Source organism: Cyclopterus lumpus, chromosome 1 (genome assembly GCF_009769545.1).
Source record: "Cyclopterus lumpus isolate fCycLum1 chromosome 1, fCycLum1.pri, whole genome shotgun sequence".
Lineage (NCBI taxonomy): Eukaryota > Metazoa > Chordata > Actinopteri > Perciformes > Cyclopteridae > Cyclopterus > Cyclopterus lumpus.
The window spans coordinates 8,788,428-8,858,936 of NC_046966.1; the positions used below are offsets into that span (position 1 = coordinate 8,788,428).

At 41.0% G+C, this 70,509-nt stretch overlaps 6 protein-coding genes across 6 annotated transcripts; 5 read left to right on the forward strand and 1 right to left on the reverse strand.

Annotated features, from left to right (window-relative positions):
• Positions 1-2,862: 2,862 nt before the first annotated feature.
• gne (glucosamine (UDP-N-acetyl)-2-epimerase/N-acetylmannosamine kinase) lies at positions 2,863-13,856 on the forward strand. The gene is made up of 15 exons (XM_034539425.1): positions 2,863-3,014; positions 6,416-6,439; positions 6,532-6,603; positions 6,783-6,931; positions 7,071-7,317; positions 7,496-7,703; positions 7,792-7,944; positions 8,035-8,247; positions 8,609-8,696; positions 10,100-10,310; positions 10,656-10,785; positions 10,901-11,122; positions 11,674-11,856; positions 12,109-12,225; positions 12,419-13,856. Exons 3-15 carry the CDS (start codon positions 6,550-6,552, stop codon positions 12,652-12,654), a joined length of 2,211 nt encoding a protein of 736 aa, XP_034395316.1. The 5' UTR covers positions 2,863-3,014; positions 6,416-6,439; positions 6,532-6,549; the 3' UTR covers positions 12,655-13,856.
• A 3,867-nt stretch (positions 13,857-17,723) lies between these two features.
• On the forward strand, positions 17,724-26,973 carry clta (clathrin, light chain A). The gene is made up of 5 exons (XM_034531181.1): positions 17,724-18,168; positions 18,898-18,926; positions 20,390-20,507; positions 20,625-20,736; positions 25,928-26,973. Exons 1-5 carry the CDS (start codon positions 17,994-17,996, stop codon positions 26,097-26,099), a joined length of 606 nt encoding a protein of 201 aa, XP_034387072.1. The 5' UTR covers positions 17,724-17,993; the 3' UTR covers positions 26,100-26,973.
• Positions 26,974-28,651: 1,678 nt separating this feature from the next.
• Positions 28,652-31,327, forward strand: nansa (N-acetylneuraminic acid synthase a). The gene is made up of 6 exons (XM_034543469.1): positions 28,652-28,890; positions 29,208-29,423; positions 29,512-29,611; positions 29,947-30,101; positions 30,450-30,716; positions 30,821-31,327. The coding sequence occupies exons 1-6, from the start codon at positions 28,759-28,761 to the stop codon at positions 31,016-31,018; spliced, it is 1,068 nt and encodes a 355-aa protein (XP_034399360.1). The 5' UTR covers positions 28,652-28,758; the 3' UTR covers positions 31,019-31,327.
• A 5,770-nt stretch (positions 31,328-37,097) lies between these two features.
• slc24a2 (solute carrier family 24 member 2) lies at positions 37,098-47,355 on the forward strand. The gene is made up of 10 exons (XM_034538711.1): positions 37,098-38,018; positions 43,989-44,024; positions 44,369-44,486; positions 44,891-44,974; positions 45,240-45,278; positions 45,403-45,482; positions 45,655-45,792; positions 45,974-46,063; positions 46,837-47,003; positions 47,106-47,355. The coding sequence occupies exons 1-10, from the start codon at positions 37,098-37,100 to the stop codon at positions 47,353-47,355; spliced, it is 1,923 nt and encodes a 640-aa protein (XP_034394602.1).
• A 4,091-nt stretch (positions 47,356-51,446) lies between these two features.
• xpa (xeroderma pigmentosum, complementation group A) lies at positions 51,447-55,216 on the forward strand. The gene is made up of 5 exons (XM_034534772.1): positions 51,447-51,843; positions 51,937-52,042; positions 52,992-53,157; positions 53,948-54,065; positions 54,187-55,216. Exons 1-5 carry the CDS (start codon positions 51,564-51,566, stop codon positions 54,339-54,341), a joined length of 825 nt encoding a protein of 274 aa, XP_034390663.1. The 5' UTR covers positions 51,447-51,563; the 3' UTR covers positions 54,342-55,216.
• A 1,125-nt stretch (positions 55,217-56,341) lies between these two features.
• Positions 56,342-60,216, reverse strand: kpna7 (karyopherin alpha 7 (importin alpha 8)). Its single transcript, XM_034537437.1, has 12 exons — positions 60,126-60,216; positions 59,870-60,013; positions 59,719-59,804; positions 59,207-59,375; positions 58,911-59,010; positions 58,535-58,617; positions 58,031-58,117; positions 57,725-57,901; positions 57,257-57,490; positions 56,909-57,091; positions 56,638-56,784; positions 56,342-56,428 (listed from the first exon to the last, which is right to left on the reverse strand). The coding sequence occupies exons 1-12, from the start codon at positions 60,189-60,191 to the stop codon at positions 56,342-56,344; spliced, it is 1,563 nt and encodes a 520-aa protein (XP_034393328.1). The 5' UTR covers positions 60,192-60,216.
• Between the last annotated feature and the right edge of the window lie 10,293 nt (positions 60,217-70,509).

Sequence of the window (70,509 nt, forward strand, 5' to 3'; positions counted from 1 at the left end):
GCTTTTAGTCTGCTTCTGCACAAAGGCCAAACCACATGATGTAGTCACAAGATCTTGTGAGTTCTATGTATAGATGCCATGTCACACAAAAACCTTCAAACCTGTTCTTAACCCTTTCTCTCTCATCATTTTTTTATATTTTTCAAAATGCCATACATGGTAACTCATAAATGTCTGTCATTTATTTTCAGAATCATGCCGGATACACAGATTCAGCCTGTTTTTGCACTTTTCCATTTAATTGGCTGCTGAACTATAACTGAGTGCAGCCCGTTTCAGTGCAGCCAAGCTGTCTGGATACAGTTTCTGTTTTAATGCATCAAAATGGGTCAGTTCCTTCACTGTCCCTCCTGCTCTGAACCTGATTATATACATTGTGTACTCTTAGTAGGAACATTTTTCAATTGTACCCATTGTACGTTAGAATAATACATTCAGGTGGTGGGAATAAGCGAATAAAAGAGAGTGCGACGTCAAACTTTAGAGAAGTGACGAATACGAACAAAGGGGTCATGCTTGTGAGGGTATAAATCAGGTAGTAATGCATTTGTTCTCACAAAACACACAGGTGCTATTACGTAATATAAACTTGCTATCCTATGGAACTAGGGAGTATCTGTTTTGAGTATTTGTTTAAAAAAAAGATTAAACTAATAATAATTCATAGTAATTCATATCACATCATTATGACACATATAAGGCCATTTGGAGTTTGAGTTTCATAACAATACAACCATAGCCAATGAGCTGCAGTAAGCCATATTGGTACAGGATATATATGCCACATCACGAGAATACTTTGAATTAAGTTTTCTGAATTGAATTATATGTGTGCTTTATTGAACTGTATTAAATAGTTACATGGCGAACTGTATCGTTTCCTGTGATATTGCAGACAATGTATTGAGATACGTATTGACTTGTCTTGAGAGGGAAAGAGTCACACCCTTAATATATAAATATAATCAGATCATCAGCGTTACAGGGGATCCTGTTGCGTAAGTATGTTCTTTCTATTATGTATTGACTCATATGTGTTGCCATGATGGCACAGTGTCCCATGCACATAAATATAGTAGACACAGTGTTATGAGGTTAAATAAATGCTCACTAAATGAGTCAGATACATAAAAAACACGTTTCATACTCAAATCTTTGCACAATGTTTCAGAATTAATACAATCTGACACAGTAAGGAAGGAGGACATAAGTATGTCACCGTCAGTTTATCGGGTCCACAGAGTTCATAACCACTAGAAAAGCTTTCTTGTCAACACTCATATGTCAGTTTACTAATTTGTCTGAATAATAGAAGATGCGGCATAGTGGCTTCATGTGTCAGCAGCCCTGCAGTGCAACATTGATGTTAAAAGCTTCGACACACAGCGATAGAGGCTAAGAGTATTCCACTAAATGTACACACATAGACCTACACACACAAACACACAGTAATGTATAGCAGTGTTTTGTGATATCGCAGGGTTGAGTGGAAGGAGGAGGAGAGCAGACATGGAGATAAAGTGAGTGCATTTGAGTCTCTGTACACGTCCTCACTGCGTCACACACACACACTCCTTCACTGTGACTCATCCCCCCGCCCTCCCTTCGCCCCCCTTAGCCCATATCTGTTCAGCATCCACACACACAACAGCCAATCTGTCAATTCTGCTATCTTCTGCTCTGCTCTTCTCTGTCCCTTTCTTTCTTTCTCTACATCTTTTGTTGCTTCTCTTGGCACCTCATCTCTCAATCTGACTCCAAACTTTTATCATTCTTACTCAACTTTTCTTTTCTCTTCAGGCAATCCCACCCAAGCCTTCTCCACCCATTTCCCTCTCAGGGCTCCTCAAAATTACCACGATGCCGTCAGTTCTTATGCAACCGCAACAGTGGTTGTGGGGTAAATAGCCCTGCAATGCAGCACAGTTATAAAATAGCAGCAGCTGCCATGGGGGCTGCAGCTGGGACACAATGCTGCCACTTCCACCACTGCTGTATGGTTACTGCTCGGCACTGATGCTGTTCTAAATCACAGATTTGATTTGTGAGTGTTTTACTGTGCAGGCTGGGTTAAAGAAAAAGGATATTATAACTACATGTAATCAAGGTCAAATTACTGTAATGGTGCCCTGGTGGCAGGACAGGTTTTACACACAATACGTCAAACTCACGTGGTTTGTACATTTACGTTTGTTATATGTATATCGTAAATGTGTAAATGTAAATATATATATATTTGTGTGTATATACATACGTGTATATATATATGTGTATATATACATATATATGTATGGGTATATATATATATGTATATATGTGTGTATATATGTATGTATACAGTATATATAGACGTAAATGTCTATATATATGAGTATATACATACGTGTCTATAAATATGCATATATATTTATATACATGTGTATACATATATATATGTATATATACAGTATATATACACATATGTATATAAACATATACATATATATATATATACATATATGTATATATATACACATGTATATAAATATATATGCATATTACACATATTGATGTGTATATATACACATTATATATGTATGTGTATATACATACGTGTATATAAATATGCATATATATTTATATATATGTATATACATATATATATACATGTATATATGTATATACATATGTGTGTATACATATGCATATATATGTATATATGTGTATAGACATATATATATATATATATATATATATGTTTTTTCATAGTCATCAGTATATATATATATGTATATATATATGAAAATGAGAATCAGTGAAAAGGAGGTTTTTCCCCCCCATTTACAATCTTTTAAATATTTTATTATGAAGGTCTGGTTATGAAGGCACATCCGGTCTGGTACCTCTGCGAGTACCCAGATGCACTATAACGTTCCCTCGTAACCACTGTAAACCCAAAGCAGAAGGGAAAGAAGTGAACGTAACCACGGATTGTTTCAGCATGAGATGAAGGCAGCGTATCTGGAGAATTCAAGGTAACATCATTGTCTCTTCGGGTGTATCACTGCTGACCAAGAGGGAGCGATAACTTCAGCTAACTGTGACGTGGGGCTCACCACCTAACGTTGGTTCACCGCTCGCCTACGCCGCTCGCAGTCACGAACTTATGCGAGGATGACTTGAGCAACGTGCCCCGGCTGCACTGCCTTGAAGTTGATATGATGGTGTCAGCATTTGTTTTATTCCAATTGGCCTAGCATATTTTGAAGCTAACGAAAAACACATTCATGAAGGGACCCATTCAAGTTATATGGGACACCACCTGATTGTTTCGAATTGCTACGCAAGGCATTGTGAGATTTCGACCCGGGCGACGCGGAACAGACCAGAAAGGCGAAACATGTCGTTTGCATAAAGTTTAACCCTTATACTTCATGCACAGGAGAGACACTCGCCTGGAAACTCAGTAGCGATTAGCGAAAAATCGATTGATTTAAAAAGTGACGTACTACTGGGATGGGAGGATTAGTTAGCTAACTACAACCGTTAACTGCAGTGAGAGGATGAGACATCGGTTGCACTTTCTGGGATCCATTTCTTCTGTGTCCCTGACCTCCAGGTTTACAGGTGCAAAACAATGCTGCTTGGCACAACGTTACATACAATGTTGGGAGAGAAATGGCACCGGCACCGCAGGTTGCTTACACACTGCTCAGGAGCTAGCTAACGGTATTCGCGTACTGCGCGTGCGTTGACTATGTCCTCTTCCTCCAGTCACAGTGGGTCTTCTCCTAATACATGTAGTGCTCGTTCAATACATATTAGTCTGGACCCAACGAACCTCAATAAAAAGGAAAACATCAACGTCCGGGGCTTGTCACGAGGTGCTGAAGGGACACCACATAATAATAATATTAATAATAATAAGGTATTGGAGGAGATGAAAACAGTTCGGCCTTGCATTCTTAGGATCAGCTCTTATCTCTGTCCACTTTTTGGGTAAGCTACAAATTGGTCTATACAATTGGCTGGCTTTAGGTATTATTATCTTAGTCCTCTGCACCAGGATGTCACAACTGTGTCAATAATGTGGGCAGTTTACACAGTCTAAGTTCATCTACAGCGGGTTTGTTGCAGTGGTGCCAACATTGACTACTTTTATAGACATTAATATTCCACTGTTAATCGGAATATAATTTGATATTATGACAGCCTATTCCGTTTGAATATTCCTAATTAAGTCTTAATTCAATATTTTTCCTGCATTTTTGGATAGGCCAATCTTATTCTGGCTTTAGGAGCATTTTTTGGAATATGCGCCACACATTGTGCCTTTGCTGCAGTACATTATGTTTGACAAATACCCACTTGATCAATGCACCTCCAGTACCCCACATTAGTTGAGGGCAGCATCTTATGACTATTTTCACATTTGATTAAACTGCTTTCTCGCTGTTATCTCAATGAATTAGTTATTCTATGAAGTGCCAGAAAGTTATATTGATCTATTTGGCCAATCTGTACGTCCCTGGACTTTCTTAAAGAAACAGAGCACTCGTGATAGTGAGTCAGTGAACTCTCCTGTGAATCAGAGACGTGGCAGACTTTAGAAGGTTGCAGTGTTTTTATGGCTTTGTCATAGTTTACCTCCGATCAATAGGCCTTGGACTGACCAGTAAGGTGAAGGCACGCAGATGGTGCAGTCTGTTAGTACTAATAGTGACTCTGTCTTGGCTGATCTGTGTTGGCTGGGTGTGACATAGACTCATTGTAACTTGGATTGACTAAACTAAAGGAGGCTGCACATCAAGCATATGCCTTATCATTCCACTCCTCCAATCAAAAGCTTTACCCAACCCAAACCCTCCCCCCGCTGTATGCCACCAAACCCTCCCCCCGCTGTATGCCACCAAACCCCTTTCTCCTGCTTTCTCGGCTGCTTTCTTGCGCGCGCATGCCTGTCCTTCATTCCCCATTGTAGCCGGGCTAAAGGAAGAAATGAAAGAATAGATGGATTAGAAAAAATAGTGTGACTTTAACTGAGAGTCAGCAGAGCCGCAGGATGGAAAAGCGACCACGTTCTTTATGGATAAACCCACATGTAAGTCATCACTCTAGCATATGTTCTGTCTTTACCTTCACATCCTTACTTCCAATCTCACTGTCTGTCATCACCCCTCTTATTATGTGTGCATTGCATCTCTGTCTGCCTCTATCGCTGTACCATCTCTGCTTCACTGGCGTGCTGAATGAGACTCAGGGTAAATCACATTATTTAGTCAAAGAGGTTTTTTTCACTTCATATTAGCCACATGAGAGTTAAAGAACCACGAGTTATGTATTCATGTTGCTTTGACTACGTCACACAAATACTCATTTTAAGTTGGCATTCACACGTGATTTAAACGTGGGGTACCCGTTGATTTTAGACTGCATTATAACTTAAAAAGAGGCTGTACAAATGGCCACTACTATGAAGTAAAAAACCTTGCCTTTGGACTCAAGAGACAGATTCCTTAGCATTGGACTGGTTGGATCATGTTGGATTTCAGATGGACAGTGAGCACTGATTGTTTTATTCTTTCTTTTTTTTAAACTTTGTATTTTATTTAGGTATTTTTACAGTTTGACAATAAATAAATCCTTTGAAAGTAAGGAAGGATAAAAGAAATTAAACATCCATCCATCCATTATCACCGCTTATCCGGGGTCGCGTCGCGGTGGCAGCAGGTTCAGCAGGCCGACCCAGGCTTCCCTCTCACCCGCAGCACTTTCCAGCTCATTCTGGGGAATCCCGAGGCGTTCCAAGGCCAGGGAGATATAATCCCTCCAGCGTGTCCTCGGTCTTCCCCGGGGCCTCCTACCAGTTGGACGTGCCCGGAAAACCTCTAATGGGAGGCGTCCAGGAGGCATCCTGACTAGATGCCCGAACCACCTCAGCTGACTCCTTTCGACACGAAGGAGCAGCGACTCAACTCCAAGCTCCCCCCTGATGTCCGAGCTCCTTACCCTATCTCTAAGGCTGAGCCCGGCCACCCTACGGAGGAAGCTCATTTCGGCCGCTTGTATCCAAAATTAAACTTGTATCCAAGTCTGGCTATAAGGAACAATTGAATTTTTAAGGAAGTAAAAGATAACACAGAAGACTTACCGGTTTGGCTCCTTGAAGCACAAACATGTTTGTAAACATATCCAGGTACAGCAAGGGATTGAAATGCGATTCACTCTGCCATAATTTCTTGTGGACATAGTCCTGGCCCCTTTTGACCAAGCAGTCAATAAGCATGGGTGTGAGTGTGCCACCGTCACCTTGCCATGCAAAGCACTGACCTATTAGCATGTTTCTCACCTCTGTAAAAAATGTCGGCATGTGTTTTTTTTTGTTGCTTTTGTACAATAATAATTTTGTTACTTTTGTTGTGTTTCCCTTCTACAGAATCCGCATATTTGGAAGGCCCAAGTGAGTATGACCTGTGGTGGAGTTTGGCTAAAATCATGTTTTACAAACCCATTAATGGATCTCACCTTCTTTTTTTTGTCCTTGTTGACTAGGAGTTGCACTTTCTGAGAATGCAAAGGGACAGAGCAAAAATGGAGAAGACCAAGACTGAAGACAATTATCAGGTATTGGTTTGTGTCTTTGGTGCAATGTGAAAAATATTTCGAACATCATCAGTCATTTGAATAATTAAACACAACTCTTGAGGGTTGTTTCTACGTGTTGAGCATAGTAAATTAAAATCAACCAATGGCCTCTGTATGTGTTTTTGTGTGGTGGGTGGTTACACCTCCGTTTGGTGTAGTGTGAGAGGAAGTTGAGGGTGTGTGTGGCAACATGCAACAGAGCGGACTACTCCAAACTGGCCCCCATCATGTTTGGGATCAAAACCCACCCTGACGAGTTTGAACTGGAAGTCGTGGTGCTTGGCTCACATCTCATTGATGACTATGGGTATGACGGCATCCTTTAAATACAATAAATAAATTGTTTCAGAAGTCCAGAAACTGCAAAGAAATGTATAACTTGTAATGCCAACACAACAGTCCATAATTAACATGGGTGTTTCATTAAAATACTACCCGCTCCGCAGGAACACTTTCCGTATGATCGAGCAGGATGACTTTGACATCAGCTCCAAGCTCCACACCATTGTGAGAGGAGAGGACGAGGCAGCTATGGTGGAGAGCGTTGGGCTGGCACTTGTAAAACTCCCTGATGTCCTACAGAGGCTGCGCCCTGACATCCTGGTCGTCCATGGTGACCGTTTTGACGCGCTGGCCCTAGCAACTGCTGCAGCGCTGATGAACATTAGAATACTTCACCTGGAGGGAGGAGAGGTGAGGAGGCCGGGCTTGAACATATGAATAGTTCGACTGTGATTAATCAAAGTCATACATTTCATTTTATGCCACACTACACACATGTAGTATGAAGTGTTAATTTAAGAAAAGTAAATTAGTAAAGTAATTGTTACCAAATAACATACAACATATCTTCTCTTCCCTTTTTCCCCAGGTGAGTGGCACAATCGATGACTCAATCCGCCACGCCATTAGTAAACTGGCCCATTACCACGCCTGCTGCACACGCAGGGCAGAGCAGCACCTCATCGCCATGTGCGAGGACCACTCTCGCATCCTGCTTGCTGGCTGCCCTTCCTATGATAAGCTGCTGTCACCAAATCACAGAGACGACTACATGGATATCATCAAGAGCTGGCTGGGTGAGTGGGAATAAAGTCATTGGGCAGAAATAAGTGTGAGACTAGAGTATGTTTGTATATCATGTGCAGGGTATAATTCATGTTGCAGGTGACCAGGGGCAGGAGTGTGACTACATTGTAGCTTTGCAGCACCCAGTTACCACTGACATCCAGCACTCCATTAAGATCTACGGGCTGATGCTGGATGCCCTGCTCTCCTTCAACAAAAAGACCCTCATCCTCTTCCCTAACATTGACGCCGGTTAGTTTCACTTCCTGGTCCCTTTTTAGTTACTTCTTGTTTCTCCTGGCTCCTATCTCACTTGACCAAACCCCATTCCTATGTAAACAGGAAGTAAAGAAATGGTGCGTGTAATGCGAAAGAAGGGCATCGAGCAGCACCCCAACTTCCGGGCAGTGAAGCACATTCCCTTTGAGCAGTTCATCCAGCTGGTGAGCCACGCCGGCTGCATGATCGGAAACAGCAGCTGTGGGGTACGAGAGGCGGGGGCCTTTGGCACTCCCGTCATTAACCTGGGATCAAGGCAAACTGGCAGAGAAACGGGTATGTATGACAGAAAACAAGATTATAGTTACTTGCTGACTGTCATAATCATGGTCCTGATTTGCTGTCTGACAGACGAAGCTCAAAAGATGAATTAAATCACTAATAAGGCATCTCCACTTGCTGAAGGAAGGGGCTGCTCTGCTTACAGAGCTTTTTTTAAGCTTTACAAAATGTGTTCATACAGAAAGTTTGTCGTCTGACACAAGTTATTGTTATCTGAATATTAGAGGATTGTGGCAGCTGGAAGACAAACATGCTGCTAAGGTTTTTTTAGTGATTCCAAAGCGAGCATTATTCTGTTAAATTAATCTGTCTTGGGGCTTCACAGCCGTGTTGATGATGTTTCTCTCTTCGCCAGGTGAAAATGTTCTTCATGTCAGAGATGCCGACACTCAGAATAAGATCTACCACGCTCTGGAGCTGCAGTTTGGAAAAAGATACCCTGGGTATGACCAATGTCCCAATGTCTGTCTCACTGGGTCTTTGTCCTCCAGTTTGTCTCTGGAGATCCATGAATGCTTTTTTTAGTCCTGTTTCTAACAGAAATGGTTAGCAGTGGAGCGCATCCCTGCGCTCTGTCTCCGTTACGTGTGTAGCTGCCCTCTCTCGACACCCATTTGAGCCTATGGAGGCAGTGGAGATTAAGTTTATTTCACTTAAAACAGTGTTGCTCTTGGCTTTAACCACAGCAAAGCGTGTGAGTAACTTACAGGCTTTATCCATTCACCCTTCCTGCTTGCAGTTTGCTCCAGGTCTCGCCAAGGGCTGTATGCGGCCCAACCCGGCTTTTGTGTCTAAGGTGGTGGAGTCAGTGTACAGATGTCCCACGGTGAAGCTCTCAGCTTTTCACCCACCTACATTGTCCTACTCAGAGGAGCAAAGGGGTAACACATTATGTCCGGTGCTAGCATTGCATGGTTTATGAGAGTAGATTTGCAGGTTTCAGGAATTCAGATCAGCCATTTGTGTCTTGGGACACTCCTCGCAAAGGCAAGCCATTGTCCTGCCAGAGACTGTCCCACTGGATTGTAAAGGCCATATCTCTAGCCTATAGTTGTAGGGGTTTGCAGCCCCCCAAGGGTTTGAGGGCTTATTCCACAAGGAGTATGGCATTGGACCTGTTCAAGGGAATTCTCTGCAGGATATTTGTGCTGCAGCGAGCTGGGCTATGCCTCACACTTTAGTAAGGTTTTACAAGCTTGATGTCTCAGGGCTGTGCTGGCAAACGCGTGAATCCCTGTGATAGCCATTACCGTGCTTAACAATATTTGGTTTCGGGAATTTCCATGCAATCCGGGAGCGGTCTATATCTGTGAAAGTATCTCCGAAAGTTAGAAAAAGAACTTTGGGTTACTTAACGTAACCCTGGTTCTTTGATAACAGAGTGAGGTGTTTCACCATCACATCCCTCCTTGCATTAACACATAAAGAAACCGGTCGACTCTGGTAACTAGAGGGGGCGGTGCCCTAGCACAGTGGACCTGTCTGTCACTGACAGACGTGTTATTGGAGCTTCCGTAGTTTGTCACGCCAAGGCGCTTCCCATTGTGAAACACCTCACTCAAAGAACTGGGGTTACGTTAAGTAACCCTAAGTTCTTTAATCTAAGCAGACGTTTTTTTCCTGAATATTATTAAGGATTACAAAAACAAGTGAAACGCTAAGTTAGAGTTTAACATCATCCAACTCCTGTCACAACTTTCTACTATCTACGTAGTTTTATTTACTGTATCAAAGAACCAGATTGATGCTAACAATGTTTACATTCTAAAACGTGGTTTTGTCTTTCCATGATTTTCATGTTTTAAAAAGTAGACATGAACTCGGGTGCACCTCTGTTTCCCATCAGCTCTAAGATTTATGGCGACGGCAACGCAGTTCCTCGTATTCTCAAGTTTTTACGGACCATTGACCTGAATGAGTCCCTCCAGAAGACTTTCTGTTTCCCCACGGTAAAAGACTGCATCTCCCAGGACATCGATCACATCCTGGAGACACAGAGCGCTCTGGCAATTGACTTAGGAGGGACCAACCTAAGGGTGGCGATCGTCAGCATAAGGGTATGCTTCATAGTCTCTTTAAGTCTCTTTAATCCATTCGCCGTAGCTGTTTCTCCATTTTTGTGTACATTGTTTCCCCTTTGGCATTATGAAAGTGTTTCGTTTCAAATGGATATCAATAAAGCTACGATTCAAATTCAAACTTTTAAAAGTCGATGATTTTGACTAAGCATGATTTATAGGCACTAAGAATCTAACCGATATTTTTGATTCAGTTTGTGCCTCAGTTTTGCTATCTGCTATAAAACCTGCTTCATGCTCTCCTGCTATTATTCCCTTTTCTTTCCCTGCCACCACTCCGTCTTCTCTTCCCCCCCCCCCCTCATTACATCCCTCTATGTCCAGGGTAAGATAGTAAAGAAGTATACTCTGCCCAATCCAAAGAACCACAAGGACAGGATGCAGCTCATATTGAAGATGTGTGCAGATGCCATGCGGGACTCGGTCTGCCTCAACTGTAGAATCCTCGGTGTTGGTAAGTGAAAAAAACTTACATTAATTAATGACAATTGTCTGTGATGCTGATGAACACGCTATCTATTACCCAGCTATCATCTCATTGCTCATCTAAAATCTCATCTACATCTTAGGAGTTTCCACTGGTGGGCGTGTAAACTACCAAGAAGGAGTGGTCCTGCACTCCACGAAGCTGATCCAGGAGTGGTCCTCGGTGGACCTGAGGACGCCCATCTCCGACGAGCTGCACCTGCCAGTCTGGGTGGACAACGACGGCAACTGTGCTGCGTTGGCTGAGAGGAAGTTTGGTCACGGAAAGGGGTTGGAGAACTTTGTCACTCTCATCACAGGGACAGGTGAGTCAGGAGCAGGGCATCCATATCACTCACTGCTGACTCAGAAAAAAGACAACGTAGAAGTGCAACTCACTGCAAAGTTTCCAGGCAAAAGAGTATTGCTGTGGTCTCTCACCTTAAGACAGCAGGTAAACTGCATTGGGATAAGTCAAGTTTCAGACAGTTGCAATGTCAATCAAATCTGCTTTGTTTATCCTGAACAGCAGCATTCATCACGTTTGCTTTTGAAATTGCAACTTATGACCAACCAGGGTGTTTGGGGAATAATGACATAGTGATGCCTATCAAGGCTTTTTAAAAATTATTCTACAGTTTAGTGCCACATAGGAATTGATAAAGAATTTGCTACCGTCGGAGTATATATTTTTTTTAATTTAATCCAAAACCTGTTTATCAAACTGTGAGCCCTGTCTCACGAACCAAATTGTGATCATCATTAGTATTTGAAAGAAATTATGAGTTTATTGGACTGACTTACTTTAATTACTCAAATCAGTTGCTTAATTGCACCTACTGATCTGAGGACGTAAATCTCTTGACTCTTTGTGTAGGTATCGGAGGAGGGATTATCCATGACAACGAGCTGATTCATGGCAGTACCTTCTGCGCTGCAGAGCTGGGCCACATCATGGTTTCATTAGAAGGCCCAGAGTGTTCGTGTGGCAGCAGAGGATGCATCGAGGCGTACGCTTCCGGCATGGCCCTGCAGAAGGAGGCCAAAAGGCTGCACGACGGTGAGTGTTTGTTTTTGTGTGTATGAAGCTTTAAGGAATGTGTCTTCTACGCATGGTCTGTTAGATTAGTCATTTCCTATTTTTCTTTTTTCTTTTTTGACTTTAAACTATAAATAAACTATTTTCTTCCAGTTTAGTTTAGGTCTTAGAATGTATGCCTTTGTTGTAATCTAGCATGATGGAGTAGTTTTTTTAACAAGTTAATTAAATGTAGCTCCTTACATCTGACCTAAATGTTGGTGTGTCTCTCAGAGGACCTGCTGTTGGTAGAGGGGATGGATATGAAGCTCACGGAGCCGATCACTGCTGCCCACCTCATCAACGCAGCCAGACTGGGGAACTGCAAAGCTGATGCTGTTCTGAACAAAGGTCAGAGCACTTAACAAAAGAACATAAAATAGTCCCTTGTCATAGACGACGCTTTCCATTGTTGAAAAAAATTAGTGTAATTTTCCTCTTGCCCCCCACCGGTCTTCATAGTTCATACACGGTTGCTCAAAAATCTTCAATTACAATAAGAGAAAAGTCTAATTTCCATCTATCTTCAACTTCCTCTCTCCAGCCTCCACAGCGCTCGCTGTGGGCATCATTAACATCCTCCACATGGTGAACCCCACGCTGGTGATTCTGTCTGGAATCTTGGCCTCTTACTACCAGGCTCCAGTGCAGCACATCATCTCTGAGAGAGCCCTCATCTCCACCCAGAACATCAAGATTGTCACATCAGAGTTGGAGGAACCTGCGTTACTCGGAGCGGCTAGCATAGTGTTAGACTACGCAACCAGAAGGCTATATTGAAGGATATCGTCCGGATTTACGGAGGACTGCTACCAACAAAAGGACGGGAAAACTGAAAGTAGTACTTGTACTGCCCCGATAGATGCATACGCATATCTAAGGGATACAGTTTGAAGGCTAGACAAGCAGTTTTGCTTGTAGTGTCTACAAAAAATGCTAATTCCCAAGCCTGAGTAATGCGGTCACCAGTCCAGATGTCCAGTTCCAATCTGGATATGTCCCACGTTAAAAGGGTCCAATGCATGGGCCAGAAGTTCCATTCTTTTCTACATAGGTCTGTTTTTTTTTAGCAATTAGCTGTTCAGCTTTTGAGTAAATGGCAATGCCATCTTCAAACCAAAATGACCCATACAGGGTAGGACTGTGGGTGGATGGAAACGTCTGTCATTATAGAAAGCTTGTATCAGATGTGACCAAAATATTGCTTCAACATTCTCCTGCAGCTTCCTCTCAAATCACCTTAATTGCTTGCTGACTGACTTTTCTCACTAATGTTGGAATTCTCATCCTCTAGTTGGTCTATTTGTTAGATAATGGTTACTGTCAAGTTATTATGTTACATTTCTCCATTCAATTATTTTTGGTGTGGGAAAAAAATAATTATGTTTTTAAAGATAATGTTTAATGTAGTTCGGCTTTCGGGGTAAGAAATATTTATTGAAAAATCAGTTAATACTAAAATGAAATGTTAAGGTAGCAGCTGGTTTAGCTGCTCCGGTGTAAGGATGGCCTGAGGGTGAATTGTTTTCCTTTTTTTCTCCTTTCATTACCGCAAACCTTATGAAGATTCAAACTGATTTTGAAGTTTTCTTCGTGCCTTTCGAAGATATATTTTTATCTCAAAGTGATTAACATGGTTTGTATGTAATTACATAATGTATTGTGCATTAGATGCTGATGGATTTTTTTCAATGTCTTAACTAAAGCTTGTCTTCGTACAAACCCCGATGACTGTTTGCAAAAGGCTGGACCACAATATGGTTGTTCTCGTTGGGTGTTTATGCAGCTTCTTAGTTTGATGTCTACTCAGAAAGAAGAAGAAAAGTGCAATTCTTACGAAGCTCATTCAAAACAAAAAATCTCTTTGCCTTTAGCACTTAAAACATGTTTAGTGATAAATAAGGCCAAATAAGAGACATGCAATAAAACAAATAACAACTATGATGTAAATGAAAGAGGAAATTAAACAAATTTGATATTGGGATTGATGTGATTTTGGGTGTTAACTTGACTGCTGTTTCCTATTGCACATTTTATTTTTGAACCGTGACTGCACCTTTTGGCTTGAATCATAAAAGCCTCCTCGATGTTTAAACTGAAACACAAGTACTTTTGTAGCGAAACAATATTCATCCAGTAAAACACAGCTGATTTATGAATTCTATATCCCAAAACATTAAGACAAAGAAGCAGTATCTGAATTCTACTGTAGTCCCCTCTAAGTTTTAGAGTCACTCCAGGCCATTTAAAACTCAATATTGCACCACTCACTCATGCAATTAATTAATATTTATTATTTATTAATATTTGTGCACAGTCATATTCAGCCACGATCCTCACTCGTTAACTTATTTTAATGATGTTTGATGCCTGAATTATAACCATAACAAGTTAAATTACAACAAAATGACTTTCTTTTAATATTTAATTCGCAACAAGTATTTATCTTGAGTGTAATTTTGAGAGAATAAGGAGCCAGGTCACATTGTCCTAGATCCTCACTCAAAGTCCAAAGATTTAGAAAATGTAGATGTTACAGTTCCTTGAAAAAGGCTCACCTGTATCAGCAAAGTGACCCGTCTTTGTATTTTCATGGCCTTTGTAAAGTAGGTAAAGAACTGGATGCATACAGTATGTCTGGTCCTTGTGTTTGTTACATGCAGCAACACAGCTTCTTTTTTCAGTTTAGAGCAAGAGACTAGAGTTTATAGTTGTTTTTATGCTGGCAAATTCGAGCTTTGAAGTGGGCTACTGTAGCACTGGGTCCCTCAACAGTGTTTGAGTCACGCTGCTATTGTTCTGTTTTAAAAACATGTACATTTACTCCCAGCTACATAACTTGAGTCAGGTGAGTGTTTGTTTGTCACCTGAGCCCTTTGAGATTTTCAGAGCTGTTAATAATTAACTACTATGACATTGTGTTTGGGCAGAACACAATGGACACAACAGATGATCCCTAGTTGCTCCACCAGCATTAAAGAGATATATATATATATATATATATATATATATATATATATATATATATATATATATATATATATCAGATCAGTAAGCGGAGTTGTACAACTCCGACTACAACTAAGACTCACGGCCACTTAAATTAATTAAATCAAAAGTAACCAGAAGAGGAGTCATACAAAATAACCTCATAAAGGTTAACACCACTATTTCAGCAGTACAACAAAACAGGATAATTAAATGTGGACCACTAAATATGAGATATCTGTCATCTAAAGCTGTATTAGTAAATTATTTAATATGATTTATGATTTAATACAGAGTCACAGCTCTGTGGAGCTGTGCATTCCTATAGACCTCAGTAGTAATGACTTTATGAACTTCTTCAATGAAAATATTCTAACTATTAGAGGCAAGATTGATGATCTCTTGCCCTCATCCAGTGCTGATCTGTCCTCAAGTGGAGTGAACTTGGAAACGGCTGTATGCCCTGGTGTATATTTGGATAGCTTTTCTCCCATTAACCTTGACCAATTGTCCTCAACGGTTTCTACTTCTAAACCGTCTACCTGTCTCTTAGACCCCATCCCAACGAGGCTGCTTAAAGACGTGTTGCCTTTAATTGGCACCTTTCTGTTGGATATTGTTAATGTGTCTTTGCTAACAGGCCATGTACCACATTCCTTCAAAGTAGCTGTAATTAAAATACCTCCTGAAGAAGCCCACTCTTAATCCAGAGATGTTGGCTAACTACAGATCGATCTCTAACCTTCCCTTCCTCTCTAAGATCCTTGAAAAAGTAGTCGCAAATCAGTTGTGTGACTTTCTACATCATAATAGTTTAGTCAGGATTTAGCACTTGTGAAGATTACAAATTACCTCCTAATTGCATCAGATAAAGGACTCCTCTCTGTACTCGTTTTGTTAGACCTTAGTGCTGCGTTCGACACCATTGATCATGACATCCTATTACAGAGACTGGATCAGTCGATTGGCATTTCAGGTACCGCACTAAGTTGGTTTAAATCGTATTTATCAGATCGATCTCAATTTGTATTTGTAAACGATGAAGCCTCGATGACCACCAACTTTAATCATGGAGTTCCACAAGGTTCTGTGCTGGTACCAATTTTATTTATATATACTTCATTTGGGCAATATTATCAGGAAACACTCCATAAACTCCTCATTGTTATGCAGACGATACTCAATTATATCTATCGATCAAACCTGAGGAGACCAACCAGCTCGCTAAAATTCAAGCATGTCTTAAAGACATAAAAACATGGATGACCTGCAACTTCCTGATGTTAAACTCAGACAAAACTAAAGTTATTTTACTGGTGATGTGGTTTCTGTAGATGGCATTGCCCTGGCATCCAACACCACCGGCATTGCCCTGGCATCCAACACCACTGTAAAGAATCTCGGCGTTATCTTTGACCGAGACTTGTCTTTTAACTCCCACGTTAAGCAAATCTCAAGGATTGCATTTTTTCATCTACATAACATTTAAAAAATCAGGCACATCTTGTCTCAAAAAGATGCAGAAAAACTGGTTCATGCGTTTGTTAGTTCCAGACTAGATTAGTGCAACTCCTTATTATCAGGCTGCTCTAATAAGTCTCTTAAGTCCCTCCAGTTGATCCAGAATGCTGCACCATCATATCTTAAGGAGCTTGTAGTACCATATTGCCCCACTAGAGAACTGCGCTCACTAAATGCGGGGCTACTTGTGGTTCCTAGAGTCCTAACAAGTAGGATGGGAGCCAGAGCCTTCAGTTATCAAGCTCCTCTTTTATGGAACCAGCTTCCACTTTCAGTCCGGGAGGCAGACACAGTCACCTCATTTAAGGATAGACTTAAGACTTTCCTCTTTAATAGTGCTTATAGTTAGGGCTGAATCAGGTTTGCCCTGGTCAAGCTCCTAGATATGCTGCTATAGGCTTATAGGCTGCTGGGGACGTTTAAGGATACACTGAGGTCCTGACTCCTTGCCCCTGCGTCCTGCATCCAGCCCCTGGCCTGGACCTGGCCTCCTCCCCAATGCCCTCCTTCCTTCTTTGTGCCTGATGCCTCAAGGGCTTGGCCTTATTGGTCCGGCCTCTTTCGCAATGCCTCCTGTCTTGAGGGCCGGCCTCCTGCCATGGCCCTGCTGATGCCCCCTCTGTTTCATGGATAGTGTAAATCTGGATTATGGTCCATGCCTACTAATTATTCATACATTTCTGTCATATTCATTGAATGTATTGTAACTCTGTAACACTGTTCATCTGTACACATGACATCTATTGCATCTGTCCATCCGGGGAGAGGGATCCTCTCTGTTGCTCTCCTGAAGGTTTTTTCTGTTGTTTTGGGGAGTTTTTCCTTATCTGATGTGAGGTCCTGGGACAGGGATGTCGTATGTGTACAGATTGTAAAGCCCTCTGAGGCAAATTTGTAATTTGTGATTTTGGGCTTGTGGTGGCTGGGGCGTGGTTAGGCTCAGGAGTGGCTTGGGGAAGAGGTGCCGGGAAGAGGCCTAATTGGCCTCAGCTGCAGGGGATCAGGTGATGTGTGTCTCTTCCCTAAATGAGGTTCAATAGGGATAGAGGCACAAGACAAGGGAGCAGAGTCACAATCTGCTGCATAATAAAGGATATTAAGAAATATACCCTGAGTGTGCTCATCCTTTGGTGCTGGGGGGAAACCCATAGGAATGTGACAGGAGCTTGTTACATGGCTATACAAACTAAACTGAATTGAATTGAAACTGAATTGAAATATACGTGTATATACGTATATATATATATACACATATATATATATATATATATATATATATATATATATATATATATATATATATATATATATATATATATATAGAGCCTATATAACGTATTGACTGCGGAGTTTTAGCACAGCTCTGGCAGCACGTAGCAGGTCATGGGACTCGTATCCTGGAGCGTTATCAGATGTGATTGGTTCCATTTCAAGATAGCTGCTTCGTGATTGGTGCTCTGTATTATCAGTCACCCATCCTGTTTTGTGATTGGTTATTCTTCCGTTTCCGCTTCGCCTTTTTTCTTCGCAGTCTTTCTTTTCGAGGTGCTAGCTAATCGGTTTCGGTCCACGGCTACACCTGATCACAGTCTCTCACAAGTACTCACAACATGGATGATTTTGACATGCTGAACGCCCCCGCTGGAAACGGCGTCGGCTCCGATGAAGACCCTGCTGCCGCGTTCTTGGCCCAGCAGGAGAGCGAAATCGCGGGGATTGAAAACGACGAAGGCTTCAGCATCCTGGACAGCGGAGAGGTCCCCTCGTCGCTGGGAGACTCTAACGGTGGGTGGCCATTGTGGGCAAGCGGGAGAGGTTTTCCTCTGTTCAACGTTCATAGTGTCCGTCTAGTTAGTTCCTGTTAGGGTAACGCCAGTTGAACCTTAATTTGGTCCCAAATACACACTGAAGGTTGATGCTTTTTGGTCAGCTAACAGCTAGCTAAAGTTGGTTTAGCTAGCATATTAGCCAAGTGGATATAGCTAGCGTTAACGGTAATCTGCGGTAACGGAAACCTCCAACGCTGGTTACAATTGACAAATGTAAATGAAGACGTTACGTCTAACAGAAAACTCTGGATGATAACGTTCATGTTTCTCCCGTGACGAGCCTAGCGTTTCTCAAATGAATGAAACCGTCAACGTCTGACAACGTCAGATCTGGGGTCACCGATCTCGGTTGGTTCATTGATTGCTTCCCACGAAGCTTGACTAACGTGACTTGCTGGCTGCGCGACATTTTGCCACAACCGTGTCTGCCAGTTGCAGCCAAAGTAGGAAATTGTTGGAGCTTAACGACCTTTGGCCCGTAATGCCTCGTTTCCCTGATGATGTAAGTTAGCTTCGTTGTGGTTTAGCAAGTAGTCAGAAGTGCTTACATATCACGTTATGAAATATGTGTGTATGCCAATATTGAGGATTCAGTAAATATTAAACAATTTCCATGTAACTAAAAGTCTTGTCATAATAGAGTTTTGTTTGGTTACTAACTGCTATCTTCCTTGTATGTTTGCAGATGGTGCTGTCAACGGAGAGCTTCATGGGGTAATACTTTCTCGCATTGTTTCCGTTCTTCACAATTTCTACCCTTACATTTCTTTTACCTGCCCAATTCTTTTGTGCTGGTGTTTGTTTGTTCCTGTATTTTCTATGGATTGTGAGACTTTGTGAGCATAATAATTCTGTCAAAGTTCACACGTGTCCAAACCTCTTCTTTTTAATGTAAGTTAGATTGTTTGCTTGCTGCCTCTTAAGAGCTGTATGTTTTGCCTCTGCTAACTATGTAGAGGATTGTTGTCAGGTCAACAGTATTATTGTTTTGGTAAATGGTCAAACCATGCTGCGGACGTGAGATTTGTTTCCATAATGTTGCAGTGAAATAAAACAATGTAACATTGCCTTGTGAGAGTCTCACACTCTAGATATTAACCCCACTCTCTGCCAGTCTTCAATGTCTTTGCATGTTTCTGTTTTATTACAATTTGGGTCTTATTTTCATAATGTTGGCTGTTACTTCTATCAGTTATGACAACATTGTACTTGCCAAAGTAGTTGCTGAGACCTGGCCATCGCTCTTATCCGTATTTGAAACGTGCTCATGAAGTAAATTGCTGCGATCTCGGAACATGGTGACCTTGCTTAAAAGAAATCAGATGGGTGTAGAAACGCAAGGAGTCCGGTCATTTGGCAGGTTGTAAACAAGCCAAAAGTAGAATCGCATTATCTACACTACTTTATTTGGATGTAAAACAGAAAGATGGCCCACCTGAAAGGCGATAATGAACACTCATTTACAGAAAGAATGGTAGGTCAAAGTTGAACCAGGAAGTTGGTCTGTGAATTGTAATGAATGTTAACATTGCACACATTACACAAGATGGACCTTGATTTTTGTTTTTTCTCTAAAACGTTTGGGTAGCCTGGTGATTGGTTTAAAACCTGACTGTTTTTTTCTTGGACCATCTGACTTAATTTAAGCAAAGGTGCCATGTTCCCAAGTTTTGTACATTTAGAGAAACATTATTATTAGTATTATTATTATTATTATTATTATTACTGAAAGCAATATTGGCATTAATTCTGCAGTATTCTCATGAATATATTAAACACATTTGTAGTATTTAAGTATTGGTGTGGAAAATGCTTGTTTCCTTTTAGTGCTTGTTGTGTGAATTCAGTGCTGACCTCAGAGGTTTATACATCTGGCTGTTAGATTCACTCCAACTTCCTTTTTCCTGTACTGTCATTGCAACATTGTTGCCTTTTGCACCATCAGGACTTCTTTCTGGCAGAGAGACAGGCCAAGCTGATGAAACTCAAAGTTGCCCACATTTTTGTTTTTATAAAGCCTCTCAAACAGGATACAGCTAACTTTTAAGAAAAGTCCTACTAAATGTATATTTAATAATATAGGATGAGAATGTTTCTTCACCATATCTCTGTGTATTTATAAAACAGATGTCTGTGAAGTTACACAGTTATCTCTGAATATTTCCCTTGTTTCTCAGGAAAGCAACGGTCCATCTGACGCCTATGCAGCGATTTCTAGTGCAGACCGGCTGCAGGCCGAACCCGAAAGCCTACGCAAGTGGAGGGAGGAGCAAGGCGAGCGCCTGGAGTTGCTCGGTAAGCTCAGACAGGACAGACCACTGCTCTGATGAGTAAAGGTTGTTATCGTGAGCTCTGTCAAGACTCCACCTTCACTTCTTTATCGCTAATCTTCACATTGATTCTCTTCCCTAGATGAGAACTCTCTGAAACAGGAGTCAGAGTGGAAGGAGAAAGCCAAGGTAGAGCTGGAAGAGTGGCACGCCAGGCAGAACGAGCAGCTGGAGAAAACCAAAACCAATAACAGGTACTGGCTTCATAAAGGGGTAGAAACGGCAAACAATGGAAACATTTGTGTCTAGACAAAAAAGCCAAGATGATTATACGGAGGATCCCTAAAAAGTTTATAGACTTAAAAACAGTTGTTAAATAGTTGCAGCCTCGGCTTCACACACAGATGAGCTGAGTACAAAGGTTTGACTCCAGCAGGAACAGAAACAGGTCCACATTAATTAGCCTTGAGGATCCAAAAAGACATTGTGGTGCCTTGCCAACACATCAGTGTTCCTATCCTTTGCTTGCCCACACCTTGCAGTCAGCATCTCAACTCTTGGACAATAATGTTAAGTCCAGCCTTTTTCTTTAGGTGGCCAACCTGAGATACTCCAGTAGATGAGCCAATACTATGATAATATCATAGTATTGTAGCTCATGCTTTGACATGCACACACTCTTCAGTAGTCTTGCAACAAATACTTCTGTGTGGTTGTGTGTGTGTGTGTCTCCTCATAAACAAAGGGTTTCATTTATATTGTTTTCCAGCCCAGCTCTTTTTATTACCCAACTGTTCAGTTTCACAATCTTTAGACTTCTGCTTATGGTTAGGCTAAAGTTAATTTGGCAGCTAAAGTAAGATCTTATTGTGCAGTCTTTGTATCATGTTTATAGAATTATCTTAGATTTACTCCACCTAGTCATCCCTGTGTGAGAGACATGCACAGAGCTCTTTGGCCTCGCTGTGGGTTGGGCTTACTGAGTGGCTTAAGAGAAGTAACTAAGCATTCGCGTTGAGCCCGTGAAAATCATCAGACAAATAACTTTGTAGACTGGTTGAGTAACTCATCATTTTTGGAGCATAGTTGAATTGGCAACGTTTCTGTCTCAGTTTCTCTTGTACTGTAATGTAGCCCTGCAGCCTTTATTGATAATAAACGACCTGCAGCCAGGCCTCCTTACTCATCAGGCAACCCAGTCTGTGTTACTGGTGCACAATCTCTTCACACGGATGGTCTTTTGTCTGGGACAAATAAATAACTGACATACAAATGAAGAAGCGTTAGGACTGCAACTAACAAATATTTTCATGATTAATCCATTTCTAATTTTCCAAACTAATGAATTAATCACTTGTTTTATACAGTGAATACAAAAGACGGATTCCGATTCCTCTAATTGAACTAAGAACCAAGCCAGAACTATTTAATTAATCCAAACCACAGAATGAGTCCTCATATTAGAGAAGCTGTAATTGGTACATGTTTTTGGCATCGTCCGTCGATTACTTAAAATAATTTTTAACAGTTTGCTAGATATTGTGGGGATTCAATTAATTGAGTTCAGATGGTATTTTGAGGTTGCTCTCTCCCTTGTGGAATTAGTTTTGTAGGCGAAAAGCTGATGGTGTGTTACGGATCACCACAGACGTGTAATTAAAGATTTGGGGAGGTTGGACCCACTCGGCTCCAACCTCCCAGGCCTCTCTGAGCCTGTGAAACCACCCGACATGTTGATTTAGGAGTCCTTACAACACCCTGAGCCGTTGATGATATGCCTTAGCTCATTGTTGTGTGGTAACCTATGATGTTTGTCGTTTCCATCCTCTTCTCCCTTTTACCGCTGTCTCTCTTCTCTCCTGCCTTCTTGCTGCTCTGTCGTTTGGGCGGATGTTTGTCCAGGGTGCTGGATGAAGACTTCTACAAGCAGCCCTTCTCTGAGCTCATTGGTTATGTGTATGTTGCTCCAACTAACATCCTCCCTTCTCACGTTTTCTGCTCCCCCCTCCCGACCCCCCTTCATTGTCATCAAGTCGAGCATACAACCATTGCCATCGTCTCATTACTAGTTAGGGCAGTAGTTGCCTCCCCTTGTGTTGCCATTCTTTAGTTCCAGCTTTTTAAATGTTGGTCTACTTTGAGTTGGCATTCCCCCCCCCCCCACCCCCCCCCATATGTCTGCATGTCATTTGTGAGTTGATGCCTCTCAGGAAATGATCCGTAAAGAGAATGACTGCATGCCACTGCATGCCACGCTTCTGTCACTTTTGACCGCACCTAAAATTTATTTTTTTAAATCTTGGGTGTGGTTTATAAAATGGGAAAGAATTTCTCTGAACAATGTGCAGAGTTGGCATCGTTCTTGGTGGTGATTCCTTCCTGTGAATCTCTACAAGTGAAACTTTCCATGCATTCACCCTAACTTCCCATATTCCCACCAGCCCTCGCCACTCTGTTATGTAAAGATGAAGGCTGTGTGCAGACAGATGGTGCCAAACTGTGTGAAGCATAAGTTATATGCCTTTCTTTGGACTTTAACTGGAGGATTTTGTGCAGGCTTTAGAAACTCCTGTTGATGGCATGTTTGGCCTTTTTTCTTTTTTTTAAATAATATTTAATAATTTTATAGCCAATTATTACATTTCTGTTTCTGATTTTATACGATTTTGGTTCCTCAGTTCATTTGTATTGAACAGTTCAGAATTTGGCTTTCTTAAACCTGCGGATATCTTGGGATATTGAGTCCAGCACTCGCTATCTCTCTTCCCTCTTCTTCTTCTGCCTTTTTGACCTGGATAAAAGGCACAGAAAAGACTTTATTGAAGACACCACTGGTCGTATCTTGGTTACACAACTGCTTCAAACTGAACTGTGTGTTCATGCTTCGGAAGGTTAGCTGCTCTGTAGCGACTGCTGTCCGACACGATGACATGCTAAATAGCTCAGCTAGCTGTCCAATAGGCCGAGCTGTGCAGCCTTTGGTTTGGCCAGGAAATGACCTGAGCGGCCGTTAGGCTGCATTGTGGTGTGCATGCCCTTTTTTTTTCATCAGCTTTGATTCAGGTTCAAGGAGAGACCACACCTGTGGCGGTGTTAAACCGTTATTATGTTATAATAAAAAAGATTTGGTGATGATTGGTTTAACTTTTTCCCTGGTAAAAATCTTTATTTTTGGTTGTTCTTTCATTAGCTTGCTCCTATAAAGGAAAAAAAAAGTGCATTACATTTCCATTGTATTTGTAAATGAATATTGATGTAAACCTGTTTGTGTTTTTAGTGCCCTGCGCTATAATGAGTTTAGTCTCCTAGGAAAAGAGGCATGTTATTGTGTTTTTTTTTTTCAATGTATTTTTTAAGTGGACATCTCAATGCAGCGTATCATCACCTTTTGACATGGTGGATTGAGCCTCGGTAGTGCTGGTGTAGAATGACACCACACCGCTTCCTTCTGCTCCTTCATCTTGTTAGTGTGAGACTGTGTGATAGGGGATCCGGGGACCTCATTTATAAGCATTCAGTAGAAACAAACGGGCTTGTGTGATGTGAATCCCACTTCCCACACAAATGTTGGGAATTAAAAGAAATGTGACGAGGATGAATGCGTCTGAAACAATGCCGACTTGGAGGGAGTGGGAACTGCAAATGTCGTTAAATGAACTGCGTTAATGTCTCGAGACGAGGTAAAGTTGCTCGTAGGTGAGCTTTTGAACATTAGTTTTAAAACATCAACACCGTTCTATAAATGAGACCCTGGACTATAATGTCCTTCTCACACAGCGTTACTCACAGAAACATGGCATGAAGCAACGATCACCAAACCAAAGGCTGCACTGCAGAATAATTTTGAACACTGTTGAAGAAAAAAGATGAGATTTAAAAAAATGGTCGCTTGTGCATGCTTGCTTTTAACATCTGCATTAAGCTCATTTTGGTTGTCTTTCATTTCATCCCCCTTCCTCTCTCTCTCTCTCTTCTAAATTCTGACTTGTGAAACTTTCTCCCTGTTTTCTTTTCCTATGCACCTTAAAGCACACACATTAACCATCCTTGCTACCGCCTAGACCAGTTAAGTAAAAACAATGAAACCCCAGAACCTCCAAATACTTTATATTTTTCAAAGGGGATCAATGCAGTGCTGTGTGTGTGTGTGTGTGTTTAGATAACTGTATGTTGCACAGATACGCAGTTTACTATCCCGACAGTTAGATCCACTGCCTAGATATAGGTTTGTTATAATGTCCCTTCTGTGATGTCGTGGTCCTTCTAGTCCCTTCTGTGTATTTGTAGTTTGTGGTGACGGTGAATGTTCATTGGCTTCTCATCCCCATTTGGCTTTGTGTACTATGTCGTAGTTAGTAGCCGAGTTTGTGCTTGCCGGTTGGGTGGGAAGTAGAAAAGAATCCTTGTAAGTAGAAAAGTATTATGGCAGTGGAAGTATTACTATGTTTGTGGGGTTGGGTGTGATGAGGGCTTACTGTGCATTTGTTTAGCCATAATCTGTGGCTTGCATCTCAAAATGTCTTGCAATAGTGGCACTGATCCATTTTCAAATTTTAAGTTTGGTAGTCTTCTCTTTATTTTTGTGTTTTTAAGTTCAAGTGATGTGGTAAGAGTGTAAATAAATATTCTTATTTATTTTGGTTTGATAGATGGGTTAAAAACACCAAACCTTTACTAGGAAGACAGTTGATCTGCTCGACAATTACGACACATGCAATCAAAAATACACCTCTAAATAGCCTGCTTTCCAGGCCCAGCTTTGCTTACAGTTCTTTTGGGCTTCATTAAGAACAAAAAAAAAACTTTGCATTCCTATACCAGAAAAAGAACCAGTAACCACTGGTCAAGTTAAAATGTAAGGGTGTGGGCAAATGCCCCTCCACCCCAGTTCTGTAATGAACTGCATTGTTAACCAACCAAAGATGCTTGTCAGACCTTATTTTGATTACTTTGTTTGGGTTTGTTTGTTTAGTTTGGATTCATCATCAGTGTGTTATATGTACCTCTGGAGAGTCACATATGCAGGTGACTGTACTGTGTAAGCAGAGTTGGGGGCATGCCACAGGTATTGAAACAGTTGTAGTTTGTTGCTCTTCATGGGCCTAAAGACAGATGGATGTCCATTTCTGTGTGTTGACTGGACTGTCCCGCCCTGAGGTAGACTCTGCTGAACCATCAAAGTCCCACCAAGCCACAAAAAGAGATTGTAGAGATGTATGCTCAATATATTATGATTTCTCAAATCTTGATGTCAATCTGACTTTTATTGAAAATGTCTGACAAATGAATCATCAGGCACAAGACTGATGTATCCACCTGAACGTGTGCGTTGGTGATCAGCAGAGGTCTTCTTCGGAGCTGTATGTGTACCTTGTCGTACTTCTTCCCCCACTGATTGTTTTCTACTCCGTGTCCTTTCCTTCTCCTCTCCCCTGTTTCTTGTAGGGCGGCTGAGGAGGCCATGATTTCAGATCTGGATGAGAACAACCCGGGCACGGAGTGGGAGCGGGTGGCCCGGCTCTGTGACTTCAACCCCAAGTCCAGCAAGCAGGCCAAAGATGTGTCCCGCATGCGCTCCGTCCTCATCTCCCTGAAGCAGTCCCCGCTAGTCCGCTAGGCGGCCGAGACTGCTCGGGGGCATCATTCCATATCATCGTCTGTCACCACACACACACCAACCAACCCAACGACCGCAATCTGTATCCCCCCTCTCCTTTCTCTCTTTCTACCTAGCAGGGCTGTAGAGATTAGCCTTGAGGCACCAACAGGTTTTCACCTGTCACGGTCTTGTAATTTCATCTTCCTCGTTGTTTAACTGAGATCAGGGCACCGTTTGTCTGAGGCTGGTGAGTTGGCACACTAAAAGGGAAGGGTTGATGTTTGTTTGCGCTTACAGCTGCACTACGGCCCGTTTCAATTTCATTCCCATGATGCTCTTCTCTCTTCACCTGTCCGTCTCATGAATCCTTCTCTGACCCACGAGGGTTGTTTGATGTTTAATGGTTTGCCTTTTTGTTTCCCATTCTTGCATAAAACATATTTCAGAATCTTTTTTTTTATTTTTAAGGACCAAACTCAATAACAAAATTCAGTGTGTAGTTTGAACAGTGTGTGTGTGTGTGTGTGTGTGTACAGCCTGCTTGTGGCACATTGTGTTCCAATCTATGCATTTCCTTTTGAAAAGCCTCTTCTCTCCAGTCAGGAACTGAACAAAGTCCAGTCATTACAATAAATATGAACAGTTTGTGTGCGTGTTTAAACCTCAACTCTCTGTGTGTGTGTGTGTGTGTGTCTGTACTATTATGCGTGTACCTAATGTACATATACAGAAGGCAATATATATACAGTATATAAAACGTTTGTCACTGAAATTAAACAGTTGTGGTTTTAAAGATAACTAGATAGTAGCCAGCTGTTGCTTGACCATGCGTGTTCATTGTCCATTTGATTTCAATGTCAGTAAAAAATGAATAAAAGCAGTTGTCCTGTCATTCTTCAACTGGATATCTATTGTATTTATTTAATTTGTGTGGTCAGAATTTTGTCTGTCAACTGTCACAGGACTTCTAATCATGTTGCCCTTTAACTTTATTACCACAACTTAAATATCTGGCTTATTAGTGCGCTAGCCGCACTCTTCTAATTATTGCCATTGGGTGTTTTATGCACCTCACCCTGTATTTGACAACCAACCAGTCTTCTGCTCGGGTCTGTTTGGAGATAACAGATCTTCGATTAGACATATGCACTATGGCAGGCTTGTAAAATATCTTCTCAATGGCAACGTTTCTCATGTGGGATAAACATCATCACATCGCTAAGGTTACTCACAAATGGTGTTAGGATTTCACCTAACATTGTTGGAGGTGCCACATGGGGCCCTTTAATAGACATAGTTTCTGAAATGTTCAAATTGGTGTTAAAAGCCGTTTATTCTAGTCGCTCACAGTACTAACTTGTTTTTTCTGGTATGATTTGGGAGTGTCTCAGCTTTCTATTACACACGTTGTCACAGGGCTCTGACTTTGTTTCAATGCTGGTGAAACGAGCTGTGCATACCATGCCCATGAAGCCACAGTACAGCCTCACCGCACCATGACAGTGAGCAAACGGGATGTACCGGTGGAGCAGGACGACCTGTACAGATTGTAAAGCCCTCCGAGGCAAATTTGTAATTTGTGCTGTTGGGCTATACACAATAAACTGAATTGAATCAAGCAACAACATTGCACACGCCCTCAACCCTCAGGGTTACCTGGTAAATGGTTGCGTGTGAGAGGCTGTAAGGCCTTTAATTGGTGTAAGTATGAATGGGACATATCACGTCACCATGATTGCGTGACAAAATATTCTATACAATTGGGGGTATTTTTATTTTATACTTTTTATTCCCTGATTTGAACGTCTTCCAGGCTCTTTCTTTACGAGATGAGACGTCATTTTAAATAATCTATTTACTTGTTTTTGTCAAAACAGCTTCAATAACAAAACGAAATGTTTGATTAATACATCTGTGTAAAAAGATAATTATATCCTCCTGAGACCCAGCCCATTCATTTATGTCCTCTGTGGTGGACACTTTGGTTTTGAATCTCTCCTTTTACTCATTTGAGATATCCTAAGTTATCCTGCTGTACTCTAAAGAGGACATCCTGGGCTTTCCAATGATACCACATGGGTAGTGGTGGGATTATGCAAACTTCATTTGTATCAGCCAGCACATTTTATGGAAAGTCAAAGGGTTAGCTTAATTATTCTCTACAACCCGTGTAGACTGGAGTCCAATTCAGTACTTTTCCCAGTACATTGACAACAAAGTCATTGAAGATTTAGCAACATTCACTAATGATACTAATCCTATGAATTATTGAAAAGTGTCCGGTGGTCCACTACAAAATTTAAATAATTTTCAAAATGTTTGAATTGTAAGATGTTTTTTTAAGGCTATTTTCCCTCACTTCCCAGGTATATATATATATATATATATATATATATATATATATATATATATATATATATATATATATATATAATTTCTTATATGATCTCATGTGTGCTATGTTTACATCTGTAATCTTTAATGTTAATCCTTAATCAGAAAGTCCGTACAGGTGGAGAATGTGAAGGAAATCCGGTTTATCCAGTCAAAGCGGAAGTCCGCCCACATCCTGTTTGTGCAGCATATAAAATAGCCCGGTCGGATTCAAGACCATCATACTTTTCCCTTTCGTTTTTCACGACATTATAGCGTTGTTTTCCGTTTTTCTGTGAACAAAATGCCTTTAAAGTTCGAGCTGTGTCCCGGGAGGATGATCGGAGGAGACGAGCCGTGCTTCGTCATCGCTGAAATTGGACAAAATCACCAGGGAGACATAGAGATTGCCAAGAAAATGATCAAAATGGCAAAGGTATATAGATATACAATCGACACGTATCGCTTTATTTTAAATGTGAATAAGTATATGTTCTAATGTAACATCTATTCAATATTTAGTATTACAGATTTTTAATTCAACTGGATTCATTATAATTAATACATACTCTAGAGTACTTAATTTTAGAACAAAATATTTAACTGAATTGTCCTTAAATTTAGTTTATTCGGGCGTCAAGAGATGCCAATTAAAAGAGCCAAGATATATAACATAATTGTTGACCAGCTAATTAATGTGTGTGATTCTGATCATATTGGGCTCTTAGCTTTATTGTTCTGTGCCTCTCCCAGGACTGCGGCGCTGATTGTGCCAAATTTCAAAAGAGTGAATTAGATCATAAATTCAACAAGAAAGCCTTGGAGCGTCCGTACACTTCTGTTCACTCCTGGGGGGAAACGTATGGTGAACACAAGCGCCACCTGGAGTTTAGCCATGAGCAGTACAGGGAGCTGCAGAAATACGCTGACGAGGTGGGGATCTTCTTCACTGCCTCTGGGATGGATGAGGTAAGAGACTCGTTTTGAAGTAGGCGTTACATGGTTTTAATCAGGCTAAAGTTTCATCATACGTTTTTTTTTTTCTTCTGTCTTTTAGATGGCAGTGGAGTTCCTCCATGAGATTAATGTGCCTTTCTTTAAAGTGGGCTCAGGAGACAACAACAACTTCCCCTATCTGAAGAACACTGCCATGAAAGGTGAGAGCGTGAATCCTCGTATCTGGAGGAAATGTTTCAAGTATGAAGTTCAATCAGCGGATGTATTTTCTGTTGAATATTTAAGTGAAAAAATCATCAGTGCACTTTATAACCATAACATAAACAAATACTAAATTAACTAAAACAATACAAGATCAATAGAAGCGGGGAATGTGTCAGTGAAACTGAGTTAGAAAGTGGGAGAAAACAAAGAAATGAGGTAAGCTTGAATGTTGAACTACAGGAGGTCATTAGGTGTAAGGAGTGTTACATTTCACCCTTTGCCCATGTTAGACGTAATGTTGATCAGGCTGTTGCCCTCCTGTCTGCGTCAGGACGGCCTATGGTGGTGTCCACTGGGATGCAGAGCATGGAGACGATCCGGCGGGTCTACAAAACGGTGAAGGAGCACAACCCAAACTTTGTCATGCTGCAGTGCACCAGTGCCTACCCTCTGGAACCCGAAGATGTCAACCTCAGGGTGCTGACGGTGAGAACAGATGAATAGAATAGAGCTTTACTCCGATATCAACAGCTTGGTACGAAAGCAAGCTCTTAACCTAGTCAAGTTTTCCAATTGTCTCACTCCATTCAAAGCATAGTTGCAGCAGATGCATATTGAGTTTATGAGCCATTAAAAATGTTTATGCATATAAGAAAGGAAAAAAAGCAAGTAGTAGACTGGCTGAGCCAAAGCTAGCTTTCCCCCTGGTCTCCAGTCAATATGCTAAGCGGCAGCTGGCTCTAGTTACACGTTAACACTTAACTCACAAATGTGACTGTGGCGTCAATCTTCTCCGAGATTGAGGAGTAACACTCACCCTCTTGTAAACTACAGGCATACCAGAAGGAATTTCCTGATATTCCCATTGGCTATTCCGGCCACGAGTCTGGGATCAATATTTCAGTTGCGGCCGTAGCGCTGGGTGCAAAGGTCATCGAGCGCCACGTAACCTTGGACAAGACTTTGAAAGGAAATGACCACACAGCCTCTCTGTTGCCCAGTGAGCTAGCCGAGATGATTCGTTCCATCCGACTGGTGGAGAGGGCGCTGGGTACCGGCAATAAGCAGATGTTACCTTGTGAGAAGCCGTGCTTCGATAAGGTGAGATATTCTTGCTCTACATCATTTTTTTTAATGATTTCATCTCTGTGCCATGAGAACAAGAATAATGTCACTCCTTTTTTCCCCCCTTCCATTTCTTCCAGCTGGGTAAGTCCTTGGTGGCTAAGGTCAGGATCCCCAAAGGCACTGTGCTGACTCAGGACATGTTGGCGGTGAAGGTGGCCGAACCAATGGGCATCGCAGCCGAGGACATCTTCAAAATGGTCGGAAAGACCGTGACGAAGGACGTGGAGGAGGATGAGAGCCTCTTGCCAGAGGTGGTGGCTGGGTTCTGCGAGTAGAAGTGCTGAGGGTGGCGGAGTTTACAAATGGGTAGGAAAAGGCCTTTAATTTTCAGAGGAAAAGTAATCGATTCCTCTAGGGATAATGGTCATTTTGTTTGGTGGTGCTGGTATTTCACAGCTGGGGTTTAAACGGTTAACTTAAAGCCAAAAGAAGAAATGCCCCCTCTCTCAGTTAACCTGTTTTTTGTCATGAACCCAAGTCCGTCCGGATGTTAACTGAACGTGTCAAAAACCTGCATAGACTCTGTTGAGATCTGGTGTTCCTGAAAAGATGAAGCTTCCAAATAAAATGTTATCCAAATTCCCTCCCCGAGTTTTGCCTCGTCTTTGCTACGTGCTTCAGGCCAAAAAAAGGAAGTTGGTTTATGAATAACCTTAGTGTGTGTGTGTGTGTGTGTGTGTGTAGTAGGGTTGCACGGTGTAACGATACTAAAAAGGTACCGTGGTACCCGTATGTTCAAAACAATACGGTTTTGCACATTTTTACATATCGATACTTTATTAAAATAGCTCGCGATCAGAGCGCACGCACTGCTCCTTTAAGCGCGTTGACTGCACAGCGCTCACTCACAGCGATGATCGCTGGGGAGACAACATGGCGTCAAGTGCCGGAGCTTTTGCGACTTTCTGTTTAAAAAAAAAAAAAAGATGCCAGAAGCGAAATCTGGAAACACACATACTCTGCTGCTTAGTCAAGGGTTTTTAAAAAAAAAAAAAAATTTGGAAAGGAGCCTGAAGGTGGATCTCTTTTTTTTTTTTTTTTTTTTTTTTTTAAAAGTGAAGGAAAAATAATTATGCCATGAATTAAGATAAAATATGAACTTTACAATTGCTCATACTTCTGGAAGGAACTATGTCGTCATCTGGTCAGATGAAGGGCCTACAGAGCTGTGTATAATCAATGATATGATGTCACCATGTAGTTTTCATTAATATCTTGCTGTAGGTTAATAATATTAATGCCATTTGTTAAGTGTTGAAAAAACTGGACAGGAACAAGCTGGTAAAAAGGGAACCATACAGATGTTTTATTTATTACTATTATAGATAAATATACCAGTATCGTATTTGTGGTATTGTATCGAACTCTGGTATCGTATCAGGTATCGTATCGAAGTTATAATTTGGTATCAACCCTAGTGTATATAGTGCAAATGTATATTTGTTCATATTATTTGTAGGGCCGGAGCACGGTGTCACCTTTTTCACCACTCATGAGTTTGCAGGTCTGAAACGCGCTCACTGTCTCGTGGTCAATAAAATGTCCTATTATAATAAAGATGAAATTCACAGACGCAGACCAAAGCAAGATTTGAGCATTTCTTTAAACATTGCTTCAAAAACAAGGAATTATTTTACAATACAAATATAACCTTCCCAATTTGATGTTGTGGATGTGGAGTCGAGTGAGTCTCCAGCTGATTTAGTGTAAACACCATCTGCAGATGAAGGAACGTGTTTGTTATTGCAGGTGTTAATGTTGCTAGGATTATGTTTAGACTCTTACCAGTAGACACAGAGCACTGAGTGCATCAACATGCAACTATTTTATAAACCAATCTGCAAGATGCTTACTAACTAAACTTACCACAGTTCAATTTAGTTGTTGAGAACAGTACGAAAGGGTCATTCGTTATTTATTGAGTTAATACTTCCTGCCAACATGTTTATATTTTGACATGTTACGGTTTCTGGTATTTTTTGGGGAAAGTAATGTTGTACTTGAACCACCAGATGGAGCTGTTGTACAGCTGGATTTATGCATGCGAAATGACCAAATTCATCTGACTGAATACAGATAGGAACGTTTTTGTCATCTCCATCCAGCCAGTATTGTAAACTGTAAACTGTCTTTTTTGTGCATTAATGTCCCAAATATCCGTGAACATACTCCAGGACGAGACACTGTAGTGGTGTCTGCTGCTGAACTGGTAGTAATCCTTCTCTCTGTGGCTGAGGATCAGAGGATTTCCCCAAGATTATGATCCGTTTTGTGTCAGGTTTTAGGCCTTTCATGGTGGTAGGTGGGCTGCATGGGTTGTCTTTCCATCGGCCGTTGAGCCACTGATATCATGACCCTCTTCGCAGAATAACAGACCTTTATCTGTGAAGTTAGTCAACTGAGCCAGACAAACGGACATTTACCTCCAGCTGCTGGTAGAGAAACACTCAGTCCATATTACGATATGAAATGTGTCTGTAGCGGTTAATAAGAGGAAACGGGTGCAGTTCTCCTGCACTGAAGTTCAGTTTACTGCTCTGCCTAAAAACAAACAGCAGTTTATATGTTAGCTGCGGTTTCTTGGTATCTCATTGAATCAAGAGGCTCATTAACCAGTTCTGTTATTCTGTGTGCATAAAAATGACATACTTTTTTTCAAGAGCCAAAGATACTCATCTTAATATGACAAACAAAAAAGGGCAAGACATCTCCACATATGAGAGGCCAAAAACAACATCCTATGACGTTCCTGCGTGAAAAATGTATTTTCCGATCGATCAATCTTTGAAATTGTTGGCGACTGTCGACCGACGAATCAACCAAGCTCTACAATAAGTAACAATAAAATACAACTCTATATAATGTGTTTATGTAACGCTGTTCATTCTGTACACATGACATCTATTGCATCTGTCCATCCGGGGAGAGGGATCCTCCTCTGTTGCTCTCCTGAAGGTTTCTTCCCTTTTTTCCCCGTGAAAGATTTTCTTGGGGGAGTTTTTCCTGATCTGATGTGAGGTCCTGGGACAGGGATGTCATATGTGTACAGATTGTAAAGCCCTCTGAGGATAATTTGTGATATTGGGCTATACAAAATAAATTGAATTGAAATTGAATTGAATTGACTTCGTTGTGACATATTGGCTGTTCTCACATGGTCAAAAAACGGTGTGCTCCTGCCAGTCTAGCAACACTCTAGTGCTCCTCCTGATTATATTGGCCTCTGTCTTAATTGACAGTTGCCCTACGCCCCCTAGTGGTGGGAGGTTAAACAAAACAAAAACAAACAAAATGGCTCTTACAGTTGGGTTGGGGAAGTATCACTCGGCCTAACCAAGCCAAATACTGAAACGCTGTTCTTCAATATGAACACTAAAGCATCAATCTGACCTTTTCCTACTGCGCTTAGCAGCAAAACAGGGTTATGTTAGAACACAATAACAAAATAGTCTTATTTTCAAATCATATGTTGGACATGTAGCATAGCCTCAGTTCTTTTTTGTTTCCTTGGTTGGAGTGTGTGAGAATGACATCAGAGAGGAAGTAAACATGTCTGTTGCCGATCCCGCTGAAACGCTATATTCATAGCCTCATTATATAGATCTCACCGATTACCCGGGCCGTCCCTGCTCACAGATGGAGGGTCTCTCTCTAACGCGTATATAACTTAGCAGCTATTTCAGGCACAAACTTGAGCCAATAAGCTGCTGCTGATCCCATGCCTCAGAGGAACATGCATACCTCTCACTTTTCACTGCCTGCCCGGTCAATGAAAATGACTTAACAAGTGAGACACTTCTCACCTTGATAGTTTGGGAGGTTTTCATCACAAGTCTCTTGGCCAAGGTTGTGCTAAGGTGTGTGTCCAGATGTAATTAGGCAACATCTTTGTACGATAACTCCAGCTATCTTAAAGTCGATCTCTACAAGATCTAATTTTTTTTTGTTTCTTTAAGAGAACACCATCGCCAACTTAACCTTAAACAACTACTAAAGGTCTGGTGACCTGTATGCCGAGAGACGTATTTGTATTTCAAGTTCAGCAGGCGATATCCCTCTGCCTAACTAGAAGGAGGGTTGGGTTAGCTTGGTTGGTTATGTAACAAGTTCATTACATGGCCCTTAATATAGCAGCTTTAGCCCAATGCAGAATCCTTACCGAGGTCAAACACCTCTGCCCCACACCAACAGTCACCTCCTCTTTGTTTAACAGTGTGGAAATAAAGTATGTGCTGCATTGCTGCACAATGATGTCAATAATTGGAGGGAAGTATCAAAATATGGTTTAAAAAGGAGGAAGGAAAATGCCAATAATGAGAGAAAAACTATGAAATGGCATCAATAAATGTAAACTAAACTAAACATTCTGACACACCTAATATAAAAGTGTTAAAGCTCTAATACACACAATTATCATGCAGCATCCTCCCTGAACGATGCTGCTGCATGCTACGGCAAGGAGTCGTTGGGACAGTTTTCAAAGCACTATGATCTGATAGGACAGTAGGCTTCAGCCCCATCAAGCTGTAAGCTCGTTGTGTAAGACGCATTTACTTGGGTGTGAAGATGGGAAGAAATGATACATGACACTGGGGGAGGTGGGGTGCTGGAGAGAGCATGATGGCATTGATGCTTGTTCTTGGACAGGTGAGGGAGAAGACAAGGAGGGGAAAGGTAGAGGTGGATATATACTGAAGCAGGGAAGGAGGGAGGCCATATCACAGGGGGGAGGAACATTGAGAGGGAGGGAGGAGCCCTTGGTTCCTGGGCTTCTGACCTGGCAGCTTGGAGCTCCACCTCGGCTGAGGGAGGAAAATCTCACTGAGAATTTACTGTTGGGACCTTCAGGCTGAACTCTGAGCTCTCAGGACTTTTCTCCTTTTGGGATTACATTTTCTGGAATATTCATTCAGAGACTCGGACCTGCTGGAGTCCTGAACGGGAGATTTCAAAGTGTGGTATGAGAAAAAATATATATTTGTGTGTAGCTGTTGTGTGTCTTTGCTCTAACGTCTTAATAGAGTCCAGCTGGATTCTTAAACTACTACTACAACTGTGCAACTTTCAGAGCACAGTTGGGTGTGAAAATGTTGTCTGAGTGTTATACTGTGATACATTGGTGTCTCAGATTATAAATATGTATATATGTATTGTAATATATATGTGTATGATTGATGAGATGAAGTTTCAAGATTGCAGTGTGTCCCAGTGTAGCTGTTGCAGCCTTGAATAACACGTATGTTCATCAGTTCTTTTTGTGTCACTCAATAATCACTGATCATTTTCTTGGTGTCTACTTTTTGATTTTGTGCAGCGGCATCAGTGTGCTAGGCCTGAGGCTAATCTAAGTATATCTTCTCAGGGATTAAATAGCTCCCTAATCAGCTTTCACTAATGTCCAAGCTTCACTTAAGGTCGAGTTCACACTGCAGGTTGTCAGCATAATGACAAGAAAGCCACAGAACTTTAACAGAATCACTTACAAGCAGCTGTTATTAGAAATTCAGCACTGACCGTAGTTCCAGGGACAAGGGAAACCAAATATTTCAGCTCTTTTTCAGACTTACAAATATGTCTATCAGCAGCAGACACAAATATCATATATCAGATCAGTAGCATGTTATTGAGCCAATACATAGAATAGACAGTTCAACACATATTATTGGGTGCTTATCACTGATGCAATAGCATGTAAGCAAATGTAAATAGTTTAGCAAGTCGTAGAGGGGATCATTCTAGCTACTTTATTCACTTTTCTTGTTGTTTTTGTTTAATCTGTAATAATATACCAATGCATACACTTATTCATCATATGTTTTGCATTTAAAACCATTGTCACTGAGTAATTGTAGTTGTTGGATACATCTAAAAAGTATAATATTCCCCTCTGAGATGTAGTGGAGTTGTAGTAGAAAGCTGCAGTAAACAAAAATACTCAACAAGTGTCTCAAAATTGTACCTATAACTACAGAACTTGAGTTCTAACGAGGCCTGTAAGTGGATGGATATCAGGAGTGGAAAAAGTCATAATTAAGACACTTATCTGTATGTATTCTATTCTAATTGTATTCTAATTATTATATATAATTATTTTTCTTTAAATCTACTCACTTGGATTAAAACAGTCTTTTCCTTTCTCTGTCTTGCAGTGAGTAATATGAGAAAGCCTTTGAATGGGCTAGATCCTGGAATCAGACTGCAGGGCTTCCATTGTGCCTAGACTGGGAAGCAGCATGCTAACAAACCGGTGAACCGTTGCGGCCTGTCAAACCCTCGTAGCCACCAGGACCACCAACCCAGCTCCGGGGGTGACTCCAGACACTTCCACTCTGCCTGACAACCTGCGCCAACGCCATGGATTTCCTGCCACCTATAAGAAGTCGAGACAGGATGGCTTCCTCCAGCTCTGAGCCTCTTCTGGGCCCTCACAGCAGCTGCTTCAGGCACCACTACCATGGCGTCAAAAGAAAGTTGCGGCCCGGACGGATTCTTGGCTTCATCATCAGCATGGTGGCGGTCTGCACATTCTGTTCATGGAGTGCCTTGTCGCTAGTCACAGCAATGGCCAAGGAGCTGGGGTCGTCCGCTGAGGGCTCAGCAGAGGCGGCGGTGGCCCAAAGAACTCTTCTGCAGTACGACAACTTCTCAGCCGCGCCAGAGGACAAGCCGGTGGCCATGAAATCATCTGAAGTAGAAATGAATCACGGGGACTACCCAACAGACTACTTTAGCGTGGAGGACAGACGTCAGGGCTATGTGTGTTTTCATATGTTTGGCATGCTGTACATGTTCATAGCCTTAGCCATTGTCTGCGATGAGTTCTTTGTTCCTGCGCTCACTGTTATCACAGAGAAGCTGCAGATATCTGATGATGTAGCAGGAGCCACATTCATGGCGGCAGGTGGCTCAGCCCCGGAGCTCTTCACCTCTGTCATAGGAGTCTTCGTCTCCCACAGCAACGTTGGCATCGGTACCATCGTGGGCTCCGCTGTCTTCAACATCCTGTTTGTGATCGGGATGTGCGCCCTGTTCTCCAAAGAGGTGTTGAACCTCACCTGGTGGCCTCTGTTCAGAGATGTCTCGTTCTATATCGTTGGCTTGCTCATGCTCATCTATTTCTTTCTGGATAATGAAATCACGTTGGGGGAAAGTCTCAGTCTGCTGTCGTGCTACACCTGCTACGTGACATTCATGAAGTTTAATGCCAAAGTAGAATATCTCATCAAGGCCCTCCTGGGCAGCAACCAGGTGGACGAGCTGGAGGCGGCATCAAAGGTGAGCCTGACTCCATCCATCATTCCACTCATCTCTCCGTTCACTTGTCCATCCATCCTTCTTTCCATTTGTTCATCAATACATTGATCCACTCATTCATGCATTCATCTTCCCCATATACTTTTGTTTTGATGTCCACTCTACCCTTTAATTGATGTCGTCACCCCATCTCGGTTGCCAGCATCTGATGCTTACATCCATCCATCCATACACACAGTGGCCCCGTCATAAACAACTCTCAACAGTAATGCAGGAAAAAATAAGTGAAAATCTCTCAAAGCTGAAAATATCCAACTAAGATTCAGAATGGGAAAGTACAGCTCTTTTTTCTGTCTCTTGACATGAGTTTCTGAGTGGTCTCTGAGAGGAGTTACAACATTTCTAGAATGGAAACCTGACTTTTCTGTTGTCATCTGTTGATGACTGATCAATGTTTCAGCGACTGAGCCCGAGAATAGTAGTGCTCTTGTTCTGGGAATCAGACAGGGTGTTGAACAGACAGCACTTTGTCAAGCAGCCAAACCCTCTTGATTTCCTCTCTGGAAGGATATAAAGCTTTGTCTTAGCCTGCCACCTGCTCGGACAGCGCTAGACGCAGAGCCAGACTGCAGCCTCTGGGTGCTGACTAAGCCTAGGAACGGGCCTCGTCTTCCGTCACTACTTTAAGTCACCAAGTCAAGTAACCAGACCAAAGTCTCAGAATAGGGGCTGATGTAACAGAGCTGGTCCATAAAATGTCCCCACTTCAGATAACGTTTGATGCTTTGGGATATTTGATACATATACGTGTGGTCTGAGCTACACCAGCCTCAATATATAAAAATATATTTAACTTTCAGTCAAAATTCAGTTCTCCTTTAATTCTTCCAATCTAGAAATCACTTTTTTTATAGTGGCAAGTGGAGCACATTATAGCTTTGCAAATCAGGTTTATATTTATCTAGTTATAGTTATTTTTACATATGTAGCCAGTAAGAACATCACAAATAACATTGTAAAATTGCTAAATATCACACACACCCATACATAGTATTATTTGTAAATTCGATGCAAGCAGTAGGTCTATACCCTGACTTGTAGACAATTAATGAAATTGAGAGAGTTTTGACAGGGTTAAGTTGGATTTGAGTATCCTGTGTGATGAAAACTGAAGGCAGCTAAATTAAATCAGAAACCAGAAATCCTTGTGGCATCTCTTCAACCTCATCAGCACGCTGCCTCCTTCAGCTCCCCTCGTCTTTGTCCCGACATTGAGAAAAGTGGTCTCTTGACTCTGGAGGAAGGTCGTAGCTCTGAGTGCGGTTTGTCTTCTATTTCAGCTCGTTGAACATAACTAAATATAATTGCAGAGCATCTTCTGGTCACAAACTGATCACAAGTGTGACATTTTTTCTTTCACAGTGTGAGTCATACTCACAGGATGTTGACCAATGACAAGACACTTACCAATCACTAAACCAATCACGGGAAAGATGATGGGGAAGTGTAATTTTGAGATTAGCTTAGAGTGCTCTTTGAGCTGCTTGCTGCTGCTTTTACGACAGCAGGTTCAAGATAGAGGGGGGAATTGATGTTGTGTTGCAAAAGGCTTAACTGCAACACATAAAAACACAAAGAGCCTGTCTCCCCGTCTTTTTCTGTCTGTGTGTGTAGTTGGAGTCAGATCTGTTGCTCTCTGATGTTGTCATCTCAAATGGCGGCTCAGGTGGCAAATACCGATACTACCCATTACCGGTTCTTCAGGGGCGTAAAGAGTGCGCTGTTGCACATCCTCTGGGTTTGTTTGTCTGTAAATATTTTATAAAAGGAGGCAACTATTTTTATGGTTGTGATTCAGGCCAGGAAAAGCTGTCACGTTATAGGGAACAGATGATGTCATGATCACCTGTTTTAAAACCCCTCCACTCAAATGCTTAGGCAACTGTTTTTTCTTAATAGTGGATTGGTAATAGGAATAGGAATAATGTAGTACTTTTTAGTGTCTTCATCATCTTGAAGCTGATCAAAACATGTTTTTATTTCAACGTAATCCATTCACCAGGAATCAGTTACTGTCTCTGCATGTGTCATCTGAACTGTGTTTTATATCTTATCCACTTTTATATATTCCATGTTATTTTTGTTGTAAACATACGAGCACATGCAGTATGTTTGGGTGCTGACCAGTGTTGTTACAGAAGCTCTGTTTGACATTCATGCCCTTCTGGGAATCAGCTGTTCTCCAGGCGGCCTCCCCTCAGCCCAAGAACAGCTTTTCTCTTTCTGTCGTCCGGCACTTGATGTCCAACTGCCTTGCCCTCATGTGTCGGTAGCTGCTTAATAATCCCTTGGGTTAATGCTCTCCAATCCCATTAGAGCCACTAATAATAGTCAGATGCTCTCTGGAAGGAGCAAGAATCAGCAGATCATTGAAAGAGAACTGACTGGCTGCTCCTGCTCATAACCTTGGTGTGGATTTCATTTTGATTCTAGTTGAATGTTTCAGGTGGTTTTGCACAGTGCATAGAGTGTCTACATAGAGAGGGAGAGAGAGAAAAGATTTGATGGGTTTCTTGCTGATGGCAAGACGACAATCCTCTCTGATCCCCTTATCAACTGCTTACCCGCGGTGACAACAGAAAACATGCAGCCCAGCACACCGCCACCCAGTCTCTGCGGAGCTCAAACGAAATGTTCAAATGTTCCTTGCAATGTAGCAGCGCAGTGCATCTGCAACTTCAGGAAAAAACGACGATTCATTAGACCGATGATTCATTAGTCAATAGTTATTATGTATTACATGTTACTAATTACAGTTCTACTGTTGCCCATAAGAGAACATGAGATAATCTAATATTCATGACCCAAAGCGCAGATTATTTGACAAAACACAGCTGAAATGATACAACCTTTATTTAGCAATAGTGAGACTTCATACAGTCTAGCTGGTTCGGTTCTGGATTCTATACCTGACTTCTGATCATTGTGATCACGATCAAAACCCTCCGTCCAATGCCGCAGTGAAAAGAAATGCATCTTCAACTGCTGATGTGTTGTGTTGAGCATATACTGCTTACACTCCACTGTCATTCCCCCATGAAACTGAGCAGATGTGCGGCTGAAAATGATTTTTATATTTGCTGACCGATCAGAGTGAAAGGGAAATGTTTGACAGGACGGTGACCTGTGAAGGTTGCTGCGAGACTCACACGCAGGCTTGAAAAGTATAGCAGTCTAAATGTGGTGATCTCTGCAGATTAATCCTGGCTAAATCCCACAGCTCGGACAGTCAGGTGGAGAGAGAGGGAGAGAGAGAGAGAGAGAGAGAGAGAGAGAGAGAGGAGAGGTGGGTCGAAGTAGAAATGTGTGGAAAATCTGAAAAGGCGATCAGACAGTGCCCCAGTGATGACAATGGTGATGAAAGGTGTAAATCTGTAGGATTGTTAGGATTTTTAATTATTGCAGTGTTTGTTTAAACGAGGATGAGACCAGCAGCAGCAGCTCAGTCAAAAGTGTCACAAATATTTGAAGCTTGAGGCTTTCGTCTTCTTCTCACCACCTTCGGGTCTCAAACAGCTATATCAGGAACAAGCCGGGATTTGCTTGTGGAAACTCTTTACTTGATTGTTTTATTGTACACAGTTTTAATGTACAAAGAATTTTAATTTTAAACTCTGCTTCGTAATCTACAGTTTATATAAACGGCCCGTGGTGAGCAGATCGGTTTAAGTCAGTGACAGGAGATGTATACTATAACCCAATGAGCTGGAGCTGAGTTTTATCTGTAACTGCAAAAACAATGCATCAAATATTGAACAATAAATGACAACAAGCCGCTTCATACTTGGCAGCAGAATTTGTAGATATTAGCAATGTAGTGGCACAGCAGGTTTTTCTTTTTTGCATTTTGTGTTTGCTCTCATCTATAAAATATCAACATATAAATATGTGTACATTATCTCACAATCTTATCAATGTAGCCTATTGTTTTTATCTGAGAGTAGAGGTCTCTTGATTATCGTATTCTGAAACAGTTTTCGTCAGGTCTGGCTAATTTAGTTATCTTTATTTTATTATATTTAGTTATCTGAGTGTCGTATTGGATTGGATTCTGTTTTCTCTTTTAAATGGAATTGATTTGAGAGGTTTTTGGTGATTAGTCATCAGTGATTCATGGAGGGAATCTGAGGAGCGGTTTAACCTCACAAACACATCAGAGCTGAGAGGAGTGACATAAGGATGTAAGGTGACAAAGATTAGCAGCTTTTCAAAATAAGGCACAGTTTGCCATGCAGAATATAAACATGTCGCACAACACAGCAATTATCTGACTCTACTGCTGTACAACTGGTCTAATATAAAATCCTGATTCAGTCTCTGCAGAGTCTACAGCAGGTTGTAAGTGTCTTTTGTCACCAAGTTGGTTTATGTGAGCACCAACCAACTTGAGCTAATGCCCAACCGGCCTCCGCCTTTAGAGCTGCTGGTGTCCACAACTTGTTCTGTTGTGTTACTTGTTACCGATAACTTAAATGTATTTCTATTCATTTTGTTGGACAAAAATGAACGCCAACATGAAATACCTCATATTTAGTCAAAAGAACTCGGCTTTGAGAACTTGGTCACACATTTTTGAAATTACATCCTGTGTTTGAGGCAAACCTAGACTGGACAAACATGTGACAAGTGTATAGAAGTGGCACCCCTTAAAAGACCCCCCCCCCCCTTTAGCCTTGGTTCTGCTTCCATAACAGCAGCAGGTGTCTTGCCAGCTAACGGGATTATCTTCTCAAACTGGGGCCTCTATCATGAAAACGTGTCAACAACAAAACCCTCCACCTCTCTGCTTGTTGTCGGTGAATGTCTGTGTGTAAAAAGACATGGAATAGTTACCTCGGCTGTGTGATGTAATCATTTGTGTAAGATAACGCTATATTAAATTTAGCGCTATTGAAGCAATACGATGAGGCACAATGATTCACCGCAGAGACTGCTGTTGCAGATATTTGGTTAATAATAACTGTGAATCTGAGTTTACTTAAAAATATTTAGCACTGTAAATGTTCATAAAAACCTTCTTCTTCTTGAAGACCTTTGAAAATTTGCTTAATTACATTTCTTAAGTGTGCCGAGGAATTACATAAGCATGTTAAATCAAGCGAAACTGAAAGGTTAGACAAACTGTGCCCCAGTTTATGAAGATCAGTTGTGAAATATTAATTAAAATGATGAGTTACACTGTTACTCTACACTGTTTATAAAAAGTTGTTTTGGCCCTCCATTTTATTTATTACATTATAACTCCTAAGCTTTCTAAACTGACCCAACAATCAATTGTACTTCATTTCTAAGCACAACATATTTATATTGTGGTTAGAAATGAAGTAAAGCTCAGTCTGTTTTTTGCTTTATTCTTCCCCAGTTATGTTAAGAGCAAACTTGCAAACATTCAATAAAAGCTTCTTTATTGAGCTTGCTTTAAAACAATATATTTTGCAAGGCAGAATGTCACAGTGTGGTTGTAATTGCTAAATTAATAAAATGACAGCTCATGCAAATCTTCACGATCAGGTACAATTACGTTTACATTTGACAAAACAATACCTACTCACAAAGCGTTATGTTCCCACCTGTTTTCGTAAACGTCTCCAAATCCCTGATTCCCACACCAAACCCTCCCCACTACTGACATCAACCGCCACCACAGCCCGTGGACTGAGTGTGTGTGTGTGTGTTTGTGTCTGAGCTTTTACATAGATGAAGTAAATTATCTCTAGAGGTTAAAGACTGCGGCTGTTCTCCCAGAAAAAAGACATATATATATATATATATATGTGATGAAATGATGAAATGAGTATTTTCTGCAGGCCAAATATATTGGATTACATGTAATACATGCACTTGTGTTACTTGTCTCTACTTCCTGTGTTTTCTGTATATGAGAAAACATATACTGTCCATGTATTGATTTCTTTCTCTGTGTTTTAAAAGGTCAATGCAACTGGAGATGACGAGAACAAGCTGATGGTGAGTTTGTTTAGTTTGTGTGAACTTCTCTGTGTGATCCATGTAGTGTCTGGTGCAGGTCATGTGTATGTGCCTGCTTATATTTACAGTATGCTGTATGTATCAAAGTCAGCCATTTTATACAAAAATGTGTCTAGATACATATTCTACATGTATACTAGAAAGAATCGGCAGTAAAGATACGACATTCAAACAACTGCTCATCTTATTTGGCAATGTTTTAGAAGTTTCGTGAGAAAATAAAAATGTTAAATGAAGCCAAATGTAGAACAAGTATGTACTCATTTTGCATTGAAAATAATGTATATTTATATATATTTCCGAAATTTGGGATATTTTCATAGGCCAAACCGAGGCTGCAGAGGGAAGGCAGCTGTGCCTCTCTACACAACTCACTGATGAGAAACAGCATCTTCCAGCTCATGATACACACTCTCGACCCTCTCAGTGACGAAGGTATGGGTAAGCAAAACACTCAACACCACACACACATACACACGCACACAACACACACACACACACACACACACACACACAAATGCAACAAGATATACTGTTAGTACTATGAAACAGAGGATGCACTGTGTATGTGAATTAAATGACCAATATATTTTGGTGTTTAGGATCAGAATTAGGTTCACAACATGTTTATGGGCACAATAGTGTTTGGTTAAGGTAAGATATTGTAAAATCTTCATTCATCCAACCACTTTCCATTTCTTAGTAATTCCCTACCTCTTTCCTAGAAAATAATCCTAGCACAGTGAGAAAAATATTCCCCTAATTGCACATGGCATGTATATGTAATACTTAATCACAAATGTAGGAGAGACCATGCTGGGCAGACTGAGTCGCTTTTGTTTCAGGACGTTTCAAAGAAAAGGCATCAATCCTTCACAAAATGGCCAAGCAGAAGTGTAAAGAAGAAGCTTCCTGTGCCAATGGTGTAGGTGAGCAACAGCGCCGTGTGAAACTATGGGAGTCTCCTCTTCTAGCTTAAAACCTTTTTTAAAGGTCGTGCTCGCATGAGCAACGTAACGATATCTTTCAGTAAGTGTAACATAAAGTATGTGGTGGTTTCAATGAAGTTATCAGCTGACTGACTGATTTGTCAACTCATCTGTGGTTTGGTCTGTTCACCTTGAAGGAGCATGTATGTGATGCTGTGTTACACTTGTCGGAAAATTAACAAGCATATTTTGTTTGTCAACATAGGAGCCCTCTCCCAGACACAACCTCCAAAAGGTGCACATTGTACAGTTATAGCTCTTCTTGTAATGTCATTAGACACCATATTTTTATATTTCAAATGAATACTGTTCTTGTGAACAAGTTCCTGAAACTCTGTTCTTATCGGGCTTCTTTTTCATTCCTCAAGCTGATAAAAACATCCCCAACAGTTCAAATGTTGCAGTGGAAGTCACACCACCCATGAACGGCGTTGCTGGGGGAGAGGAGGTATGGCTTTAATCTTAAATTTTAAACTGTACGTGTTTATAGAGCCTCAGCCAAAAAAATACACATTTTTAAAAAGCAACATGGAAAATGTTTATGTATTGATATTTATTTGGGCATTAGCTCAATCTAAATATCAATACAGTAATTCTAAAGAAATGAACTCTTTCTTCAGGGTGGTGAAGAAGAGGAGGATGAAGACCAGCCTCTGAGCCTGGCCTGGCCCGACACCAACAGGAAACGGATCACGTACCTCGTCATAATGCCCATCGTCTTCCCACTGTGGCTCACACTGCCCGACGTCAGGAGAGAGGTGACAACACACACACACACACACACACACACTACACACTAGCTCAATAGTTTTGTGAATAACAACAGGTTTCAAAATACTGTTTTATATATTGACATTGGTATATCCGGCTCTTGGCTGGGCCAAAGAATAATTGATTGAGTGTAAATACACTAAACTTTGTTTCTCTTGTGGTTTTCAGACCTCAGCAAGGTTCTTCCCCGTCACTTTCCTTGGCTCCATTAGTTGGATTGCTTTCTTCTCCTATCTGATGGTTTGGTGGGCTCACCAGGTACTTTAAACACACACACACACACACACACACTTTCTCTATTTCTACATACACAAACTCTAATGTCTATTCTATTCTATTGCTGGGGCCTTTTCTTATAAGTCGGTGCAGCAGTCAGAGTGTTGAATGTGTGACTTTGGCAGCTAATCCCAACTAATCTGCTTTGATCCACGGCCAGATCCACCTGTAGTGCTCTATTTTAACAGCACAGATGTAGACAGGCCTGAAGCAGGAGGTCATGTGAGCAAGGAGGAGGCGCACCAGCTTTTTTAGTTCACACGAGCTAGGTGGATCTTTATGGTCTCAGCAGGTCGCATTACTGGTCTCACACCTTTTAGACTGCCGACACAGGGGAGCATAAAAGAAGAAGGTCTTCTGTCAGTTTCTGGAGATCTTGAAAGTTTGTTGTAGGCCAGAAAAGAAATGTCACAATTCAGTACTATTAGATTTCCTTTCTGAACAAAAATGTTACAGTCATCATGTAAGCTGCTACGGGGACACAAGCACCTGCTTTTCAGGAGATCAACATGCAGCACACTTATTCTGTCCTTGAAACTCACAAAAGACATTCTACTAATTATAACTTCAAATCTGCCTCTACAGTTTGATCCTGTTTGCTTTCTGTTTGTACATTTGGTATTTCTATATTTGGTGTATGCTGAAAATCTATAAAACTCCTTATGTGAAAACAATGTTTTGAGCAATGGATGGGGCTGGGATTCTGACACAGTTTCTAAACTGTGCGACATTACACACCTTCTTCTTGCTTTCAGGTTGGAGAAACGTTCTGGATCACAGAGGAGATAATGGGCCTCACAATATTAGCAGCCGGCACTTCGATACCTGACCTGATCACCAGTGTGATTGTAGCACGAAAAGGCCTCGGTGACATGGCCGTGTCCAGCTCGGTGGGCTCAAATATCTTTGATATCACTGTGGGGTGAGTCCAGCAAGAAGACACACAGTGGAATACCAGTTCTTACATGAGAACAATTGCTGTTTGTCTCTCATAACCTAAATAACTCTCCTCTTCTCCCTCCAGTCTACCGTTCCCCTGGCTCGTCTACAACATCCTCAACGACTTCAAGCCAGTAGAGGTGAGCAGCAACGGCTTGTTCTGCGCCATTGTCCTCCTCTTCCTCATGCTCCTCTTCGTCATCATCTCCATTGCGGTTTGCAATTGGAGAATGAGCAAGTTTCTGGGCCTTTTCATGTTCGTGCTCTACTTCGTCTTCCTCATCGTTAGCGTCATGCTGGAGGACAAAGTCATCGTCTGTCCCATCACTGTTTGAGTGAGAAAGAGGGCCAGAAATTAGGCGCGAATGGTCTTGCGTGTACGGCGGGATTTACAATAGGAGAGAAAAAACATGCTCACACAGACACAAACTGTCTCTTATCTGTCATATTTACATACACAGTAGAAGACTGCACGCACATAGACGCACACACACAGACACACACACACACACACACACACACACACACACACACATACACACACACACACACACACACACACTCTCAAGTGAAAGGTGAAGAAAACAAACACACACAGAGGTTGTGGATGTCAGTTAGGTAGAGACACTGACTTAAATCAACACTGGAAATTCATACTGGTGCATCACACCAGCAGCTGGCGAACAAACCTGTACATCATCAATGGACTTTATGCCACCCAATAGGAGGGACTCCTCTCTCTTTGTACCACGTGACTACATTAAGTGGTCACTTTGGGTTGAAAACTGATGAACAAGTTATGTGAACGCCACCTGGGATGGAAAATTCCAATTGAAGATCACCAGAGATTGTTGCTTTTTGAACTGAAGGACCATTTGTCAGCATAAGAAGTACCTCCACTACTCATGCAAGCAGCCAAGTTAAGCACAGAAACTGAATGTGGGGGCTCAATGAGACTTTATTGTGTTGTTTTTTTAAAGGGCAACAAAGATCCGGAGAGATCCTGTATGTCTGCGGTAACAAAAAAGGGAGAAAGGGTCGGGCAACACATAAGTGTGATAGCTGCTTTAGATTTCCTCATTTACCTCCTGTATGGCTTTGCAATGGCATCAAAAGAGAAATATCCAGTGTTAAAAAACCTTGAGTGTGTTTCAACACAGTATATTCGAGGACATATTTGGCAGAAATGGTTACTTTACATCCTATTCATGATAGGATACAATTCTATGATAGGACAGATTAAATGCTAAATAGTTACGTTAGAGCTTACACAGTAGAAGGTTCTGAGGGGTTTTCATGCTCAATATATTCCCATTTGTTTGGGTTTTTCATATCATAAGCTTGTGAGCATGTATTTTTCTGTTCTGTCGGCCTTTAAGTTGCACTTTGTGCATGGAAAAGTAATAACCAGGTCAGTGTGGCATTTCCAAATAGATGATGCAGTCTGGACTAATGATTAGTGTTCTCCATTATATTTTACTTTATGAACTCAAAGGTTTTTTTTTTTTTAAATCATATATTTATAAAACAGAGTGTTCAATATCAACAGGTATCACCGGGTTTCTTCGGTCATGTTTTGATGTAAAACAACTCATGTACTGTATAACATATCGCGCCGCTACGTTCACATGCTACGTTCACATGCTACGTTCACATGCTACGTTCACATGCTACGTCAGTGTGGCACACAGAGGTTGAATTCTTAGAATACAATTATTGTAAGAAACAGCAAGTAACTTTATTGTAAAACCAAACATGGACTGAATTTAGTTTTCTTTCTAACCATCTCTATTAGATTTACGGTAAAATAACGTTAAGCAAAAAGCATGTAACTTTATTATCACTAGGTAGGTACCTTTCCATCCAAATATGTCTGTTTCCATCAAGTCATATATTTCAAATATTTTGAAGAGGTTGCAAAAAAGATTAAATAATAACAATAAAGAGCTGTCTGTAACTCAATGAATCTGTTTCCATTTATTTTCTCGTTGTTTTGCAAAATTCAGGTAGATGTTTTCATTGGGTTTTCTTTTGTTTCCTTAATGATCAATGTCAAACTGTCCTTGAGACAGGCAGGAGACTACTTACTGATGTGAGGCAGATATATTCGTAACCTATTAGTGTCGCACCAAATCCACGTCTCAACGTCGTACATCTTGTCTTCATCAGTTCAATCCCCTGTTGCATGACTGCCTCATATGCGCTGCAACGCATGCCATTAGTTTTCCTTATGTTGCATGCTTTCAAATATATGAAGCCCATCTGAATGTGGGAAATATGTTATACTTAATTATACTTTATTCCACACAATATTCAACGTGCTCCATCAGTCTTGGAAAAATGCTCAATCAACGTACTCGAGACATCTCTGAATAAAATTCTCCACTGCTTTTCATTTCAGTGTTTATAAGTCTCACAGTAAATCAAGAATGAATTAATGCAAAAATATTAATAGATATTGCTTCAAACTTTCTTGAACTTGTATATACTGTATCCCCAAGAACACCATTTTTTATTCAGGGATAAAATTTGCATTTGTGTTTATTTCTGTTCGCATATACATTTTTTTTGGATAAATCAATCTGGTTTTCCTGATTATACTGCCATACATGGCAGTATTGGTTTAACACTCCCACAGGGTTCAACATTCATTTTGTTTATTAACCATTTTTCATAAATTGCAAAACAATTTTGTCCATTCAATTTAACCTAACTATTCCCTGTTCCTTGCAAAGTATACATGTAATGTATATCTGTATATAAGTTCCTGTGTGTAATCATAGCACATGGTTAACCTCAACACAACTTCCATTCTCACACTCGAGACTTAAACTATCTGTACAGTTTCATTTCTAAATCTCCCTTGCTTTGGTGGATTATGTAAAAGAGAGGAATGTGTGTATGAATGAGTGCATTTAGAAATATCTGTAAGAATTCATCCTTGACCAGTTTGAATACCATGACGAATGGTAACATGCTTTTGTATTTCCCTTCTACGTTATGTGTTAAGTTTGGAATCATATTCATGTACTACTTGAATTGTGTATTATACTGTAAAAAACATATATCATTCATCTCTGTATAAAATGTTATATGATCAAATAAATGAAATCTCAAAATGTCATTATTGGTGTTTGGAGTCGATGTGAACTTTGCGATTGGTTTAGAAACCCTTTTTCATTTTGAAAATGTCATAATTATTTTGAGAAGCCTCCGTGATCTTGAAAGTAAAATTCTGAAATGATTAATATTATTATATAATTACTTTAGATTTTAAAAGTCGGGTCACTTTACCTCTCGTCCCCCTCACAACAGGGTCAGATTTGCAGTGTCATCTATCAGGATGGGATCTGCTTTACTTTGACACAAGCCTCTTACAGCAGCATGCGTGGCCCACTGCCATGATCCGCGTGATGCAACAGGGATTCACTGGACACCTGGTCCACCAATAAAGAACACGCTCACCTGCTTTCTGTGCACGTTTCTCTTCACTGACAACTGAGGATAGTCACTCACTGTACTGCACTGTACCAGTCTGCAAACCAGTAAGCGATCAAGGTAAAGTATCTCATCAAGGTAAATGATAAATGGTAAATGGACCTTTACCTTTACGCTTTTCTAGTCTTCCGACCACGTAAAGCTCTTTCACACTACTTGTTATCATTCACCCGTTCATACACTGATGAGAGGGGCTAAGGTTCCACCTGCATCAGGAGTAACTAACATTTACACACATTCATACACTGTAGGCACAGTTACGGGAGCAATTTGGGGTTAGGTGTATGTAAATGTGTAAATGTTCTGTGTCACAGCTGCCAACACTACAATAGTATAACACTCATTAGTTTGGGTATAAATAAAGAAAACAGACATTCTGTGTGTCCACAAAATCAGTCTCCCATGCATTGTCCATGGAGCAGCTCCAGACATGGCGACATCACAAGCTTTTAGACTTTTTTCAATGGTTTCTGGCTTTGAGAGAGAGGAGTTCATGTTCACAACTATTGAGTGAAATTTTCCGAAGCCGTGGAAATAACAGCTTCTTAATCTAGGTGGTGTTCCCCTTGATGAAGATGCCAGGGTCTATTTGTGGCTGGTTTAAAACTCATAAGGGCATGAACATAAGCTGTTAACACAGACTCAAAATCCAACCAGTTAATATGAGCCATTGACCATTAAGTCAAAGTGAATGGTAGATATGATGAGGAGAGACAATTAAAAGAAGCTGGAGTTTGTAAATTGAAGACAGGAATGAACTTGTCAGGTGGCAGATGCAACAGACTTTGATTGCGTTGTTAACCATTGACACTAATGTAGCACGGATGAGTAGAATGAGTCTCTGGTGCTTCACATTCCCGAGCACAAGGTGGCGGTAATGCACCTTCAACTTGACAATGAAAAGAAGAAGAAGCAACCGGAAACATGCCACCGTTAGTTTTGTAACAACAGACCGACAAGCTGCACTTTGCGTGGAACTAGTTCCGACTGTCCGGAGGGCCATCTCTTTCATTGCTATGTGCTGACCGCCGTTTGAGAGAGCACCATGGACCCATCAGAGTCAGGGGGGCCGACAGCTGATCTCGGCCCAGAACAGAGTGTCCAACCCGAGCTTTCTGCAGCGATGCGGGCTAAAATCGAGCGGAACCGGCAGCAGGCGTTGATGCTCCGGCAGGCGCGACTCGCGCGCCGCCCGTTGTCCGCTGTGGAGGGGGCGACCTCGGCGAAAATCTCCAAGACCATCGACTCTGGTGCCGGCTTCTTCATCGAGGAAGAGCAGGGCGGAGAGGAAGAGCAGAGGAACAGGAAGGTTGTGCATCAGCCAGGTGCGTTGTTGCGTTTGGTGACACCAGTGAGTGAGTGAGTGAGTGAGCTCCTATTTACGTGCTGTGTTGAGCGTGGGTGTGTTTTGTTTCCAGCCCCCGTCATCGAGCCAGACTACCTGCTGTGCGATGACTGTCAAAAACCTTTTATGGACTCGTACCTCAGCAACAGCTTTGACCTGTCTGTCTGTGATAAGTGCAGGTACACACACTCACTCACACACTCACTCGCACGCACGCACACACGACCGACACATTCAGTGCCTAAAATAAATACAAGTAGATTTCCTGCAGCTTTTGAAATAGTATAACATGTCCCAGAAGTCCGTTTTTAATATGTCAAATTTGACATTAATGAAAATAATTCACAGGTTTCCCCAATAGTTGAATGATCTGAAAGAATGTGGCATAATTATTTTTTCTGCAGCAGCATGGTGTACATTTGAGTATGACTCTGATTTTGTATATTGTATGCTAATTGTACATGATAATATGCATTTAACTGTTATAAGCATGAATGAACTCACACAGGCTCTGACTGGGTAATGCTCTCCTTGGGTCGTTATGTTGCAGCGGGTCTGTATTTGTTGGACACTGCCCACTGGAGCCATAGAGCCCTATGTGAGTTAGTCAAAGGTCACAACCCTAGTTCTACAAGCAGAGGTGGAGGCCTCTTCCAAGGAGGCCCTGTCACTCCTACAGCGCTCGCTGAAGAGATCGTAGCATGTTGAACTGCAGGGTGTGCTGCCTTATATACTTTGGGGGTCTGCATGTATTAAGGTAGCCATTAGTCTGCTCCACGTATGCAAATGCATGTTTCTGATTGGAGGAGAGCCCAAAGAATCCAGTAGAAGGCTCTGCTTGTACTTGTAGAACTAGGGTTACAGTATCTTGTAGAAGGCCATGTTTTGATTAATACAATATAGGATTTACTCTAATATATGCTAAAATCATGGTTTTCGTCATCAATGTTCTGTTCATTTGGGTTTCTCTAATCTTTGAGTAGTAATGTTTAATCCGAGATCGACAAGATAACCAACTTTTGTTTTATTCTTTGGTTTTAAATTCAACTTCCGCCAGTGTTCCAAAAAATCTGAAACCTACAGATATCTATTAACAGTATTAACAGTATAAGCCTTGTTTCCCCTCAGAGACAACGAGGAGAAGCACAAGCTGGTCTCCAGAACTGAGGCCAAGCAGCACTACCTGCTGAAGGACTGTGACCTGGACAAGAGGGAGCCTCCACTCAGGTTTATACTGAAGAAAAACCCTCATAACGCGACCTGGGGAGACATGAAGCTTTACCTCAAAGTCCAGGTACACATGTGCATCACAATCTATACGATCTTATATCACACAATGCTAAAACTTAAAAAGCTAAACTATTATGCATTATTTATGAATGAACATTTAACTCAGAGTACGGCTTTCAAAACTAAATCCGTTTGGGGAAAATATTTTCCTCCCCAAGAGTTTTGTGATTTAAGGTTACTATTCATTTTTAATTGTCTTTTTATCTATTTTGTCCTTCTCATTGAAGGCCACATGTGGCTGTCAAGACAACATGCAAGCAATCTGCATTATGACAATCGCATGTCAAGAATCACATCGATTGGGAATAAAAATATAAAGCAAGCTTTTAATGTGTTTTAAAAAAAACCTGTAAGGTCAGTAGACATGTGGGTATTGCACAAACTATTAAAAAAAACATTGAAAGATAATTTTAATATTAACATACAATTAATGAGATTATCAAGCAGTGAACAAATTACAGTAGTTTTGAAACAATCAATCAATCAATCATCATTAACCGCTTTTCTTAGTTTTTCAGTGCAACAGTTCAAAATCAAAAGTCATTTAATTTACAATGACACAAAACAAAGACATCTGCAGTTGAGAGGTCATTCGCAATTTTAAAAATTTAACAGACTAAATAATCAAGTAACCAGATAAAATGTTGATCAATGGAAGAATGTATTGTAGATCATAAAAATGAAATAATGAAATCAATTTGAGTTGCAGCCCTAAATCAAAGCAAAATATCACCTCATTGTTCTGTATGTTTGAATGAGTCAATGTGAATGATGTATTTGTATGTGTTACCCAGGTGGAGAAGAGGTGTATGGAGGTGTGGGGTTCAGAGGAGGCCCTGGAGGAGGCCAAAGAGACGAGGGAAGAGAATCGAGAGACGCAGAAACAAAAACGCTTCAACAAGAAGGTCAAAGGTTGGTGACCTGTCTTTGCCCAAATACCAAGTCGGTTGCAATACATATTATGTGTAAATGAGCGTCAACTCCATAACCTCTGGACGTGTGGATGTTTCATATATCTGTGTTTTTTTGTCAGAGCTGCGCAGGGCGGTGAGGAGCAGTATGTGGACCAAAGACACCAGCGTTCACCAACATCAGTACGGAGCAGAGGAAGTGGTGGATCCAGACGAGGACCTCTACAAGAAAACCTGCACCAGCTGTGGACATGAACTCACCTATGAGAAGATGTAGACGCTCGCTCACTAGCACACACACACCAACTGACTGGAGAAGATATTCGGTGCTTTTATGGGGAATCCACTTCTCTCTTCTTTTTGTAGCATGCAGAGATTCCCTCTAGCAATGGGCAAATCAAGGAAGGCACAATATTGACACTTGAACATACCATCTTGTGGTAAAGTGAGGCCTGATTTTTTTGACTGGAAGAGAAATGACCAGTATGATTACAACTTTGCTGCCGTTTAGAAAAATGTGATACTTGCAGAAGAGTCCTCGACGATTTCGGTCACATGATACCGTGATGTGTTCACTGTCATGTAAAGTATGTTAAACTTGACTTCTCATCGCCTATGTGGCCTTATACAACTTGACATATTTCATTGTGACTGAATGCAAAGGCTTTGATAATATATGCAATAACCACTGTTGGAGAACTTCCTCTCAATTGTCTCACGAAATTTCCAAATTTATAATCGGAGACCTTCCTCATTCATCTACTCTTGAACAAAGATCCATAGACCTCAGTCTGGTCTGAAGTGGCTGGGACAAGGACTATTTCTATGAACTCATGTCAGCTCTAATGAGACATGCTGTTATTGTCCAGCTGTTCATATTAATTCTACTATTAGACTGAAATTACCAGATGTATCAGTAAAATCTTAAAATCAATTTGAACAGGCCAGGCATTTAGTTGAAATACCTTTAAATTGGAAATAACTCAAAATCCAGATTTCACTTCAGTCAAGTGATTAAAGCTCCTACCTTGTGATTGAGATTATTTTATACCGCAGGATGACATCTACATTTTACAGACAATACCTTAACATTGAAAATGTTCAGACATCAAACCAACCCACAGCCATTTAAATATAAACTGTCTTACCTTGTTTTTTGTGGATCAATTTGAGCCGTTTGTCTTGGATATTTTTGAGAATTCAGAATAGCAAGTTCAGCATTTATTCAATGTTAGTATTAATTTAACAATGTAAATATGTAGGCCTAATGTTAACCGTTGTGCTCTTAATTCTGGAAACTGTCAAATTCAAAATGTTATCCTCCAATGTTGTCACCTGTAGTGTTTATTTGCATAACCACGCACAATTCAACAAAATAATTAACTAAACGGCTCCCAAAAGTGAATTTCCCAGTCATACACCCCATTGAATTCATGAACATCCTAATATGAAGACTAAGCATAGAACCATGCCAACCAACTACAGAAAATAATCTTGACCATAAAACATTTAAATTAAGAGCAAAGAAAATAGCTTGGAAAACAGCCTGCGAACGTAATATTTAATTATCACAAACCATTGCAGGGTGAGACTCACTGCCTCTGTGACGTTACGCAATTCCATGGTGAAAGAGAGCTCCACCAATCAGCTCTTGCGGTCACATCCGATAGGTGGACCACTTCTGACATTGCAAATAAAACATCATTTTCTTAAGGTTGTCACAGGTCTGTGACTTGTACAGGAGCATAGATCACAGTCAATAGAAATCCATCATACAATTTTTATTTATATATATATATATATATATATTTTTTTTTTTAAACCTAAAATGTTCCACTTTTGGCCCCCTTATAACATCCACTCACAACAGATGCTCGTTAAAAAAAACAAAAAAAACCCAGCTGAAATACCATTTGGTCTTACCAGGTAACCGTGCACCAGATGCTGTGACCAGCCAGTGAGGTGTCTGTATGATGCCAGTCATCTATTCTTATAGAGCAGGAGTGGGCGTCAAAACAAACCTCCAGTCATGTACTACCAAGGATTTCCCACATATTTAGATAACAAAGTTTTGCATTTTATTTAAAGAAATCAAATCTGAAACCCAACTTCTGTTGAAATATGCATTAAAACCAAGAGTCTTTGGTGGGAAGTCCCTTTCACTCACTGTCTTCCTGAGTCACAGGTTAGGAAATTCAAATACAAGTAATAATGCAAAGTAGACTTTATTAATGTACAATCTTTATTAATTTAAACATGAAAAAAAAAAATACAGGTTTAAAATTCAAAGGGTCCCTGAACATCAGTAGTCTTAAATACAAATGCCTCATCTGTACCGTCCACCTTGACTCCCACAACTTCACCCTAGGGGGAACAACAACAAACGAATGTCAATACAAAGACGTTACATTGGTGCCATTTTACATTGGCTCCTTTGCCGTCATATATGTAACAAGCTTAATGCAGTCTATGAATTTCCCAAATTTAATTAGTTGTAATAATGTATGAAGAAAGCAAAATCTGCTTAATTTGTCAAATCTTAAGTGTACAATTTGTCATGATCCACTACTTACGTCACCAAAGTACTTCTCTATCAGGGCATGAGCAGCCTGGTACACCGTATCGTTGTCATGGTTCTGCAGCATCTCAATGCGGTCCAGGCCTCCCAGCTCTTCAACCAAAAGGCTAAGTTTCTCCGTCTCACCAAGCTTTTCTGCTGCCTGAAAAGTCAGTTACTGAAACCAGCTCTCTCATCTTCTAATTTCAAGTTCCAAGTCACTAAGCAAGTTTCATAATTAGGTGCAAGAATTAAAAAAAAAAAAAAAAATGTTTGGGTTCCCTCACCATGAAAATGTTATTGATTGCTTCCAGTATGACCAGAATGACTTTAGCATCTTTGACCTGCAACAGGTCAATGATTGCCTCCAGGGCTCCACTCTGCACCAGATTGACCACCTGCTCCACAGTGCCCCCACTGGTGAAATTTGTCACTGCCCACACTGCCTCCCTTTGCGTTTTGAAGTCTCCCTAAGAAAAAAAAAAAATTACTTCTGTTACTTCTCCAAGAGACATTTTTTGCAATCTAGTGAAATACATTTAAGGATCCTCACTTGTATTTACAATATAACATGTTTTAAGTACTACTACAGCAACACGAGAAGCAAAACCAGAAGGTCATTTTACTTAGCTCACATTTCTGAGCTGTTCCACCAGAGGGGGGAGCAGGCCACAGGTGATGAGCTGTTGGATTTGTCTACAAGGCCCAGCAGCAATGTTGGACAATGCCCACGCTGCCTCCTTTTGCACACTGGCCTTGGGGTTCCTCATCAGTTGAGGTAAGACTTTCAAAACTCCACCATCAACTGCTGCCTGGGTCTGCAGGTCTGAGCCACTCACTATGTTCCCGATTGAGCGGAGCGCTGGGGTCTGGAGGTCAGACAGGTAACATTACTATTGGGTAGTGACGGGGCAGTTCTAAGCGTCTGCCCAATCACCAATCTTTGAGGAAAACCTACACGTGACCGTGCTTCACTAAAATCACAACATACAGCACTACTAAGGCAATAACAATCTGGTTATAGAGTAACATGCAAATCCAACATCTAATGCAGTGTGTTATATAGCACTTCAAGGACATAGAGGGTTGAATGAGCACAGTACCAAGACGCTGAGCTCCTCGTGGCTCATTAGCTCCACCAGCCGAGAGACAATGCCAGTTTTCACTACAACATCAATACGGTCATTGTCACCATCCGAGAGGTAGGAGATTGCCCAGCATGCGTCAGACAAGATGTCCTTATCACTGAGATGGAGCAACTGGATCAGAGAAGGTAGCACCTGAAGGAACGGTTACAGCACATTAGTCCTCCTGCTGGTATCAAGACACCTTTCTGGTCTGGGAATGAATCTTCTGTCCCACTGGATGCAAAGCTGAACTACTTATGTAACATCTGTGATTTCACTTACATGCTGGACTGCTGACAAGGGTGGAAACGGGTTCTTATTTCGACATAGGTTGGACAATGTCCATGTCAAGTTACGCAGGTAGCCAACCTGTGATAAGAGCATTATGAACAGGACTAATACAAGAGCAACATTTAGACTGAAGTTTATGTGAAAGCAAAGTCAGTAGCCAGTTCCTCATCTCCGTTTGAGGCATGCAAAATCCACTAACGTCCTTATACACCCGAAACTCCAAATATAAAGTGTTGGTTTAGTTGCATTGTGGAGAATTATGTGCCAGTTTTTAGACTATGGGCATATGTTCTCCTAAATAAGTTAAGCTTTTCAAAGTTCATGCCAGTTTGAGAAGTCGGAGTAAATTTAGTCCATGAAGAGTCAGGTCAAGTTTAAATAAACATTAGTTTCTGAAGCGGTTCAACTTAAAAATGTTCCCCTTACCCTTTGATAAAGTAAAATGGAAAAACTAAAGTGCAAAGTTGGAGCTGGTCTTGTAAAGTCTTGACTTACTGGTGTGTCTGGAGAGATGCGGGCCAGTAAGGCTGGGATAACATTGCACTCAATCAGGATGTCTCGATAAGCTGCCCCATCACCTGTAACAAGAAGTTACTTTTATAATGGTAGTACAGCAAGCCACAGTGATGGCTGTAGAGTCTTTGCACGGTTATATTTTTTTAATCCAATGTTTTTAGCTACAGTGCGAGACAGACCACCATCAAAATTTTAAAGACAGGGGCCTGAGTTACATCATTGCTCAATACAGCAAGAGTTAATATTCTTAAGTTGTCATTTTGCGCATGCATATACATACGTACCACATACATACACAAATCAGATGCAGTGATTCAACAAATCCAGGCATGATTTAAGACGTTTTGCATTTTACCTGCTATATTTCCAAGAGCCCAGACAGCTTGTTCACTGATGTGCAACATCGGTGAGGCGAGCAAGGCGATGAAAGCTGGAACAGCCCCATGTTCCACCACCTGACACAAATGTATTGTTCTGTTGGTCAAGTCATTAAGAAAACCTGAAAGCCTTCAAAACTGAAGTCCATTTAGTTAGTTCGTTTTAAAGTTTCAAGATGATCAAGGTACCAGACGACCCGTTTCACTCCGATGGCTTAATCACAATAATTAGGCTAGCCATGCTTGCGTTTCAGAGGTTCAACACTGTTATCACCTGTTGAGTGTGCCATGATGTTCCAGAGGCGATGTTGGTAAGGGCCCAAGCCGCTTCAAACTGCAGAGTTGGCTCATCGTCCATACACAGGAAGGACACAAAGCGGGACAGCAGCCCTGCATCGATGATCTCCTTCAGGGGAGGGTTACGCTCCTGAGACAGCAGCTTCCTGAGGGGCAGAGTTGAGGTACAGGTTACTTTAGTTTCAATGGGTGTACACTTTGAGTTATACAAGTAGCCCATCAGGTTGTAGTGTAAAATTACCATTACAATTCCCCGGTGATTTTTTTAAAATCCAAAAGTTCATTAGGACATAAATTTCAGTCCTCAACTTTGAAGATGGAGACACATTTCCATTGTTGCTTGTATACATGTTACACCATTACATGATTATCAGACCAATTCTGTTACAAACTAAGCAATCATTTTGCACTAAAAAGTAACCAGCGCAATGACAGCTTATGCAACAAATGACGGTTTATACGAACACAAAATGCCCCCTGATGGCTCACCTGGCTGCCTGACAGCCTCGGGTTTGGGAGTCCTTGCAGCCGGAGTTCACGTCTTTAATGATGTCCTCAATGGGTAAAAAGGCCACCTAAACGACAGACAGTTAGAGGCTCCACCAGCTAGAACAAACGTGTAAGCGGTTTCTGAACTCACCATCTCGTTGGAGATGTAATCAGGAGAGAGCGCCTCCTCGTCAGGGAGAGACGACAGCGTTAGGTTTCTTCTTTTCAGGAAACTCTCATTCTTGTGAGCTTTGCGAAGCTCCACGCATACAGAGATGCGTTTCTCTCTGAGTTTCTGCAAGAGGTTGAGAAGCAATTTTTTTATTAATAATAAATATATATATTTTTATTAATAATGAATATATATATATATTTTATATTAATAATAAATATAAAATTCAACTTACTGCTGGGTCTTTCCCCTTGTTTTTGAATTTGGAGATCCGCTCGTCAACAACGTTCTTGGTTGGCATGGTGGACTCACGCTCTCTGCTTGACTGAGACTGGTGAAACAAATGTAATGACAACTTCCACAGGGAGGTTATAAGGCCACAGGTGGATCTAATTAGCCGTGCTTGATGCGCGTGCAGCTGTGCGCGTTTCAATCAAGCAACCAATCAGCTTTCCCTCCAGCGCCAATTAGATTTGGCAAAGGTTCTGGTTTGTTTTATTACTTACTGTATTAGTTATTACCTGTTTAATGACGTGCAATTTGAAGGGGTATATATAATATTTCGTCTAAGGTCTTTGTTTTGTATGTTCCTATAGATATATATGTATCCATATTTACATGTATATATATATATATATATATATATATATATATATATATATATATATATATATATATATATATATACTAGTGCTGGGCAAAAGATGAAAAAATGTAATCGATTAATCGCATGTTTTTCTGTGATTAACTGCGATGAATCGCATTATGCGCAAAATTCAAGAATGAATTAAAAACTAGTGTATTGCACGCTTTTATTTTAAAGTAATGTTATCAGAACAATATAACAGGCACTCTGGGAGCAACAGCAAGTTAAGATACAGAATATAAATTTGTTCTGAACAGGTCTAGCACAGAAAAAAAACAGCTGTAATTTACTGTGCAGGGGACTTTTTAGTCTGTAAAGCCTCTGAAAAAATAAAGCAGTTACTCTAACCCCGCCGCCATCTTTGTAGTCCGCTCCGTTTCATACAAATCGACGGAGCGTCTTGAGGCTCACACGCGCCGTCTTGCGTTGTGTTTCCTATGCAGCGTTCACACCAAACGAGTTGCGAATATTCGCAACTGGTGTTGATTATAGGGACAAATGTTATAAAATGTTATACAAATGTTATAAAACACATCCTGCGTCAGTCTAAACTCTGCGAGTCCTATTGGAAGACAGTGTTCGGCCTTTGCCCAGACAAAGACCCGACACTGAGCGTTTCCTGTCTATGCTCTCGGGTCTGAGCCAATTGAAAGGTAGAGATGTTCGTGACAAAGTTGGTACAGTCAGATGTAACTCAGCCACCTGCCTCGAGCCGGGCCGTGAATATCTCATCTGGGGAAAGCTCCCAAAAACACGGCTATTTCGCCAGGTAGCACAGTCATAACAGAGCCCACTTCATCCCACTCAGCACCCAGAGGTGTTCTGGTCTCAAAGATTGTAACTACACTATGGGGAGACAGGCAGGTTCCGCTCAAGCTCATCAATACATCTGACAGGTCTGTGCTCTTGAGTTGAAATGCAAAGTTGGCTGATGTTTATACATGTGCCCAATCAGCGTTATAATACAGAGAAAAAAGAAAAAATATAAAGTTGAAAAAGTTGAAGTGGATTTGAAGATTTACTCCATTGGATCCCATTCATTTTTTATTCCATAAATAAATTAATCGTTTGAAAATGGGAACATCTGAAAAAATACAGTAATAGTTGAAGGTTCTGTCAACATCTTAACATTTAAATGGTGTCTTCAGCTGAAAGTATGAAGATCTGATAAGCTTTTAAAGTTAAAGACTTTATCCATTGTGATCCAATTCAAAATAATAACCATAAAAGATTTATAATAGGAACATTTGAAAAGTTAGAAATATGAAAAGTCTTTCCGCACGATTCCCGAAGGAGCTGAATATTTTAATATTTGAACGGTTTCAATAGCTGAAAATATGAAGGACTAGTTACAGTTTAAAATAAGTACGGAATAAATAGAATAAGTTAACGTTGAATAAAGATTTGAAGAACAATAGTTGGACTGCTGAAGCATTCCAACTATTAAGCCTTGGAATTCCACAGTGTATAGATTTTGTGTGGTACTATCCAGTCATTACCGTTCTCAGACAGTAGATGGCAGCATAAAACCACTTTCATCGCTCCTCCGATGGAGTGTGCAAATGTGATTTAAAAGAAATCCAGTGTATTGCTAAATCATTATAAATCAATTGTATCTTAACTTCATCTTTGCTGGAAAAATAGTTAAAGAAGGACATAAATAGATCTAATAAGTGAAAGAGTGGAAAGTGAGGCAGAGAAAGAGTGTGACAGTGATGGAGTCTCGCCTTCCTCTGTAACAACCAGGAAGGGCTGAACAATAGCAGCTGAAGTGGAGGTTTCCCCCTGACCGAGTTATAATGACTTCCTCTTGATAACACATGTACACATGCACACAAGGGTCATGTGGCTGTGAGCGCTCAGACATGTATAAACACACTCTTTCTTTCTGCAACCTCACCACCACCCTGAGTGTATAGTTCACAAGCCTCGTCATGGTCGTTTCCTCTAATGCTGCCCCTTAAACCTTCTTTCTGACACCCTGCTGTCTCACACACAAGCGCATGTCCACATTAATGACGATAGGTGTAGCGTTCTCGACCTACAAAAGTTCACTTGCACTGTGGGAAAACCCTAAACAAAAATGTATATTAATATTAAATCATAGTATTCCATGTAAAAAAAAAAGGCCTGTTGAGACAAACTCACAAATAATAAATTATTTAAGTGTGCAGCTCTGCTTTTTAATTCAGATGCCACAGGCATTGAGAGACTGATTAATGTTAATGTTGGTGACACATTAGCATAACGGCCATATAAACTGGTGATATGTTGATGTTAGCAATGCGTCTGTCAGCAGTTTCAAGGAGATCTACAAATGCTTGAAAACACGTGGGATTGGTTAAAAATAGCGTGTGTTTAAGTCTGAATTTAGCTGCCGGTCCAGGATCATTTAAAGGGGATGGGCATGAGTTACCTCTCAGGGTGATGCTGAAATAATTAGGGAAAAAGACAAAAAGGTTGTCTGACAGTACCCCTGACATTTCCTCTACCTCTGCTCTGTTTTCGTCTCCCTGCTTCTCTTTTCGTGATTTTCCTCTGTCAGGCGTGGGAACACAGACAGAATAAACAGAGATGGATGATTTAATTTGTTCTCATGCTCTCTGGCTACATTCATATTATCATTAGCGTAAAGGTCAGAGTGTACTTCAGAGGACAACTGTGAGCTTTTGCCAGAGGTTTTAATAATACATGTGGCATAATTACCTGTTGATGTGAAGTTTTCTGCGGTGTGTTTATGTGTGTGTGTGAGAGACCTGCTCTCATTGCCCGTGAGTTCATCCTGCTGGCCTTTTGATCTGGAAGTGCTTATGGTTCCTCAGAGACGCCCTGGAGGGTGTGGAGTGTTCCTGCCCTGTTGTCTTTGACTCCTTGTTAGTCTGAACAATGTGAGGTGGATGAAGGAAATCCCACTGTGCAGGTTCAAGGCCTCGCAAACACTCTCACACATACACACACACATACACACACATACACACACATACACACACATACACACACATACAGGCAAACTGTACGCAGAAACATTCGCTATTACATGATCCCTTATTCAACCACATGCAGAGACTCCTCATCAGTTAAAGTGGATAATTATTACCAAACTACAGCTTCAAATTATAGCGTGGTGCTTTCTAATATGTGTATATAGCCAATGGCTATGTTAACGATAAATACATATTTTGTCTTGCTTTGTCTTTTCAGTTGCAACTCAAGCATCAGGGCCCCAATCCATTCATCACAAATTATTTATTATATTTACCACAGACTTATGATTTATTAACATTTACAATAGCAGATGAATTACTAACTTATTGATGAAGTGAGAAACTCATTAGCATGTTGTCATTGACGTGATTATTAATGACTCACCACTAGAGATTTTTAGCAACCTGGCAGCCCAGAAGTTGCTCCTATGAATTACTTATAACTGCAATAAGTGGTCAACAAAATTTAACCTAAAAAGGACAAAAGTGAGCACATCATACGATTGTAAAACGTGGATTTACATCACTTCCATACTCTCTTTCCATCCCTGTGCTCCCTGTTTCCTTTGTTCCTTGTTCCTTTCCTTCCATCTCTTCATTCTCCCTGGTTCCCAGATCAACTTGAGGTGTCTATGGAAAATCATTAGTATAGATTGTTCTGCAGTGCTGCGTCAATACACACACATACACACAAACACACAAACACACTTGTCTTGTGCATAATATGCCTCCCTGCATTTAATAGTGGAGGGATGTTTCAACCTTCTTTGCTGTTTAATAGTGTAATACCGAGAACAAATCCCTGGCAAAGGATTAATGTTGTCTGTGTGTGTGTGTGTGTGTGTGTGTTACTATCATTATTGTAGGAAGAACTAGGACACAGTCAAACACACACACACACGCATGCACAAGAGATTGCGAATAATGATGACAAACAATCATGCAGTGTTGTAAAGACAAAGGTGTGCTTTGTCTGTCCACGTAAGTCAGCGGTTCTTAGATATCAAAGCGGAGGAGAGAAAAAGAACCTCAACAGGATGTGGCGGAGAGCGAGAGGGAGAGGGAGAGAGAAATTTAAGTGTGTGTTTGTGCACATGAAATCAAAGATGGAGGGAATTTCCATTGAGAAAAGAAAGAATTTCACTCTAATATAATTTTGAATTCTCAGACACACGTGGGCGCTTGCTTGCTTTTCTAATACTACTCATCAGTCTTCAGGCTGTCATGCCTCAGGGATGACTACTGTCATTGCATTATTTCAAACATCTCTCTCACTCTTTCTCTCTGCCCTTCTCTTTCTCCTTCACATTCTTAGACACACTGGGGTTCAGCTGCACTCTATTAATATTTCATGCTGCCACTCCAATACCTGCCTATCAATAACCGGGATAAGACACACCTCAGGTACAATCCATCATACTCACAATGGGCCAGGCTGCAACATTGTGTGTGTGTGTGTGTGTTGATAGATCATTTGTTTCTGCTGACAAAGCCCTCGTCGTTGGTTTGTATAAACAGGCTGAGGGAGAGATCGAAATAAGCCATTTATCATTTCCCACAGACCCAGGCATTCACAAACACACACACAGATGTTTATTGGCAAACAAGGTTAAAGGATCAATACAAATTTTCTCTGATGATCGGTCACAAAATAGAAAAGTTTACAGGACGTATAGACCCAGGAAACAAAGTTAAATAAAATGAAGTCCACTTTTCACTGTTAATATTCTATTCCTTACAAGTAGGATGTTTGTGATTGTGTGCATGTATTCTAATGAATTATAGACAGTAATGCATCACAATTGTAGGTCCAAGAGTTCATGGTGTTGTATTTGTGGTGTTGGAAACTTCGTTTATGGGTTCTTGCTTGATAAAAGTTCAGACTTGATCTGTTTGATGTCATTAAACGATTTAATATACCCATTAGTAAATCGTTTTCCTTGATACATCTCTTGTGACTATTATCAAATATTAACATTGGATATTTAAAATATGCAGGATGCACTACAACAACACTTCAAACAGCTAGCGCCAGAACAGGCTCAAGCAAACATGGATGAGAAAACTTTAAAGTGAACATAAATGGACATTTGAACATCCACAATTTCATGACAACTGGAACAACAATATCTACTTATAATAAGATCATCGCAAAAAATAAACAGGAGATGCAATATAAGACATTGTGGGTAACTCCTGTGACAGTTAAGACTGTTTGTGAACGCAGTAAAAAGCAATGAAAGGTGTCACCGTATTGTCCTTAAGCAAGCCCAGTCAAACTATCATCAGCATGTGAATGTGAGGCTTCCTTAAATCCACCTGAGTGCCTTCAAAGTGACTGTGCTATTTTAGCACATTGGTGACATGCTGTAAAAAGTGAGGCAATAGACAGTTTGTGTAGAAAGCACACCGGTGATCCAGTGCAAACAAAATACTGGGACAGGTTTCAAACCATCCATTGTTATACCCACCTATCGTGTGCAAGAGTTTTCAGACACTCATCCCACATGTTTGCCTGTATTTGTTACTTTATCTACATACTCACATACGTAAATGCACAAATACACAAAAACAGATCACAAAAGATGAAAATTCTCCAGATTTTCTCAGAGACGTGTAGTCGGGAAGAGACTGAGTGGCATTATCTGTGGATCGCCCAACTCCCCGAAACAAGAAAGGGAATCAAAGCAGGAGAGACGGGGAGGGGCGGAGGGGGCGAGGAGATGCTTGGTGGAGAACTTCAAAGGTGAACACAGAGTTCATACAGATATGAGGCTCAGACAACAGGGCAGAGCCCTCACAGACTTAAACAAGAAAAGAAGAGACAGGGCAGAACTGAGAACATACACATAACATACTCTTGGTGGGGGGCAAAGCTGCCAATACTGTCCACAATAACATCCTTCATTCTCGGTGTATGTCTGTGAGTGAAGAAGCCAGCTGGCAGGCAGACACAAGGAGGAGGAGCTGGGAGCTTTAGGGGTCCAGTGAGGACTTTAGAGGGTTGGGTGGGTGTTGTTGTGGGGATGTGAGCCAGGTATCAGGTGTATCTGGCCTGAGAGGCCCCTCGCATGGGCATCCTATTCACCTGCTGCCCGGGCCTGGACAAAGGCTGGAGCTCTGGGGCTCCGCTAGGCCACAGACAGGCCAGGTAACACTAGAAGGTCTTAATGGCTCTAAGGTGAAGGGAAGATGGTTAGAAGAAGATTACGTGGGAAAATGTTAAAAACTGAGCTTTTTGATGATCTGAGGCTCCACCATCAACAGCCACCTTTCCCCCATGTAGCCAGGGTTTAAATGCAATGCTTCACAGAAGCTACATGGCATTGTTGGACCAGACTTTTCTGTATTCATTTATTTAACAAACAACAAGGTGGAAATCAGAGTGAATGAATCAGCTATGCTAAACACAATGCCAGTATGGTGTTGAAATGTATAACAAGTCCTTTTTGAAAGAGTGAACATGAAAGTGCACACATTTCATCCGTGTGTGTGCTCATCATAAAAGATTGTGTATTAGTGATTGTGAAACTGATCCCTCTATTAGTACCAGTGTGTTCTCATGCAACAACAGTAGTGACATTTATGAAAGAAAGGCGGTGTTGATTTCTACATTGTTCTGTACATTTTACTGCAGACACATACCTACTGCAGAGGCCTGAATCCAAACAGTAATTACCATACCTGACTGGCATACAGACAGACAGACAGATGTGGTGTGTGTGTATGTGTGTGTGTGAGTGTGTGTACAAATAATTCTTCTTGTTTGCTGTAAAACATAAAGACTTTTTTAGATTTGTAAAATGACATTTGGATTCAGGTCATTTGGCTTTATTTTTTTTGTCTGCATAAATTGGGACTTCATTCAGATGTCTGAACAGGATTATATGGTTAAATTATTTTTGTTTTTCAAAGTGTGTGTGCACTTGTGTGTGTGTGTGTGTGTATGTGTGAGAGAGAGAGATGGGATACTGTGGGTAGGATGGAAAAGGTAGAGACATCAAAGAGCAATGGAAGAGAGAAACAGCTGGTCAGTGTGTGTGTGTGCGTGTGTCTGTGTGCGTGTGTGTACTGCATGTGTGAACACACCTTCAAAGGGGACCCTAGATGTGCCAGCCCACCTGACTTCAAGCATCGGTATAGGGACACATACACACTTATGCATACACTCATGCAAACTCACAAACACACACATACTCTGGAATAAACATACACTGACACAAAGTGCACACAGTGACTGAACGCTACTTTCTCACATACAAACCTCACCTGTCACTGTGTCTGTGCATGTACCTTCACGTGTGTGTGTGTGTGTGTTTCTTGTCAGCGATTAAAGCGCACTAAAGTCCCACACATAAATCAACAGTTCTGTGGATGTTCATGGGTGTGCACGTCCTGACATGTCCACACTCAACGCTCCACAGCTGGGCAGGATCGGCCTGGATTCAGCCTCTCTGGAGGAGAGAACCAGTCTGGAGCAAGATGGTGAAAAGAGGAGCAAACCAGATGAGGCCGATGATGTGCAGAGGTTCTGCATTGTAGCTAGAAGAGCTACACTTTATATGTCTGTTTTAATATCTTTCCAACATTTATCTCCAAGTTTTAGTCATTCAATTCAGAACAGCTTTGTCTGCTGTGCAAACATGTGCAAGCCAACTAATAAATTCTCAAGTGTTGGGAGTTTCACGTAAGTCAAGTCTCAAGTCCTTGTTGTTGTGACTTGAGTCTATGAGGTGAAGTCTATTTTATTTATGCAGCTTAAAATCACATTTATGTTCATCTTAGCTAATATCTTTGAAGAAATGTGTTTGTAAGGTACTTTGTTCACGACGCATTTCATATACCGACTGAATATGAGCTTAGTACTACAATTATATGTCATCGGTATCCAGTAGAGCACCAGATTTCTTCTCAATAATACTGTTGTTGTATTATGTTGTTGTATGGCTTGTTAACTGGGACTCGCTTTGCCTCGGCTGCCGGCCGGTCAGAGGCTTTGGCCTCATAAATCGTAGTCGTATTTTTTGAAGCATGTGATCTACGGTGTCATTTACAGCTTTGTATTGTGATACGACAAGTGACAGAATTACTGAAAGGGGCTCTTGATGAGCGAACACACTGCTTTCTTTCACTTCCAAGGTTCGCCAATGAAGAGCAAAAATATGATACACTGCTTCTCTGGAGAGAAAGAGAGCGAGTGTGTGAGTGCATGTGCTTACCTGCGCTCATGAGTGTGTGTATTTAAGAACAACCTGAGGTGATGAGGTTGTTTATCTCCTGGCAGGTCAAAGCCGCTTGGAAGTGGTGAGGGGTACACGCACGCACGCACACATGCACACACACACACACACACACACACACACACACTGTCTTAATAGAGCCGCAGTCAGGAAAGGAAACTCCCCGGCTTAGAAAGGCAGTGATCACTCATATCCTGATCTTCTGATAACAACATGTGTGTGGTGTTGTGTGCATATGTGCGTGTGTGTGTGTGTGTAAGCGCATTTGCATTTGCACGATTCTTACAGTACTCTTAAGTCTCTTTTGCCATAGTTACAGTCTGTATTGATTCATGAGGTAGCCTACAGTATAGATATAAGACAAGCATTCCATAGCTCTGCTGACACTGATTCTGCACACACACACACACACACACACACACACACACACACACACACACACACACACACACACACACGGACGGACGGACGGATGTTTTTCCTAATATTGTCCCTCACCCCTCTATCTCTCTCTCAATTTCTTTGTTGAGGTCTCTCCATTTAAAGAGAAGTCATCGGTGAGGCAGAGGTGACACAACCACAAAATAAGACATGATCCGATACCTTCTACGTGTGAGCGTGTTTGTGTCTGCGTTGCACAGCAGCTGTGACTGGTAACAACAAGCCCACTGAGGGATATCATAATCATTATAGTTCACGTGTGCATCCAGTGATTTCATTGCACATGCACGCTACTTTTATTAGGGCTTAACTGCCGTGTAAGTTGTACTTACATCAAGGTGACGTGCAAAGTATGCAAATAAATTACTCAAACCCTTTGTTGAGTCTTTAATACATATGTTTACATAAACAAGGTTTGGAGTGAATGTAATGTGAAAGGAAACTCTCATAATGACAAACCCAGAGAGCATTATCACCTCAAGCAAGGCATTTTAGTGTTCCCACTGAACTTTATTGGTTCATTACCACTATACCGGCTCAGCACCAACCATGAAGACAGATATCGTTAGCAGCTGTTGAACATAGTTGAGCATTTCCCTTTTGTTGGAGACCAAAGACAGAGGTAAAAGACTGACCTGCATTCACCAGGGGACAAGAAACACGTTTCCAAATGAAGGATGATGTTGTTCTGTTCAGGTGAAAATACAGTAATGTCAGAGTTGGGTTGACAAATTGTTCTGCTGCCTCCAGGAGGCCCCAAAATCGTTAAATGTTTTGAGCAGCTAAGCAAATTTTCTTTTCACGATTTATTTCCCAGAAGAAATTAAGAAATTGTGACAAGCAAGATCCTGATGCATCTTGTCTCATGAAATGTAGTCTGCACAGAAGTAAAGGTGCGGACTATAACTATACATCTATTGATAACCCATTTTTAATCTTTAATGATGTTAGTGGATGTGCTCTTTACTTGCTCCATTATACAAATCTCAAATGTCCCTTTAACTATTCCACTCGAGGACCTCCACTGAGTCAATTGTTTGACATTGTTGCATCAGCATATGATATAATATAACCTTTTAGAGGCTTTAATCCAGAAATATTCTGAAATCCAGACCAGCTGAGCCTTGTCTGTGTGTGTGTGTGTGTGTGTGTGTGTGTGTGTGTAAGGATTAGTCCTTCGTGTTTGTACCGACAGCTCCGTGTTTCATGAAAGAGCAACAGATAAAAGCATCGAAGACGGCTGTGTTGTTATGAAGCCATGTTTTGTTCTGAAAATATGGCAACTCTTCAGCCTGACTGTTGTCTACA

What these genes read in the sequence shown, in the direction of transcription:
- xpa (XM_034534772.1), top strand. Translation starts at nt 51,564, where the DNA reads ATGGACCCATCAGAGTCAGGGGGGCCGACAGCTGATCTCGGCCCAGAA. An exon ending in AGCTTTACCTCAAAGTCCAG is followed by an intron (nt 53,158 to 53,947) that starts GTACACATGTGC and finishes TGTGTTACCCAG; the next exon opens with GTGGAGAAGAGGTGTATGGA. An exon ending in CTTCAACAAGAAGGTCAAAG is followed by an intron (nt 54,066 to 54,186) that starts GTTGGTGACCTG and finishes TTTTTTTGTCAG; the next exon opens with AGCTGCGCAGGGCGGTGAGG.
- gne (XM_034539425.1), top strand. Translation starts at nt 6,550, where the DNA reads ATGCAAAGGGACAGAGCAAAAATGGAGAAGACCAAGACTGAAGACAAT. An exon ending in TTCACCTGGAGGGAGGAGAG is followed by an intron (nt 7,318 to 7,495) that starts GTGAGGAGGCCG and finishes CTTTTTCCCCAG; the next exon opens with GTGAGTGGCACAATCGATGA. An exon ending in TTTGGAAAAAGATACCCTGG is followed by an intron (nt 8,697 to 10,099) that starts GTATGACCAATG and finishes GTTTCCCATCAG; the next exon opens with CTCTAAGATTTATGGCGACG.
- nansa (XM_034543469.1), top strand. Translation starts at nt 28,759, where the DNA reads ATGCCTTTAAAGTTCGAGCTGTGTCCCGGGAGGATGATCGGAGGAGAC. An exon ending in CTGCCTCTGGGATGGATGAG is followed by an intron (nt 29,424 to 29,511) that starts GTAAGAGACTCG and finishes TCTGTCTTTTAG; the next exon opens with ATGGCAGTGGAGTTCCTCCA. An exon ending in GAAGAACACTGCCATGAAAG is followed by an intron (nt 29,612 to 29,946) that starts GTGAGAGCGTGA and finishes TGTCTGCGTCAG; the next exon opens with GACGGCCTATGGTGGTGTCC.
- clta (XM_034531181.1), top strand. Translation starts at nt 17,994, where the DNA reads ATGGATGATTTTGACATGCTGAACGCCCCCGCTGGAAACGGCGTCGGC. An exon ending in CGAGCGCCTGGAGTTGCTCG is followed by an intron (nt 20,508 to 20,624) that starts GTAAGCTCAGAC and finishes TCTCTTCCCTAG; the next exon opens with ATGAGAACTCTCTGAAACAG. An exon ending in AAAACCAAAACCAATAACAG is followed by an intron (nt 20,737 to 25,927) that starts GTACTGGCTTCA and finishes TGTTTCTTGTAG; the next exon opens with GGCGGCTGAGGAGGCCATGA.
- kpna7 (XM_034537437.1), bottom strand. Translation starts at nt 60,191, where the DNA reads ATGCCAACCAAGAACGTTGTTGACGAGCGGATCTCCAAATTCAAAAAC. An exon ending in CAATCAATAACATTTTCATG is followed by an intron (nt 56,785 to 56,908) that starts GTGAGGGAACCC and finishes CTGACTTTTCAG; the next exon opens with GCAGCAGAAAAGCTTGGTGA. An exon ending in TAGAGAAGTACTTTGGTGAC is followed by an intron (nt 56,429 to 56,637) that starts GTAAGTAGTGGA and finishes TGTTCCCCCTAG; the next exon opens with GGTGAAGTTGTGGGAGTCAA.
- slc24a2 (XM_034538711.1), top strand. Translation starts at nt 37,098, where the DNA reads ATGGATTTCCTGCCACCTATAAGAAGTCGAGACAGGATGGCTTCCTCC. An exon ending in AGCTGGAGGCGGCATCAAAG is followed by an intron (nt 38,019 to 43,988) that starts GTGAGCCTGACT and finishes GTGTTTTAAAAG; the next exon opens with GTCAATGCAACTGGAGATGA. An exon ending in TGGTTTGGTGGGCTCACCAG is followed by an intron (nt 46,064 to 46,836) that starts GTACTTTAAACA and finishes TCTTGCTTTCAG; the next exon opens with GTTGGAGAAACGTTCTGGAT.